Source organism: Spermophilus citellus, assembly GCF_964194105.1.
Source record: "Spermophilus citellus genome assembly, chromosome: 2".
Lineage (NCBI taxonomy): Eukaryota > Metazoa > Chordata > Mammalia > Rodentia > Sciuridae > Spermophilus > Spermophilus citellus.
Genome location: NC_138183.1, coordinates 30921010 through 30993098, shown reverse-complemented (window position 1 = coordinate 30993098; position 72089 = coordinate 30921010). Strand labels below are relative to the sequence as shown.

General features: G+C 37.0%; 1 pseudogene across 1 annotated transcript; it reads right to left on the bottom strand.

The window, feature by feature from the left end:
- Positions 1 to 50105: 50105 nt before the first annotated feature.
- LOC308640769 (transcription initiation factor TFIID subunit 9-like) lies at positions 50106 to 51041 on the bottom strand (annotated as a pseudogene). Its single transcript has one exon. The product of its transcript is annotated as a transcription initiation factor TFIID subunit 9-like (transcript).
- Between the last annotated feature and the right edge of the window lie 21048 nt (positions 51042 to 72089).

Here is a 72089-nt window from a genome sequence, read left to right as displayed (position 1 = left end):
TGAGTTCTCTCGGAGTTCCCGTTGAGTTTCAGTTGAGCTCTCGCGGGGATTCCTAAAGAGTTTGCATTGGTTGGGGAAGTGCCAGAGGAGGGATTTTCCAGTTGGTGGTTTCTGGAGGAGCCGTGTGGCCTGAGAGAGAGTTCCCGGGGAGCGTGTGTGGAGTGTGCTGGTGGAGTTCAGAAATAAAGTTTGCTCCTGCTTCAGTGGCTCGTGATTTGTGCCCAGCCAGACTGCGGCAGATACCCATTTACTTTCAATAGAGATTGATCAATTTATGATGCCCATTCTTCAGTGCTCACTCAAACCTGGGGAAAAATAATCATTTCTTGAATCTTTACTAGTTGCATGAGTTAGAATTTTGATCTAATTTTAATTTATCTCTGTGAAAAGACTAACTGGCCTATAAATCTCTATCATTCCTCTATGCAAACATAGTTACTCCTTGTAAATTTACCTTATTATTGTCTCTTCATAACACTTACTGAATCTGGATTTATTAGTCCCTCTTACTATTTTTCAAGTTCCCTGAGATCAAGGGCATTATTTTCACAGCTGTACTCCCTGAATTTAGCAAAAGGGCCTGTAGAAAGATGGTATTTTCCTAATTGAAAAAAATGGGGAAAGCATATTATTAAACAAAATTTTAAACCATATTCTATTATAAATGACTCAATTTTTAAGTATTTAATTTTTTCTCTAATTCTTGTAACCAAAAGTATCATACAATCTAAGCCTTAAATTTGCGAATAGTTATAAAGACAAGACAAACAAGTAAGGGACCCTCCTTTGGTAAGTATTATGGTTTGGATATGAGGTGTTCCCCCAAAACTCACATATGAAACAATTCAAGAAGATTCAGAGGAGAAATGACTGGGTCACACCCTTAATCTATTCCCTAAATGGATCATTGATTGGATTAACTGGGTGGTGGCTAGAGGCAGGTTGGGTGTGGCTGGAGGAAGTGAATAATGGGGGGCGTGGTTAGGGGTATATATTTATATCTGGCAAGTGGAATTTTTCTCTCTCTCTTTCTGCTTTCTGATCAAGATGTGAGCTGCTTCCCTCTGCCATGTACTCTGCCATGATGTTCAGCCTCACCTCCAGCCCAAAGGAATGGAGCCTGCTGTCTATGGATGGAGACCTCTGAAACCTCAAGCCCTTAAATAAGTCTTTTCTCCTTTACAGTTGTTCTGGTTGGGCCCGTCATTTACCGTAGCAAAAAAAAAAAAAAAAAAAAAAAAAGGCTGACTAAAACAGTAAGAGAGTTATTTTTCCATCTATGAAAATATAGAAGACCTTCTGGTAATTACTGGGAATATCTCAGAACTTAACCCTATAGCACTGATTTCATTGCAAGACAAAGGATGCTTAGCCACCTTTTGTCTTTATTTTAAGCTCTTTATCTCCATGTTGATGCTAGGCCTTCTTTTCCTGTGATTTTAGTAGTAGGAAATGGAACTACCAATTCTGTACAGATGTCAGAGAACCAGCCTTACAGACAGCTGGAAGAAACAGGTGTGCAGAAATCTAGGGACTATTAACATATCTAATTGAATAAGTATTGGTAGTTACAAAAGTAATTAAGAATAAAAGAAAGCCTTGTGAAGCCCCTAACAAAAACATTGCTGGTAATCACTGCCAACTTAAAACTCATTTTGCAAAGCTTTCTAAAAAAAATGGGAGCATTTTATATTGAATATTACCTATGTCTTGTAATTTACATAGGTATCTTTAATGAACAGCTCGTTTATAGTTCCACTGAGTCTTTCCTGTGTGTGTCGTAGGCATCTTTGAAACAGCAGTATCAGCAATTTAGAGTCAGCGGGCTTCCTCCTGAATATTTATAGAAAGATTTCAAAAGTACACCTACCAATTTTCTTTAAGTTGTCTTTGTAAAATTACCGTTTTCTCCTGTACAAACACCCTTCTTTTAGAATAAGAAAATAGGACCTTTTCTGCTATGGTTTCTTTATTGTTAGGACTTTCAGATAGAATTCTATAAATGATTCCACAAAATATTTTTGACTATTTTTTTCTAATTGTAACAGAAGTGCAAGGTTATTGTAAAACAAATAAACAAAATAATTTAGATAAAAAATCAATCACTCATGATATAACCATATGGAAAATGTGTTACATATTGCAACATATCTTTTACAGGATACATTGGTTTGCTAGGATTACTAGTGCAGAGTTCCATAGACTGTGTAGCTTAAGTGAACAGTGTATTTTCTCACAATTCTGGAGATTGTAAGCATGAATGTAGTGTTGGCAGCCTTGTTTCTTTTAAGACTGTTGTCTTTGGTTTAATACACGGCCATCATTTCTTGTGTTTCTTCCTGGTCTTCCCTTTCCATGTATGCAAGTTTGTATGCTAATCTGCTACTCTCATATGGACATCAGTCATATTCAGTTAGGTTCCAACCACTAGAGAATTTTGATTTCTTTCTTTTTCTCTTTTTATTGCAATGCTGGAACTTGAATCTGGGGGCTTACCCATGCTATGTAAGCATTCTACCACTTGGCTACACCCCAAGTTAAAGACCTAATATTTTTAATATGTCTTTATTTTATTCATTTTTATGTAGTGCTGAAGATCAAACTCAGTGCCTCACACATGCCAGGCAAGTGCTGTACCACTGAGCCTAAATCCCTAAAGACCTATTTTAACAATTCTTTACAGATCCTATCTCCAATATAGTCATATTCTAAGGTACTAGAGGTTAGGGCTTCAACATATGCCTTTTGGTGGGACATAAGTTAGCTTATAACACCAGGCTTTCAAAAAAATGTATTTAGTAGCTTTATTGTGTCACTGACATTTAATAAAGTGGGAGGACAGTGTATAATTTTCAAAGTTTTGACATAAGTTTTCACACAGTCACCAAACAACAGTTTATATAACCTATAAACTGTTGTCATAGTCAAGATAATAAATGTGTTATCACCTTCAGAAGGGTTCCCATGACCTGAAATTTCTCCCTCTTTTTTACTCTATTTCCTTTCTCAGACAACCACAGATCAACTGTACATTAGTTTGCATTTATTGAAATTTTACCAAATGGTATCATACAGCATGTATTCTTTCTGTGTGGCATGATTATTTTGAGAGTTATTCATGTCACATGGTGTGACACAGCATGTAGAACAGTAGCTGGCATGTGGCAGGTACCTTAATTATTAACTCAATAAGAAAATAAAAGTATAAATTAATGAGTCCTTTAGAAGACCAAGGAGATTGAATGTTATAATATATGCAGTTGCATGGTACTGATAATTTTGTTTTTTTCTTGGAAGCGTTTTATACACATAAGTAAATGAACCACATCTGTTATTTAGAAAACTCCTCTGGTGGTAGCTTGAAGAATGAATATGTGTCATCGAGAAGCTAATACAGGGGATCAGATACTTTAAAATGTTATGTAATTGCTCTTATAAGTACCATTTACCGAGGTTGGCCAAGTTAAAATATCTCATAAGTGATTAAACATGTGAACGAGCTGGACTTGATGGTGCAAGCCTGTGATTCCAGTGACTTGTGATTCAGTGACTCGGGAGGCTAAGGAAAGAGAATCACAAATTCCAGGCCAGTCTCAGAAACTTAGGTAGACTCTATCTCAATATAAAAAACAAAAAGGGCTGAGGTTGTAGCTTAGTGATAGAGTGCCTTTGGGTTCAACACCTAGTACCAAAAACAAACAAAATGTGGACCAGTAGGAAGACTGTTTCAGTGGGAGGTGGAAGGTGGGTAGAAGAATCAGCATAGGGAAAATAATTTGCTAAATGTCTCTGTGAAGTCACCAAACAACCTCATGCATGCATGATGGAAAGAAAATTAATAGATAAAAATTGGGGTTCCAGACATTAACTCCCTGTCCTTAACACTTTAAGTAAATAATAAGATGTGTTTGTTTCTGTTTCCACATGTTTTCAGGATCTTTTTATTACTTGTGTTTTCAGATTTCACAATGACAGGTCTACAGGTAGATTTTTATTTCCAGTGCTAGGTAGGACCTTTTGTTTTGTGTATAGAGAATTCCTGTCTGTTATTTTTGTGATTTTCCTCCCTTCTCTATGATGTCTGTAATCTGTTTTTGGAAATCTTATTACTCAGATAGTGATATTGATATTTTTGGCTTGAAATGTCTTTATATTTGCTCTCATATTTTTCATTTCTTTCCACCCTTGGTGAGGTTCTCTTAATCTTATTTCCCAACTTGACTATTGAAATTTTAACTTTGTTAATCTCATTTTGTAATTTCCCAAGGGCACCTTCTGATTTCTTTTACTGTTTCTTTTTTCATAGCAGCTTCTTCATGATTTATGGATATCATATTGTCCGGGCCTTTAAAAAAAAAAAACAAACCATGAATTAGAATGTTTGGAACTTATGTTCTCATCTTTACTTTTATTTCTGTCTATTCTGTGGTCACCTGTATCCCTTTGGTTTGTCTTGTTTCAGTCTTTTTTTTTTCATATTGCAAATTTTTGTTTCTCAAATGTCTCTTGTTTCGCAGCTGGGAATATACTTGACTTATAACAGAGTTCCTCCTGAACACTTCATTTAGTTTATTTATTAAAAAGAAAGAAAAGAAAAGAAAACCTGCTTTTATTGCATTTTCTTAGCTGGGAATAGATGCCCACCTAAAAGCTATCTGTGAAGGTGCGTGCAGAGGCTCCACATGGTGGAAATGACAGTTCTGTGGAGTCAGTTCATCACTTCTAAATCCTGCTCTATGCTGCATTTTGAATTCTGATATTCTCTCTAGGGATTTGCTGGTTGAATAAATGCCTTCTTTGCTCATTCTCATTATGATTTTGTTTTGATGTCACAGCTTTCCCTCTGCTTCATTAATCAATGTACTAACATCCATCTTCCAAAAACTTGCTGAACTCTATCTTCTGCTAATGATCCCTTTCTTGTTTTCTTATTAATATTGTTATACTGGGTTTATACATTTTATTCTGATTTGCTCTTCTTTTATTATTTAATGGACTTGACCTAATCTCATTGTACCTTCTTGAAGCCTGTAAGAGTCACAATACTGCCCAACTTCAAAATAATCTGACAATTATGTGATATCACACATGCAGCATTTCTTATTCACTTATTAAATACTAGTTTCATTTTCCCATCATCTAGGAATTTCTTCTAACAGATGTTTTGCCAACTAACCTCATAGCATAGGTAGTAAAATGATAACCTATGTAAATTTGATTTTGAAAGCAGATCCAATACTTGACCACTTGGAATAGGATTCTCTAAGTGACAGATATTTTAGAAAGCTGATTTGACTTCTACTTTTCTTTTTGAAGTAGTCTGCTTTCTAGTCAATATCTTGATTTCTAGCATTTCCATCCCACTACCCCTAAAATACATTTATAAACAGAGATTTAAGTTGTGGCTCCTGCAGAAAATATTTCAACCTTTGGTGATGCCCAAGTATATTCCATCAGAAAAGGAAATGGTGAGCTCAGCTATAGAACTGCAAGGAACTGGATTCTTCCAACAACCTGACTATTCTTGGAAGTGGATTCTTTCCAGCGTATTCTGATGAAAGTAAAGCTGGCCAACATTTTGAATTTGACCTATGAGATCTTAAGCAAAGAATTAAGCTAAGCATACACAAGTGTCTGGTGTTCAAAAGTATGAGACAATAAATAGGTTTTGTGTTGATAATAAAATAATTATGGTGATTTGTTGTATAACAGTAAAAATGCATATAAATCAATTGGAAAGGAGGTGAACAGGAGTCAGGAAGACCAAGCTGTGTATCTCTCAGCTTGTTCACTTGCTAGCAAAAGTGACGTAACTTGAAAGTCTTTAATAATTGAAAAGGGATAGTTGCTTGTTTTATTATATCCTCCACATTCATCATATCCAGCAGTCAATAGTCACTGCTTGAGTAAAAATGCATTAGATCTATGAATAATGGTATCCTCGATTTTATTTTTGTTTAAGGTATTTGCTATCTCTTCTTGCTCCATTCATATAAGGCTAGTCTTTGTGCTATGATCTGAATGTTTGTATTCCCAACCTCAAATTCCTATGGTTAGATACTTAATCACCAATGTGATGGTCAAGGAAGTAGGGCCTGTAGCAGGTTATTAGGTCATGAAAGTAGAGTCCTTAGAAATGGGGTTAGTGCTAGAAGGCAAGATCTATGTACCAGATACTGTCTAAGGCTTGGTCTTATACATCCAAGCCTCCAGAACTGTGAGAAACAAATTTCTGTTGTAGTCTCTCCAGTTTATGGTAGATTTTTTTTATTGATTATTTAAAACATTACATAGCTCATGATATATCATCTTTCATACATTTGACTCAAATTGGGTTTTGAACTCCCATTTTCACCCCAAATACAGATTGCAGAATAACATCTATTATGGTAGATTTATACAGCAGCCCAAAGAAACTAAGGATAGTCTTGTAACTATTTTGTACAATTAAATATGAGGAGAAGTGGCATATACATCTTTCAAAAACAAACATTAACAGACTGGTTCTACCAGCCTTGTTTTCCTTTTACCATAGGACCTACATTGTACCTTGGTCTTCCCTTTTAGCCTGAACCCTAGAGTGGGGTTCATAAAGCAGAACTCAAACAAACTCATGATAGACATGAAGGGTGGACAATAAGTTAAAGTTTACTATTGTAAACCAATGAGAGTTTTGGATCACCTTTTAGTGTTGCATGACTTGCCTAACCTGACTGAATCATTTTTTTTTTTTTTTGGTACATGGAGTAGAAACCTGCTATAACAAATGCTGAAAATATGTGACATTGTCTCTAAGGTGAGTAATGGATGGTGAAGAATCTATTATTGGAAGCTAGAAAAATGGTAGCCTACCTTTTGCAGTGGTGTGATATTTGCAGTAATTTTGGACTCATGACTTTAGACAGAGATGTGGGAAACAAAATATTAGTAGTGCTTCCTGGTTATTATGGGTGAATTTACCAGACCATTTAGCAGTGGTTTTTCAACTCTGGCTAGAAAATGGAATCAAGTATGAATAAAAAAGGCTGATTAAAACTCAGTCTTTTGAGAAGGACCTACACATGACTGATTTTCCTATCATTTGTTAAATCCTCTGAATATATTTGTGATTGTGCTCAGTAAATAATTTTAGGTGGGTAAAAAAGACCTGAAAATAAAGAGTGTGGTTTTACAGGAGTCTGGTAAATTTAAAATATGGGAAATTAAGTGTGTTATTGGCACATATTATTGACTGGAATCAAAAAATAAATAATTGCAATTTTTTGAGAGAGTTGTACATCACTAAAGGATTTATTAATGTGAGCTAAAAGAGACTGTACTTTTACAAGCAGAAAAAAGAGAAAAGTATTCAGCCTTTTATGCCCATGTCAGCTGTGGGGCAAGGAGGATAATAGGAAAGTAGAACCTCCCAGAAGGTGAAGCCTGGGATCAAGGAGGACCACGGACTGAAGGTTACTGTTAGAATCAGAACTGGTGCCTCATCAAGCAACATTTCCCACCCCAGAGTAGAGAACTGTGACATTTGCCTTGCAGAATTTCAGAATGGCTGTGAATAGTGACACAGTAAGTCTCCTTTTCAAATGGCCATTGTGCTTCCCTGGACGCTTTTTCCATCATTTTGTATTGGATGTGTTTGCTACACATAACTTGTATTTTTAATTCACAGGTCTTTGGATCAAGAGAGTCAGCGACTAGTTCTAATGAAGAGGCTGTCATGCAGTTTTGACCTCTGAGTACCGTGCTGTGATTGGGTGGGACTCTGGGGTTTTATCCCTTGAGTAGCCTTGGTAGGGGCCACTGAATGTGAGTGGAATTGATACATGCAACTTCCAAACAGAGGCTTTTAAGAATCATTGCATGGCCCTGCTGTTTTTCTCTTTTCTATTTACCATGAAAGCTGGCAGTGTCCCAGGATGAACAGGGGTGAGCTCTTAATGTAGGTCCTGGAATGAAGAAAATATAAAGCGGAGCTAAAGCTATCTCACAGTGGACATGTAAAATGAGCAAGAAACAATATAACTTCTGAGACTTCTCCCTCTCCTTCCTCCCTCCTCCTCCTCCTCCTCCTCCTCCTCCGTTCTGCCCCAGCATCCTAAGCTAAATTGATAGAAATAATGATCACTTTAAACAAATAAAATAATTAAATACCACCACATCTGTAATTGAAAATTTGAAAAAAAAAATTTTGCTGAGTATTAGAAGATCTTTTCCTTTATAAAGGTCAGTTTTTAATAAGAGCTGATGAAATTGACCTCAGGCACATCTCCTGGCAAAGAATGTTTAATGGGAGAGACAGTCTCTGGGTTGTCTAGAATATAGGTTGGAAGAGATAAAATACTGTCTCAATAGGTCAGGAAGATGAAATTATCAAGAGAACCAGGCAGCAGTAGCTAGGGAGTGGAGTGCTTGAGTTTTATTACTGCAGAGCACTCTTCATAGATTCAAGTTTGAGAGATTGCTGACCAACTAACCACACTTACCCATGGAGGATGGAATATTCCCAAAGTTGCAGTTCTATTATTAATGTTTAAATGGAATAATATAAAGATCTGAGGAAACTGCTGTGAACCCAAAGAAGTGTCATTTTTTTCAAAGGAATAAAAAAAAACAAATGAAAACTATTAGTTTTTTTCCTATAAAAGGATGCTGTCATGTCAGTGCAGTGAATGTGATTTTGCATGAAATAGGGTAAGCTAACGTCAGCACATAAAATAGCACAGCATTGGTGGATTGATGTCCATACTACCTACTAGGTTTGTGTAGGTTGGTTCTCAGAGTTAGACAAAATGCAAAGTTTAGGGACAGAGTCTATAAACCTTCTCTCACTTCTTATAAGCTGTAAGTTTAGAGGGTTTCCAAAACTGCTATTAGGTTAGACAATTTTTTTAGAAGAAATCACAGAACTCATTGAAATTTATTGGACTTATGATTGAAAGTTTATTTAAAGGAAAGGACATCGATAATAGTCAGCCAGAGGAAGAGGTCCATAGGGCAGGTTCTGGGAGTTTCCAAATATGAAACTTTCACTGTACTCTCCTGTGGTGTTAGGAAGTGTTACTTTCTTGTCCTAGAAGCGACTATGCATTAAGTATTGATAGCAAGAAAAACTCTTGAGCTTTGCTCCAGAGTTTTTATTTGGATGTCATTATGCATGCATGATTGATTGATTGATTGCCCACATGTTTGAACTCAGTTTCCAGATCAGTTGATACTGCATGACCAGAGGCCATTCTTTACATGTTGGTGTTTCTGGCATGGCCAGTTCTTACCCTAAGACTATTAGGTGATCCTGACCCCATCCTGAGATCCCATATGGCCAGCCCCTACCTCAACAAATACATTCCCTTCAGGTAAGACATAAATTATCTCTGAGAAGCCAAGGGCAAACACCAGTCCTCTCTTTGGGCACAGAAATATTTTTTTCTACACACTTTCCCATTAGAAAAGACAGTATGTGCTGGGGAGAGAGAAAACAACATAAGTACCCAAGAGAAGGCAAGTTATGCACAGGAAGAACTTGCTTTAGTTCAGATCCATGACTTCAAGTCAGTAAACAGGAGACTGCTGTGTGTCTAGCTTACAACAGGGAGATACCTTGTATTCCTTTGCCTCACAGACACCATTTCTCAAACACCAGAACTCAATGTCTGGCCTAAGGCCTCATATTTCCTGTTTATGATACAAATGGATCCAAGAGTCTCTTTTTGTACTTGTTATTTGTTATCCAATACAGTACAGCTGTTATTCATTCAAGCTCCTTGTCTTACATTTATGAGGGTGCTTTCTAGTTTGTGTATAGATTCAACTTTGGAGAGAACAAGCCGAGAACATATTTGTGATACTGCATTGAAATTTATTTACATGCGAAGTTTGAGGAGATGTGTTCATCCACTTTTTATTCCACCTTCTTTAAAATTATGACAGAGTAGGAGTGAGATTAAGAAAAGTATTTGTTTGCAGGGACCATCAGGTCTGCCTCCATCCTATTACCCAATATTTATAGCCATGAGCATATGACCCTGAAATTTTTCATAATTCTTCTCTTGATGTAAAGAGGCTGGGACTGTGTTTTATGTTCCCTTAAGATTTTGGTAACAGCCAAAGGCATAAACAAAATACCTATATAATTTTACCCTGGCCCCATTTATTTTTGCATTAGTGAAATCATAAAATGGCTTTAAATAAATGTATCAAACTCACTTGGTTCTCAAAAGACTGCCTTAATTTGCACTATTTTAAAAACTAGATATTCCTTAGAGATTTCCAAAGTTGAAAGATAACTGATGCATTTTAGTTTTTCTAATTTGCTATCAGAGTAATAAAGAATGTTGACAAAAGGAAATTCCCAGTACAATCAAAGCAAAAGTCCCTTTAGAATTTTTAAAATATACCAAGGTTCATTATTATCTTTGTCCTAGAAAAGAACAACTGGTATTAATCACAAGGCCACATTAATACATGTATTAAGCTAGGTTATTTAGCTAGCGGTGTCTTGCCTATTTTTTTTTTTTTTTATCTGAGAACATTCAGAAGGCTTCTGTTACAGAAAAGCTTGTGAGGCCATGGTAGTAATCACACTAATCACATTAGCAAACACTAGTGAGCATGATAAAATTCAGTGTTGCTAGGACTTTAGGCAGCACATTAGGTGCTGGTGGCACTGTTAGAGGACTTAGTCTTTCTTTTTTTTTTTTTTTTTTTTTAAAGAGAGAGTGAGAGAGGAGAGAGAGTGAGAGAGAGAGAATTTTTAATATTTATTTATTTATTTATTTTTTAGTTCTCGGCGGACACAACATCTTTGTTGGTATGTGGTGCTGAGGATCGAACCCGGGCCGCACGCATGCCAGGCGAGCGCGCTACCGCTTGAGCCACATCCCCAGCCCAGGACTTAGTCTTTCTATTGGTCAATCAGATATTCTCCAAAAGCATTAGAAATGGTCTTTGTCACTTGACCAAGAATTTACTCCAAAGGAAAAAGAAATCCAATATTAAATAATTCACGGAATCACAGGGTTTAAAAATAATAACATAAATCAAAAATAACCCAAATCTTACAGAGAACAGTTAAAATGTAACACATAAAAATCATGGGATTTTAAATGTTTGGAAAGTTGTTTTAGGGTAGCGTGTATTGCTTCCCAATCTGACTTCATCTCATGGTCACCATGAGAAATTTCTATTTCTTTGTCCAGTGCATTTTCTCCACCCAATGTGTGTTTATTGGGAATTCATGACGTAGAGACTCTCGAATAAATGCATGTCCCACTATGCTCTTTCAGAATGAGAACCTTTTCGTTAAATTTCGTGGTTTGGTGGTGAGAGGGAAGTGGGTGCCTCCACAGAGCCAGAGTAGCGCACATCATGGCTATTCACAATAGATAGCTTTTTGTCCCCACTGCCCAGCTAGCTGGGTTAAGGTCACTTAGCCCAGAAGGTGAAAACATCATGTCCTTTTTCTTTATCTTCAAACGAGATAAAATAACAAAGGAAGAGGCACTAAGGGGCGCGTAGTTGAGTGCCTTGCAGAACAGGGACCACAGTGCTAGACACTTTTATTTCAGAGTTTCTTTAAGGAGCCATAACTACATGACAGAACTGTAGACATGGGCCCCCTTGATGTCTGTGACTGATGGTAGCAATGCCGTCGATGATATCCTTTAGCTAGTACTATTTGGTCTTTGATTAATAGACTTCCTAGTTGTAAGAAAGAGTTTGATTAGTTCTTTGCTGTCTGAACCTGTTTTCATATATCCATCCGTCTGTGCAAAATAAAGAACTAGAAAGTATCCCAGTCAGGGGTAAATATGCCTGGGAGAATTCCTGGGCAGTAGTTCTATGGAAGGATTCTTATCACTCTCCTTGGACTACATTTGGTCACTTGCCACCAGAGGGCACTATTAGAATAGCTCTGGGAAGAGGCGGACTTGAGTAAAACCCCTGACTATCAATGGTAACTGGGCAAAGGCCGGGGCAGAGGTGGGGAGTAAGTTTGGGTGGGATTGGGTGTGGGGAAAGGAGTTTGGCACTGAAAGGAGTTTGGCTCTGTGGTTAAGGAGTTCTGCAAGAGAAGAGGTGACACCATCTGTGTTGGCTTCAGAAAAGCTGCAGTGTATACTGTTGCAGCACCCGTGTAAACTGGAGTTCTTGGAATCCAAAGCTTCCAGAGAAAAACAGCTGAAATTTACCTCTCAGGTGATGCATGAGGCTCCGGTGATGAGTGAACAGATGTCTGGACTAATCTGACGTTTCACGATATGGGTCTTTTTAAGGGAGCAGACAGGGAGGTCCTCAGCAACTGACCCGCTGTGAAAGCCAGGTAGGGCAGGCCTCCTTAGGGTGCAAAGGCAGTTCCCACCAATTTGTGAAGCACAAGAACTTGAATCAAAGTAAAGGGTCTACAAATATATGGTGAGACAAAAGGTTGTGGCAAGAGACTGAAGAGAATCATCCTTCAGACAAGAGTTTGAATGAAGAGCTGGGGTTTTTATTTGCTTTTTTTTTTTTTTTTTTTTTTTGCAGTACTGCAATGGTACCAGGTGTCTTCTACCACTGAGCTACATCCACAGCCCTTCTTGTTTTTTATTTAGAAACAGGCTTTCACTAAGTTTTCCAGGCTGCCCTCAAACTTGTACTCTTCCTATTTTAGCCTTCTGAACTGTTGAGATTATAGGCATGTGCCTTGTGCCTGGAAGAAGCTATTTTATTGCAGTGACTTCTAATTAAGACAATTTATACTCCTGGGGGAAATAGATCGAATAAAAGAGTTTTTCTTACTATTAGTACATTATAGTTTACATGCAATAGTGGGGTTTATTTTGTTATATTTATACGTGCATATAATATAATTTGCTCCATTTCAATCCCCAGTATTTCCTCTTTCCTTCCTTTCCTCCCTCTCTTCCCTGCCCACATCCCTTCCATTCCCCTACTATCTATTAATTTATTGTTTTTTAATTGGTGCATTGTAGATAGACATACAAGTGGAATGCATTGTGATATATTCCTACATGCACATAGCATAGTTTGGTCAATTTCATTCTGCAATTCCTCCCCTTTCCCATCCATCCTCCTCCCCTTGATCTCCTTCCTCTACTCTACTATTCTCCCTTCTCTTTTCATGGGATCCCCCCACGAATCCTTCACCTATTTTTACAATTCCTATTTCTATCTAGCTTCCACCTATGAGAGGAAACATTCAACCCTTGCCTTTCTGAGTCTGGCTTATTTCACTTAGCATGATGTTCTCCAGTTCCATCTGCTCATCAGAAAATGCCATTACTTTATTCTTCTTTATGACTCAGTAAAACTCCATTGCATATATCCACCACATTTTCTTTATTCTTTCATCTGTTGACAGACATCTGGACTGATTCTATAACTTGGTTATTGTGAATTGTGCTGCTATAAAGGTCGATGTGCATGTATGACTATAGCATGCTGATTTTAGTTCTTTTGTATAAATACCAAGGAGTGGGATAGCTGAGTCATATGGTTGTTCCATTCCTGATTTTTTGAGAAAGCTACACACTGCTTTCCAAAGGGGTTGTCCTAATTTGCTGTCCCACCAACAATGTACGAGTGTATCTTCTTCCCCACATCCTAGCCTGCATTTACTACTATTTGTATTTTTGGTGATTGTGATTCTAATTGAAGTAAGTTGCTATCTCAAAAAAGCTTTGGTTTGCATTTATTTCCCTGACTGCTAGGGATGTTGAACATTTTTTTTCATGTATTTTTTGGCATTTGTATTTCTTCTTTTAAATAATGTCTGTATAGTTCTTTTGCACATTTATCTATTGGGTTTTTTGTTTCATTTTCTTTTATTTCATTTGAGTTCTTTATATGTTCTAGATATTAGTCCCCTGTTGGAAAAGTAGTTGGCAAAGATTTTTCTTCCATTCTGTAGGCTGTCTCTTCAAGTTCTTAGTTGTTTCCTTTGCAGTGCAGAGCCTTTTAATTTGAAGTTATCCTGCTTATTGATTCTTGGTTTTATTTCTTGAACTTTGAGAACCTTATTAAGGAAGTTAGTGCCTGACATGTTAGGGTGCAAAGGCAGTTCCCACCAATTTGTGAAGCACCAGAACTTGAATCTTACACTTTTAACAGAGTCTTGCCAACCCATTTGCAAAATGCCTAATAACATGTAAAGGTAAAACCCATCCTTTCAGTACTTTGTGTTTTCTTACAGCAGTTACAGTGTTTATGCTCTAATTCCTAGATCTTTGATCACTTTGAGTTGACTTTTATTCAGGTTGAGAGATAGGGACAGGTTTCATTCTTTTACATATGGATCCCCAAGGCATATTTTCCCCCTATCTATCTATTTATTCATTTTTTAAAAATTTTAATTTGTTATATGATAGCATTGCAATTCATATTACACATATATAGCACAATTTTTCATTTCTCTGGTTGTACACAAAGTGGAGTCACACCATTCATGCCTTCATACATGGATTAGAACATGATATTTTTTTGTTTGCTAGAAAGAAAGGCATTTTTCAAGTTTATAATATTTCCTTTTTTGCTAATGGTAAAGACTTAAATTTACCTCTGGTGCAGATTGTGCCTTTGTTTTGACAAAGTAGAAGTACATTTTTTTTGTTATGCAAAAGTAAGATGGAGACATACAGCAGTCCTGAAGACCTCTGAGGCACTGGGATTTGGTCTATGTGATTAACGTTATTAAATAGCTGTGGTGGCTGAAACCTGAGGTAATTATGTGTTTTATAAATATGAATCTTGAATGAACTATGTATGAAACCTACTAAAGGAAGCATGAGTAGCAAGCTTGATGTGTACCTTGAGTAAGAGAAAAGAACAAGCCTGGGATTGGTATGTTAATATCTTGAAGAGCATGTGATTGAATTCAGCCTTTATTGATGTTGGATTGTTGGGTTATAGTGAAGTTCAGGGTCACAGGGCTGAACCCTTTCCATGTGAGTCAGAATACCTTTGTGGTTACATTTTCTTTTGAATGGAATTCATTTGTACTGTCAAGCATTCTTGGAAGAGGTTGGCCCATGGGATCGGAAATGAGAAGAACCCAGTAAGGGTGGGATAGAATAAAGGTAATTTTCCCTCTTTGTATTGTGGCGATTATCAGATGGTCTGCGACAGAAGTTCTTGAGCATGAAACTGTCCAAACCTAAGGGTGGGAGTACTCTAAGAAGATATTTATCTAATCATGGTTTAAAATTACTCTGTATTGTATTACTTTTTCATTTCCTTCAAACTTACAGTAAAGTTTTATTCAAATTGCAGCAGTGCTGTTCATACTTGGGGAAAAGCAGTACAAGGGAGAGCTGTGCACACTGAGGGGAAATGTTAATCTCTGGTCTCAGGCAACAATCTGCACCCGGACGTCACTTAGACACAGGTGAAGAAGAAAGGGCATATGTGAGGAATGTTTCATTGCCTTTGGTCATGATTGGGGAGGGCAACATATTAGGAGGAGACATCCTGCAGTTAAGATAGATGAGTGTTCTAAGTAATTACAACTGAAATAATTAAGCCCTTAATGGCCTCAAAATGGAGAGTTAAAATAATATTCCAAACATAGAAGATGTCTACAAGTCCCTCCCCACCTTCAGCCCAGGTAATTCCTTGTTTATAAGGTTCCCCTCGCTCCGACTTCTCTCTGTTTCCTAATCAAGCCCATCTCTCTCTAGCTTTGGGGACTGAGCCATGCTGTCACCTCTATATAAAAGACTCTTTCAGCAGCCCTAGTTCGTAAAACCTGGTTTCTTTTTCTCACATTTAAAATATCAGCTTAATTGACAACTCCTTAAAGCAGTCTTTCTGCCACAGTATTTAAGTGCATTCTCTCTTCTTCCCTTCTTGCTTTTTTTCTCTCACAGTACCCTGTTCATTTAATTCACAGCTCTTCACAATCACAATTATATATGTATTTTTTTCATTTATTATTTGTATTCCCCTCCAGACTACAAAATCCACAAAGACAGGGGCTGTGACAATTTAAGCACTGCATAATGAGTTCCAAAAAGTAGATCTTCAATTGTAGTAGGTTTGTAATACAAAATCTTAATTAAATGAATAGTGTGCTTATTAAGAAAACGCAACCTTATTTTAGTTGACATATAGACATGGCCCAGGGACATAAAGTGACATAAAGGTCTTCTCCCCAGGATTTTCTAAACCTCATAGTCTCATACATTTCTCATGTCTGCAGAGATCTCACACTTTTAACAGAGTCTTGCCAACCCATTTGCAAAATGCCTAACAACATGTAAAGGTAAAACCCATCCTTTCAGTACTTTAAAAACAATTGAATGGGGGATCTTCTTCCTCTCTGTTTTCCTCTCCGTTCTTGTTTTGTTTCTTCCTGCTTGTAGTCTTGGGCTACATGGACTTTGAATCCACCTGTGACCCCAAGCTTTAGTGTTTGCTTTTGGTTTTCTCCACTTCAACTTTGAGTGTCCTCTAAGGACTTTGGTTGTGGGCAACCTCAGCCTGTTTCTATTTCTCGCTCTCTCCGGTTTATTACTCTGGCTTAGCTGTGGCTTGGGACCTGAGGTGCAGAGCATCTGATCCCTGTTTGATCCTTCACCATATTGATGGCCCAAGTGAGAAAGGCCAGACATGTTTCTGCTCAAGATCGGGAGGTCATCAGCGAGTAGACATCTATCATGATTGTGTCCAGGGATCTGTATGATGCCAGTGTTCCTGCGTTTCTCCTTGCCTTTTTATTCCCTTCTCTTTGGAGCCATGCTCCAGTCACACTACATAGTCTATGCATCTTTGGACCTGGATAAAGCACCACACTGTGGGCAGAAGTTCTGGCTTCCTGAAACGTCTCAGGGGACTGAATGATGGAACCTGAGAATGCAATGGAGTTAGTTAGCTCTCCAAGGCAAGACCATTGTGAAAGGTCAGGCAGGAAGGAGCTAAGCCAAGTTCTCCTCCTTTCTTCATATCATGGGCTATTCTAAGGCTCACTTCCTCCTTGCAGTCCTCTGGAGAAGTCCTGCCATTGAATGGACACATCCGAGTGATCTGCTTTGCCTTGTGCAGGTTATGGTGAAGGGAATGAGAGTGTGACAACATGTGCCATACCATCCGCCCTTGCCTTCCTTTTATCTCTTACCCGGGTCACCCTGTTCTTCCACCTTCCACAAAAGTATTAGCAACTTCATATCTTTCTCCACCAAGTTTAAATTGCATTGTATGTTCGGAATGGGTCAGTAGAGCAGAAATTCCTGCGAAAAATAACTACAAACATTATGTGAGGCTAAATGGAGGAGTACAAGACCTTGACGTATGATTTCAAGGTGAACAGTCTAGGTGAATTTCAAGTGGAAACTGTGTACACTTCCATCCATGCCAGTAGGGATTCCAACAAAAGTATGTGACTCAGTGATTGACTTACAAGATAAGGAATATTTTAAATAAAAGAAAAACATGTAAACAATATTCTAGGTAATAAAGAAAATTGTCCTATAACTTGTGTTAGCCAACAATTGATCTCTTCTTTTTGTTATACAGGATTTCCTTTAAATAAAACTGTCATGCAAATGGTGGTTGTTAATTGTCTATGTTTGGAGGCAGCACATTGTTGTTGTTATGTTATTATTATTATTTGCAGGGTGAGTATTTAATTCTTAGGGCATGTAATTTAAGCTGCACAACTGCAACTTACTAATGGAAATATTTAGGTGTTTCTATTTTGTTTTTCATTATGTTGGAAAAGAATGATAAAAAATAAATTTGTGAAGGCCAAGTTGTATCTTTCAAATAGGTGTCCCCTGAATATTAGTAGGTATAAGTCTACTTTTGGTTCAAGCAATGATTGATTTCCATTATTCTACTTGGTGTGTCTAAAACACTTTATCTATAGAAGTATAATCAAAATAATTGCCCATGAATCTAGAGTCCTGTGAAAATTAGATAATGTCAGCAAAAGTGTTTTAGCTCCTATAGTGGTTTTATGACCTTTATTCTCCACTTAGAATTAGTCTGAAAATAGTTCCGTGATAACCCCTTATTAAAGCTTTTGAGTCTGTTTCAAGTCAATGAATGGAAAGAGAAGAGTCATAGACCTATTAAATAACTAATAGGTAGAGTTTAGGGACAGGACAAGAAAAAGAGAACTGTGGAAGAAGCTTATTAAGCTTTTGACACAAAAGTAGGTTATGATAAAAGTGATCCTTCAAGTGCTTAGAGTCTTTCTCCTCCCTTCTCCCTCCTTGCCCTCCCCAGGGAGGTTTGAGAGTTTTAGAAACAAGGAAGTACCTGAGACAAGTGAAGAAACTGCTAAGAAGAAACTTAAAATACAAAACAAAAAGATTATTCACATGTATCTATTTTAATGGGTACAAAAATTGAGGAAATAATTTGAACTATTTTGAAATTATTTTTGCGTCTGAAAAACTATGTTTTTTGAGCAATTTTGCTTTCTTCAATTTTTTTTTTTTACTTTATGAAGCTAATGCTCTTACAATAAGTTAGGTTAGATGCCAGAGAAAGTAAAAATAGGAATAAGAAAGAGGAGCAGGCACATAATAACGAGGAGCATAAATTGTTAACGTTGCTAAATAGAGATAGTACAGGTTCCTTTGGTGGCAGTGAGGAAGAAGTTGTCATTTCTATAGGGAAGAGGACATTAAGAGACCATCACAGTCTAGTTTTAAAAGTAAAACACACAAAACCCTTTTATCCTAAATGTCAAGGCAACACACACACACACACACACACACACACCACACACAGAGTCACACAAACAATTTAACAATCTTGATTATTGTGATTATTTTGTTCCACTTGCTACTTTAGGGATTCAGAAAGTACATATAAGGTTGATGTGTTTAAAGAAAGCGTTTTCTTTTAGAAAGCTTAGTTTTTCCAGTAGCTCACAGCATTACTATAGTATGAAAAGGTTTTAAAAATGAATCACCTGATCCTGACCACAGTCATTTCCTGTTGTAACACAGGGGAGGTGATCTGGGTAGATTTTATAGATTTTTCAGGTGCCTCAGTGGAGGTTGACTCAGAGGAGTCTGGGAATTCAGGTGTCCTTGTCAGGAGTATTGTAGAGGGTATACAATATCAGAGAGCATGTGGCATTCAGCAAGCACTTAGGTTAATTTCTATATCTTAATATTTATATTTTTGCACATATTTTTACATTCACTTAAAATTATATTTTCTTAAAAGTGATTTTTTTCCTGGTTAAAAAATGTACTTTCCACACAGTTTTTGGATAATGAAGAATAATTTTAAAAAGTCAATTATAATTCCTACACTAAGCCATCCCTCACTTTCTCCCTTCCTTTCCTTGTTCCCATATAAAAGTAGCATAATTAGTATTAACAGCTGAAAGAATGCTAGGGTTCACAGTCTCCTTCATCCTCTTAGTACCACATGACTTAGGCACATTAATTTAATGCCTCTCTGTTCCATTTTGCCCATTTTGAAATACAGGTAATAATATCTGCCTTCTAGGTTTTCTTTACAGGGTTTGCTATGAGGTTTGCTTTACACATATTAATGAGTCAATATGTGTAAAGCATTTAGAATAATAACTGATCTCTTTTCCTGCTGTGGAAGTATTGGCTGATTCTTATTGGTTAAGAGCCCAATGGCCCGAGTATACGGCCCTGCCCCGCTGTATAATAGCAATGTGACTTCAATTTTTCAATGACATAGTTTCATCATATTTAAATTGGAAGTTGGAAAAGGACACAACTCCTGGGTTGTTGTGAAAATTAAATTAGTTAATGTAAGCAGGTCACTTTAAACAAAAACCTTTATAGAATTTATTTACATGTATTTTGAGTACTTACAAAGTACCAGAAGCTATGCTACATAAAAGATAGCTGCTCTTCTCATAATACATATCAAGCAATAAAAGTCAAACTTAAAACAAATAAACAATGTAATGAGAAATGTGAAGGAGAAGAATGGGGAGTTATGTGATTATACATCAGAGGGACTTGGTGTAGTTGTCAGGGAGTATGTTTTTGAACATGTGGTGATTTAACTCCAACTCTAAGTACAAGCAGCAATTGACAAACTGGGAGGCAGTATGTGTGTATATGTGTGTGTGGCTAGTGGAGAGGGCTGGGTTGGGGGATTATTCTGGGCAACATGAGTGGCAAGTCATGGTGCATTTGGAGCACCATGGGGCATTAAAAACATTTCCATTGCTTAAATAGTACACAGGGTGATGTGAGATAGGACTGCTGATCTAAGCAGAGGGCTTATCAGACTTTTCCTAAGTGAAATAAGAAGTTTCTGAAGGGCTTGTAGGGTCATATGATGGTGCAGTGAAGTGACCAATGATTACATTTTAATGTTGATTATTCTAGTGTTAATTTTTATGGATATATATGCATAGTCACCCAACTATTTTGAATAAAACAAATTCACCATGCAAATAATGCCTTTAAATCATATTTTAATGACAAATATAACATCAGTTAAAATATTGTTAATGTAGGTTCACCAACTGTAACATACCAGTCTGGTGGGGGATTTTGATAATGGGAAAGGCTAGGTAAGAGTGGAGGCAGGGAGTATATAGGGAATCTCTACCTTCTTGATTTTGCTAAAAACTTAGAACTTCCCTAAAAAAATTAAAGTAGTTAAACATGTGTGTTGAGAGCCACAGCCAAAGGGGCCCCAGCAAACTTCCAGCTGCCAGCAAACTTCCAGCTGCCGGCTGATGATTGGCTCACAGCAGCCCCAGCAACATCTAGCTGATTGGCTCCTCTGCGGTGATGTTCATTGGGCTGTTTCCCTGCCCTTCAGACTGCCAGCTGATGATTGGCTCACAGCAGCCCCAGCAACATCTAGCTGATTGGCTCCTCCACGGAGCTGCTCATTGGGGGACTTCTTTGGCTCTGCCCACGCGACCCAGCCAATTGGCCTCAAGAACAGGAGGATGGTGGGAGGTGGTGAGGGTTGTGTGGGGGTGAGAGGCTTGTGGGAAGCCGGTGGTGGCAGTTGGGCTCTGAGGGTTTTTTCCTGAGGAGCTGTTTTGTTTGGCGTTTGTGGTTCTAAAACTAAAGTTAGTTTCTTTTGACAAGTGGCTCCTGAATTGTGCCCAGCCAGACTGCGGCACATGTGCATGTAATTAGCATTTTTCCATTTTGCTAATAATTATTTTAGAATTATCTTTAATGACTGCATTGAATTACATTGTATAGAGGAACCATGATTATTTATTTTAAAAATATTCTGCTGGTAGACATTAGGCTGATTCTACTTTTGATATGAAGAATTTTTTTTTTTTTATTTATCGCATTACATAGTTCATGATATATCATCTTTCATACATTAGACTCAAATTGTGCTTTGAACTCCCATTTTCACCCCAAATACAGATTGCAGAATCACATCTGTTACATATTCGCATTTTTACATAATGCCATATTAGTGACTGTTGTATTCTGCTACCTTTCCTATCCCCTACTATCCCCCCTCCCCTCCCCTCCCCTCCCATCTTCCCTCTCTACCTCCCCTGCTGTTGTTCAATTCTCTCCCTTTTTTTTTCCCTCCCCCTTGCCCCTCATAACCTCTTATAATTTTATGTATCCTTGAAGGTCTCCTACCATTTCCATATACTTTCCCTTCTCTCTCCGTTTCTCTCCCCCGATTCGTCTTTGTTTACTGTAGTCTTTTCCTCATGCTCTTTCTTCATGTTCTGTTCTTAGTTTTTCTCTTTATATCAAAGCAGACATTTGGCATTTGTTTTTTAGGGCTTGGCTAGCTTCGCTTAGCATAATCTGCTCTAATGCCATCCATTTCCCTGCAAATTCTATGATTTTGTCATTTCTTAGTGCTGCATAATACTCCATTGTGTATAGATGCCACATTTTTTTTATCCATTCATCAATTGAAGGGCATCTAGGTTGGTTCCACAGTCTAGCTATTGTGAATTGTGCCGCTATAATCATTGATGTGGCCGTATCCCTATAGTGCGCTCTTTTAAGGTCCTCAGGGAATAGTCCGAGAAGTGCGATAGCTGGGTCAAATGGTGGTTCCATTCCCAGCTTTCCCAGGAATCTCCATACTGCTTTCCAAATTGGCCTCACCATTTTGCAGTCCCACCAGCAGTGTACAAGTGTACCCTTTTCCCCACATCCCCGCCAACACTTGTTGTTGTTTGACTTCATAGTGGCTGCCAATCTTACTGGAGTGAGATGGTATCTTAGGGTGGTTTTGATTTGCATTTCTCTGATTGCTAGAGATGGTGAGCATTTTTTCATGTACTTGTTGATTGATTGTATGTCCTCCTCTGAGAAGTGTCTGTTGAGGTCCTTGGCCCATTTGTTAATTGGGTTATTTGTTATCTTATTGTTTAATTTTTTGAGTTCTTTGTACATTCTGGATATTAGGGCTCTATCGGAGGTGTGGGGGGTAAAGATTTGTTCCCAGGATGTAGGCTCTCTATTTACCTCTTTTATTGTTTCTCTTGCTGAGAAAAAACTTTTTAGTTTAATTAAGTCCCATTTGTTTATTCTTGTTGTTAACTCTTGGGCTATGGGTGTCCTATTGAGGAATTTGGAGCCTGACCCCACAATTTGTAGATCGTAGCCAACTTTTTCTTCTATCAGACGCAGTGTCTCTGATTTGATACCTAGCTCCCTGATCCATTTTGAGTTAATTTTTGTGGATGGCGAGAGAAAGGGATTCAATTTCATTTTGTTGCATATGGATTTCCAATTTTCCCAGCACCATTTGTTGAAAATGCTATCCTTCCTCCATTGCATGCTTTTAGCCCCTTTATCAAATATAAGATAGTTGTAACTTTGTGGATTAGTCTCTGTGTCTTCTATTCTGTACCATTGGTCTACCCACCTGTTTTGGTACCAGTACCATGCTGTTTTTGTTACTATTGCTTTGTAGTACAGTTTGACCTCTGGTATCGCTATGCCTCCAGATTCACACTTCCTGCTTAGAATTGCTTTTGCTATTCTGGGTCTTTTGTTTTTCCATATGAATTTCATGATTGCTTTGTCTATTTCTACAAGAAATGCCATTGGGATTTTGATTGGCATCGCATTAAACCTGTAGAGAAGTTTGGGTAATATCGCCATTTTGACGATGTTAGTTCTGCCTATCCATGAACAGGGTACATTTTTCCATCTTCTGAGATCTTCTTCTATCTCTCTCTTTATGGTTCTGTAGTTTTCATTGTATAAATCTTTCACCTCTTTTGTTAGGTTGATTCCCAAGTATCTTATTTTCTTTGAGGATATTGTGAATGGAGTGGTTTTCCTTATTTCCATTTCCGAGGTTTTGTTGCTGATATACAGGAATGCCTTTGATTTATGCGTGTTGATTTTATACCCTGCCACTTTGCTGAATTCATTTATTAACTCTAGCAGCTTCTTTGTAGACTCTTTTGGGTCTGTTAAGTATATTATCATGTCATCCGCAAATAGCGATAGTTTAATTTCTTCTTTTCCTATTTTTATGCCTTTAATTTCTTTTGTCTGTCTAATTGCTCTGGCTAGTACTTCGAGAACTAAATTGAATAGAAGTGGTGATAGAGGGCATCCCTGTCTTGTTCCAGATTTTAGAGGAAATGCCTTCAGTTTTTCTCCGTTTAGGATGATGCTAGCCTGAGGTTTAGCATATACAGCTTTTACAATGTTGAGGTAAGTTCCTGTTATCCCTAGTTTTTCTAGTGTTTTGAACATAAAGGGATGCTGTACTTTGTCAAATGCTTTTTCTGCATCCATCGAGATGATCATGTGGTTCTTGTCTTTAAGTCTATTGATGTGGTGAATAGCATTTATTGATTTCCGTATATTGAACCATCCTTGCATCCCAGGAATGAATCCTACTTGATCATGGTGCACAAGTTTTCTGATATGTTTTTGTATTCGATTCGCCAGAATTTTATTGAGAATTTTTGCATCCAAGTTCATTAGAGATATTGGTCTGTAGTTTTCTTTCTTTGAAGTATCTTTGTCTGGTTTTGGGATCAAAGTGATGTTGGCCTCATAGAATGAATTTGGAAGAGCTCCTTCTTTTTCTATTTCTTGAAATAGCTTGAAAAGTATTGGTATTAATTCTTCTTTGAAGGTTTTGTAGAACTCCGCTGTATAGCCATCTGGTCCAGGGCTTTTCTTAGTTGGTAGTCTTTTGATGGCTTCTTCTATTTCTTCTTTTGTTATTGGTCTGTTTAAATTGTGTGTGTCTTCCTGTCTCAATCTGGGCAAATCATATGCCTTAAGAAATTTATCGATATCTTCATTATCTTCTATTTTATTGGAATATAGGGTTTCAAAATACTTTCTAATTATCTTCTGTATTTCTGTAGTGTCTGTTGTGATATTGCCTTTTTCATCCCGTATGTTAGTAATTTGAGTTCTCTCTCTTCTTCTTTTCGTTAGCATGGCTAAGGGCTTGTCTATCTTATTTATTTTTTCAAAGAACCAACTTTTAGTTTTATCTATCTTTTCAATGGTTTCTTTTGTTTCAATTTCGTTGATTTCTGCTCTAATTTTAATTATTTCTTGTCTTCTACTATATTTGCTGTTGTTTTGCTCTTCCTTTTCTAGGTTTTTGAGGTGTTGTGTGAGTTCATTTATCTGTTGGTTTTTTCTTTTTTTGAGGTAAGAACTCCAAGAAATGAATTTCCCTCTTAAAACTGCTTTCATTGTGTCCCATAGATTCTGGTATGTTGTGTCTGTGTTGTCATTTGACTCTAAGAATTTTTTCATCTCCTCCTTTATGTCTTCTACAACCCATTGATCATTCAATAATATATTGTTCATTTTCCATGTGATGTATGATTTTTCCTTCCTTCTTTTATCATTGATTTCCAATTTCATTCCATTATGGTCAGATATGGTGCATGGTATTATCTCCACACCCTTATAATTACTAAGAGTTGCCTTATGGCATAATATATGGTCTATCTTTGAGTAGGATCCATGTGCTGCTGAGAAGAACGTGTATCCACTTGATGATGGTTGATATATTCTATATATGTCGGTTAAGTCTAGGTTATTGATTGTGCTGTTGAGTTCTATAGTTTCTTTATTCAGCTTTTGTCTAGAGGATCTGTCTAATGGCGAGAGCGGTGTGTTGAAGTCACCCATAATTATTGTGTTGTGGTCTATTTGACTCTTGAACTTGAGGAGAGTTTGTTTTATGAACGTTGCAGCTCCATTGTTTGGTGCATACAAATTGATGATTGTTATGTCTTGTTGGTGGATGGTTCCTTTTAACAGTATATAGTGACCTTCTTTATCCTTCTTGATTAACTTAGGTTTGAAGTTGATTTTATTCGATATGAGTATGGCCACTCCTGCTTGCTTCCGAGGGCCATATGAGTGGTATGATTTTTCCCAACCTTTTACCTTCAGCCTGTGTATATCTTTTCCTATCATATGAGTCTCCTGAAGGCAGCATATTGTTGGATTTGTTTTTTTGATCCAGGTTACTAGCCTATGTCTCTTGATTGGTGAATTTAGGCCATTAACATTTAAGGTTACAATTGAGATATGATTTGTATTTCCAGTCATGCTTCTTTATTTATTTATTTTAGTTTGGCTAGTTTTGCTTTTTGGTTGTTTTCCTCCCCCTTTACTGAGATACCTCCTGCTGTTAGTTTTGGGCACTATTTATCAAATCCTCTTCTTGTAGTGTTTTGTTCAAAATGCTTTGCAGAGCTGGTTTTCTTGCTGCAAATTCTTTTAGCTTTTGTTTATCATGAAAGATTTTAATTTCATTGTCAAATTTGAAGCTCAATTTTGCTGGATATAGTATTCTTGGTTGGAATCCATTATTTTTCAGTGTTTGAAATACATTATTCCAGGATCTTCTCGCTTTCAAAGTTTGTGATGAGAAATCGGTCGTTAACCTAATTGGTTTACCCCTGAAAGTAATCTGCCTCTTTTCTCTCGTAGCTTTTAATATTCTCTCCTTGTTCTGTATGTTGGCTATCTTCATAATTATATGTCTTGGGGTTGGTCTATTATGGTTTTGAATGTTTGGGGTCCTGTAGGCTTCCAGGATTTGGCAATCCATTCCATCTTTCATCTCTGGGAAGTTTTCTAGAATTATTTCATTTAATATGTTGTCCATTCCTTTGGTTTGAAACTCTGTGCCTTCTTCTATCCCTATGACTCTCAGATTTGGTTTTTTTATGACATCCCATAACTCTTGAATAGATTGTTCGTGGGATTTAAGCATCTTTTCTGTGTTGACTATATTCTTTTCAAGTTGATAAACCTTGTCTTCATTATCTGATGTTCTGACTTCTACTTGATCAAGTCTATTTGTAATATTCTCGTTTGAGTTTTTAATTTGGCTTATAGTTTCCTGCAATTCTAGGATTATTGTTTGATTTTTTTTTAAGATCTCTATCTCCTGGTAGATCTCGTTCTTTGCCATTTGAATTTGTTTGTTTAATTCATTTTCAAAATATACTTTTATTTCTTGGACTTGCTGTCTCATGTCTTCTCTAATATTCCTTTTCATTCGAGTTAGGTATCCCCTGAGTTCTTTCCATATCCCTGTTTCTGAAGTTTCTATGTCCTCTTGTAGAATTGAGTTGTCTTGCATTGTTTGAAATCCTTTTTTCCCTTGTTTTCTCATGTTGTCCACGTTACTTTCCAGTTCTTTTTGATTGTCGTGTTTCTGCTCTCTTCTATAGATTTGTTTTGTTTCTGTATTACTCTGATGTCTCTCCTTTGTGTTGTTGAACTATGCCTGCTAACGTGGGTTCTGCTGGGAAGGAATTCCGACGTCCGAGCTCCAGTGACGACACTACTCTGCTATGCCGTGCCCCAGTCTCCTTGCCGGGGTGCCCTAATGGGGGGGTGTGAGTGGACTGTCTCTGTTTGGTTTCAGCACCCGGTCGTGGCAGGCAGGCAGACTCCCGCCGCCCAGTATCTCAGGCCGTGGGCAGGTGATCCATCGCCAGCGGGAGGGCGTTCTCCTACCGCCCAGTTACCCTGGCAGTGGATGAACTGTCGCCGGCGGGCCTGCAGTTTACAGCTGCCCAGTCACGAGAGCCTTGCCTCTAGTCTCCTGTTCTCTCCTGCTAGGCTTGGGTTCTCCTGCTAGACCAGATTTCCCCTCAGTGATGGTTCTCGGCAGTTCAAGCTATACCCTGGGCCTGTTTTGTTGCAATCTGTTTTGTTGCTGCAATCTGACGGAGAGTGGCGGTGGGTACTTCAGCCCTCTAAGATGGTGGCCGCTGTTTGCCTTAGCGGAGTGTCCCTTGTGGGGGGCGGGGCCTTACCGGCTTCCTTCCCCGACTGCAATCCCGAACTCAGCCCGGGGGTCAGTGCGGGCTTGGGTTTGGCTGGTGGGATACCACCGTGTCGCAGCCACTTAATTCCCTGCTGACTGGTTAACCCCTTCTCTGCGGCGCCACGCCTTCTGTAGCCTCGGGGCAGGCCGCGCGTATCAGACAGCCTGGATCTCCGGGGTCACACCGTTGGCTTTTGGGATCCCCGGCACTCTATGGTTTTGATTTTTTCTGCTTGCCCCTCCCCCAGCGCTGGCTAGGCAGCTTTTGTTTTGTCCACTGATGGGAGGGGGTGTTGAGCGTCAGGTGCCTCTAGCTCCCCTTTAGTCTTTATGCAGGCTCACTCTGATACTGCCTCCCCCTGAAAAGCTAGGAGAGATTTTATGCGAAATCCCCCTAAGTTAGGGGGCTGGGCTGGGTCACACACACCTGTTTTGTTGCTGCAATCTGTCGGAGAGTGGCGGTGGGTACTTCAGCCCTCTAAGATGGTGGCCGCTCGATATGAAGAATTTTTAAAAAGGAAATAATTAATTCATAACCCCCATGCCAAGAGATGGCTCCCTTTCTCTATTCCTTTCTTTGTTTCCCTATAAAAGTAGCATAGCGTAATATTAGTAACAAAGAATGCCAGGGCTCACGATTTGCTTCAGCTCCTTAATACCACATTACTTAGGGCAAGTTACTTTAATTCCTCCCTGGTAGATTTTGCTCATCTGTAAAATGTATTTCTGCCAACTAGTGTGCTTCTCTATCTAGTTCTCATGCTTCACGCTAAACAGAGTATATAGAATCTTCTAGATTTTCCTTACCGAGCAACTCTTCGCTGTTAGAATTTTCCCTTCAAATTAATTGTAATTTGAAGAGCCTAATGTATGTAAGTGTACAGTATAGTTTTACTTTTTACTATGTGAGAACTTTCAGGAGACTTTTCCATTGGTCAGGCTCCAGACCAAGGTCAATCTGCTGTGTAGCCTCTTATTTTGAACCATCATCACCTCAAGACAGACTATTGCTTTTCTCTTTGGGATGACTGCTACATAAAATATGGAACCTCCCATCACTCTTACTTTAAAATGCTATTGACCACAGAAATTTAAAAAAAAAATAGTGTCCAAAAGCATTTGACCACTCTCTATAATACAACATTGGCTTTATATGCAGGATATCAGGCAGCGTTTCTTCAAAGTTGGTGTCATTTAGATGGTACCCTTCTGCAATTCCAGTGCTTAACTATGGGTTTTCCTGTTCCATTTCATACTCATTTCAATGAAGATCTGAGAGAAAAGGTACACTAACCATCTGCCCTCCTGACTCTACCATGTTTCGATGTTGCTTATAGAGATTTTAGTGGCAACTATTAAAAAGTAAAGTCCTGCTGGCCACAGTGATGCACACCTTTAACCCCAGCAGCTAGGGAAGCTGAGGCAGGAGGATTGCAGGTTTGAAGCCAGCCTCAGAAACTTAGCAAGACCCTGACTCAAAATACAAAAATAAAAAGTGCTGGGTATGTGGCTCAGTGATTAAGCATCCTTGGGTTCAATCCCAGGCACCCAAATAAGTAAATAAGTAAAGTCCTTAGTTTTGATTTAAAGCCCTTAATTACTGTGATTGTTAGTCAACTATTTATAGGCTTATTGCTAAATGTAAAGTGCTGCATAACCTTGGGCAAATCTTGTTATTTTCTTTTTTTTTACAATTCAAATCTCTTATCAATTAAAGGATGGTAAGATCACTGAGGTCTTAAGATAATCTAGAAAATTTACTCATTTCTTTTGCAAACATACAGGTGAAAATCGCAGCAGCTCCTGGGTAGAGAGAATAATTGATTGCCCTTGAGGAGCTCTCAGAGTGAAGGAAGAGGCATCCAGGTAATAAGACCCATTATAATTCAGCATGGAAAAATGCCATAACAAGGGAAACCAAATTGTAAAGGGACATTGTATTTTCTTGTCACTCAAAGATGAACAGTACAGATGAGATAATTGCACCTTGAAGTTCTCAGCTAAAAGACTGTATTTAAATAGACTTTGGAGGCAGACATAAATGCATTTGAATCACTGGTCCATCATTAAACTGGTAAAACCAGTTTTACCAAGCCTCAGTTTCCTAATTTGGAAAATTTAAGGCACTTAACACTTAGCAGGGCTCTTGGGAGGATAATGTATCAGTGGGAATTGCTTAGCAGAGAGCTGGTAGATGGCCAAATAGAGAGATCTGATCCCTGTTTAATCTTCTTACTCAACAATTTTTTTTTTTTTTTGGTTGAGCATTGGTTGTTGCAAAAGGGAGAACAAGACATACAATATTCTTACTACAGAGCTTATGTTCTAACCTGAGAGTCAGATAATGCACAAATAAGCAAGTAAATAATACAAACAATTGCAAGCTGTGATAAGAGTCATGAAGTTAATAAAGAAGTTTACATGAGAGAAAGTATGGGTGGGCAGGGGCCAGCTGGCTCAAGGTGGCTTGGTCAGGAAAGTCTTCTCAGAGGGTGTGTGGAAGTTGAGCTAATTCCTGAAATGAGAAGAAGCAGTGCATAATAGGAATACACAGAAGGACATTCTGGGCACCAAATGGAAAGTTGCATTCTTACATTCTCTGCTTCCTCTCTTTCTTTTGTTCTTCTTTTCCATCTTCTGTAAAGAAGCAATTGCCATTACTATTTGATGACTTCTCATTCTTGGATTGTTTTGCTATTTATATGTATAACATATTGAGTATTTGAGGAAATTCAAATTGAAGAAAGGACTTCATTTTTTTCTCTGTTTTACGGAGGATAACCACTTAGTTTCATATGATGTTTTGTTTCATAAAAAAAAAATAGCTCAAGGACATTATCAGTATACCACGCTAGCTCTACTACTTTTGAAGAAGTAGAATTAGGATGTAGAATTAGATTAATCTAATTTTGGCTTTTAATCTTTTCTCATATGATTTTGGATGATTCTTTGAAAGCATTCTGCATGTTAATTATTTATACCAGCCATTCTAGTTGGAGTAAAGGGGGGGTAGTTTGACCTTCGTTCTTTGGTTGGATCCTATATCCCACCATTTTACCTACTAATTTGAATTTGCCTTCTCCCATCACTAGATTGTCAATCCTGAGGGAACAGATTGTATCTATTTTCCTTATCACTACGTCCCAAACACACATAATAGGTAGTTCAAATTTTTTGTGTTTCAAAATTTTGTTTTCCCCCTCCAGCCTTGATCCTTGGTGGGAGACTTGAGTTCATGCCAAGGTCTGTCTGGGACTCATCTTTTTAAAGTTTTCTTTCCAAAAGATTCTTTCAAGCAACTGGATGCAAAACAGGTCAAATTGCTTGCACTCTCTGACTCCATTTATCTTGATGTTCTTTATCGCTTTTAGTTCAGACGTCTAGCTTTCCTGACCTTCAGTGAAACATTTATTATGTGAGCATTTTAATATTTAATATTTTAGCTTTTTAGTTTTTTATCCATTTGCTTTACATTTTATTGGAGTTTTACAGGGAAATGAAAAGGTCAAAACAAAGGAAGAGTCTGGTGGATAGCTAGTGCCCTAAATAAGAGGCTCTTTCTCCTTATCTGCTCCTTAGAAATCCTCTTAAGTTCTTAGCAGTAGACATCCTTCTCAAGTCACAGAGACCTACTTGATCAAATATGCTGCAGTGTGGGAAAGGCAGACAGATATCCTGGCTTTTAAAGCTTCTTAACTGACCACCACTAAGCCAAATTGCTAGGTTAACCCATCTTATCCATCCCATCTATAGGTTGCCTTCATGGATCCCCTAGTAGTGGGCTAATATATCCACGGCTCCTGTTCACACCAGTTGAGTTTGTTGCTGACGATTCAGTTGTGTTTGTTCATAAACCTGTATTTTCTAGTTATGTTTGTTATAGAAATTTTGTAAGAACACTAATATGATATAAACTGGTGATACACAAATGCAAAAGGAATATTGTGGATTCTATTAAGTTCAAATTAAAAGGTTTGGAAATCTCTAAAAATTAAATGTGGGGAAAGTCATATAAAGATATAAAATTTTCACTTGGATCGTTTCAAAAATATCTTGAAATACTTCATTCACTTTCAAGAATGTAGAAATAGTCAATAATGCTGCTGCTGCTGCTGCTGCTGCTTCTTCTTCTTCTTCTTCTTCTTCTTCTTCTTCTTCTTCTTCTTCTTCTTCTCCTTCCCCTTCCCCTTCTTCTTCTCCTTCCCCTTCCCCTTCCCCTTCCCCTTCCCCTTCCCCTTCCCCTTCCCCTTCCCCTTCCCCTTCTCCTTCTCCTTCTCCTTCTTTGGTGCAATTTAGGCAAAAAGCAATGGAAATTTATCATGGGACCAAACAGAAAAAACGAAAACAACTTTGGTTATATATAAAATATTATTCAGGATATATGAATATGTGTACAGTTTATGTTACGTTAAAAGTTTACAGAGCATTTTAAGATTATTTTAATTGACCATTGAATTAACAAAACCTGTCTGGATGGGATAAGAGTTCTGTACCCATTTTGTGGAATCCAGACAGCCTCGGATTTAAAAGACAATAATACCTTTAACTGGAGCTGGAGCTACAAAGACATCATCATTTCCTCGTTTAGATTTAGCTAATTGTTTATAAAAATAGGACTCTTCTGCTGGATGCAGAGGCTCAGGCAAGTAATCCCAGCGACTCAGGAAGCTGAGGCAGAAAGATTGCAAGTCTCAGGTCAGCCTCAGCAACTTAGCGAGGCCCTAAGCAGTTTAGAGAGGCTTTATCTCAAAAATTAAAAAAAAAAAAAGTACCCCTGGATTCAATCCCAGGTTGAAAAAAACAAAGACTTAGTTTATAGTATAGTGACTAAAGTACAATAATTATGGTCAGAAAATTTGCATGGAAATAAGGGTTTCTGACATGTACAATGACATGGTCTTGGCCCAGTTTCTTAACTGAAAAAAACCTTCCTGTTCTTTTCAGCTACAAAAAGTAAATGATCATTAAACATATCCCAGGACTATGGAGAAGATTAAACAAATGACATATATGGAAGATGTTTCTGAAAGTGTGATCTATAAAAAAAATTTATTAAAAATACACTTTATATTTGGAAATAATATTGTTGAGTGCTTAGTTCTTAAAGTAGCTTAGATATAACTTATCTTCTCTTGGCTGTAAGAAAGAAATGAGAAGTTAGCTAAAGCAGGGAGGCTCACACCATGAAATCTTGCCATAAATTGAGCTCACAGATGGAGTAACTGAGGCCAACCTCATGATCCTGAATATATTTTAGTAGTTTATAAAAGCACTGTTTGCACCAACTGGTCTCTAGACTAGACCTGGCTTTCTTTCTCTCTGAGATGGATATTTAAATAGCAATTCTCCCTTCCTTTACAACAGAAGCAAAACCGGAAGCCATCCTTTCCAGGATAGTTCTGAATTGCATCTTCATCGTGGTGGATGGAATCATGCCCTCGCTAGGTCATTAATTGACTGCATTAGTTCATCAGAAAAAAACCCACACCTCCCAACCTATCTCTGACTAATCCTGTAGGGCACCACCTCAAAGTCAGAATTTGGTGCCATGCTCAGGGCTCTGATGAGAACAACAGCAGCCTTTTAGTAAATTCCTTCTTAACTACCAAGAAACTATTGAAGACAATCACTTGAATCCTTTTTTCTTTCTCTAGAAAAAAATGGAAGTCTATTTGATATTTGAAGATTCTATATCTAAGAAGCAATTTGTCTTATTCAAGTGATTTCTACATATTTATTCTTGGAATGTCATATTTAAAGAAGAAAATGTGAAGTTTGTTTTCACTGTAATTTTAGGCATATGAGTTTTAGTAGAAGTGGCATGTGGTTTTGGTACTCAGTTAATAAAACATGTGAGTATGTAGGATGCCCTTCAAATAAGAACCTTTTAAAATTCAGTGGTAGTTCGCCTCACCAGTCTGCATGTCAGGTACAAAAGCCTTTGGTCCCAGATAATAAAAGCACAATATTTTTGTAATCAAATCAGTAATCCTTTCAAGATTAAAACAGGCCTTCTGGCTGGATGAATATGAAAGGTAAATTCCCTTTCCCATTTATTGGAATTTTGAAAGCATTGCCAAGGAAATGTAATTGACACTACACGTCTGCTTGCTTCACAGGTGCCATTACTTTATTGTCGTAGAAGTGTGTTCCTACCCTGGCCATGCCACAGTAGTTTGTCTTCTACCTGGAGTCAGGCTAGTGGTGCATGTAGCATGGTTCTGGCCGTGGCCAATGGATAGCATTGATAATTCACATCAGGAAGCAAATTGTATTGTGATTAGTTTTTCAGCCTCAAATCAGTCTTGGGGTACGACAGGGGTGGAGTCATGACACTCTTTTAAGACTGAGGTCCAGGTAAAAGTTCACTCTCTAAGCCTCCATGGAGGGAATGTGCCTGTGGATCTAGAGACATAGTCATTCTAAGAAGGGACTCAAGTCCCTCGCAAGCATGTGTCACATAGCCTAGAGCACACAGGTCCCTGTTCACCTTGCTTCTAACCTGTACATGAGTGGTGGGGGCCCCTTTGGTCCCCTGAAACCCAGGTGCAGCTTAGATGAGGAGCCCTACACTAGAATCTAGATTCTCTCAGTCACAAGACCCAAAATGAGGAATTTGCATCTTACAACGACTGAAATCCTTATTTTTTGATCTTAGGTCTTTGTTTCCTGGGGTGGTATTGGCAATATTTATTGCCTCAAGAAAAACTTTTCCCCAGATGATAAGGAATAATCAGGACTTATGAACACTCCAAAGAACTTTCATAAAAGAAAACAGTGGTAACTATTAAAATATTTCCTAAGCTGGGCGCGGTCCCAGTGACTTGGGAGACTGAGGCAGAGTTCAAACCCAGCTCAGCAATTTAGTGAGGCCCTGAGCAACTCAGTAACACCCTGATTCTAATAAAATATAAAAAAGGATGGAGATGTGGCTCAATGGTTAAGTGCCCCTGAGTTCAATCCCTGCTATAAAAAAAAGAAAGAAAGAATATTTTCCCAATTTTGAGTTATTTTAGATTACAACAGTTCAGACTTTTTATTTTATTTTTTTTTTTATGGTTCTTTCTTAAAGAAAGGAGAGGCAGAATCTAATAGTTTTTCCTGCAGAAATTTCAGGTCACTAATCCAGAATATCAGTGATTTAGTTAGCTTTTTGGCTTCTCTGACTAAAAGATCTGATAGAACAATTTTAGGGGAAGAAAAGTTTATTTGGGGAGTTCAGAGTTTCAGAGGTCTCAATCCATACACAGCAGCTCCTATACCATGGGGCTTGAGGTGATGCTGAATATTATGGCAGAAGAGTGTGGCAGAGGGAAGTGGCTCACATGATGATCAGAAGGTAGAGAGAAAGACTCCACTCTCCAAATACAAAATATATACCCCAAAGAAACACCCACCAGGGACCCACCTCCTTGCTACGCACTACCTGCCTTCAGCCAAACCCCATCAAGTGATGAATTCACTGTATTATGACTCTCATAACCCAATCATTTCTCCTCTAAACCTTTTTGCACTGTCTCACACATGAGCTTTTGGGGTATACCTCACATTCAAATCATAACAGTGAGGAATTCACATTTCCACAACTACATTCAACTCTCTTCAGGCAAGGCTCTAAATAGACACGACTATTTCTCTAAAGAGAGATCAATACAACTTGTGCCAAAGCCCAGGTGCTTGGAGAACCAGGCTGGCTTCAGAAGGCACAGAAAAGTTTACTAAAACTGATCACTAGGTCTCATAGACAGGGAGTCTGTTTTAGGAGGCATTTAGCAGGGCTCAGGGGACGTACACACACACACACACACACACACACACACACACACATACACACACAACACACACACACAAGTAATACAGGTTGTTTTAAAGCCAGCCAACTTTGGGAAAAAAATTAAGTTGATGACCTTTTACATTGTCATACAGAGTCAATTTCTCAAATATATCATTTCCAAAGACCTTCCTTGGGATTATCTTATTATAAATGATCAGGCTGCAACCAAATTAAATTCAAAGTTCCTTCTTCTGCAAAACAGAATATTTCTTAGTTTGAACTTAGAATTGATTTTGAGGATGGGTGACTTTACATTCCTTATCAAGTTTTAAAATTTTCTGAGACCTTGGCTCTACATTTCCTATGCTTTTTATCTTCCCACTTTCAAGAAAGAAGTCTTCCTATCCCAAGGACTAAGAAAAGTAGCTCATTTCTGAGATGAAAGTAGTTCTTTCCACATCTTGAATCATGTTATTACATATATATTGTTATAAAAAATACCTGACTTAAGCATCAATGTAATGCCTATTTTATTTCTCCTATTGGTACCTTAAAATTCTGTCAAACTTCAAGATTTTATGCAGGTTTTAACAAGCTACAGTTAATGGAATTTGAAAGATAGAAACTATACATTTAACAACAAATACATGGAAAATAAATCCTTATTAAAATTAAATTAGGTAAATTCTATGCATTGTTAATAAGTTGAGAAATAGACTACTTCATTTTTAAGGCTATTTTTAGCTTTAAACAATATTATTATAATAATATATATATAATATTATTATAAGACCTTTTGGAAAATAGTTAAATATACAAGTATCTTCTTTATATCACCTCAATAAATAAATATAATCTACTTGTTCTCATAAATGGTTTGGATTTTGGAATAAGAAATTGTATCTTCCTATCTTTGTTCTATCAAGGACATGTGTGATTTTCCTTGATTTTCTAAACAAACTTTTTTAATGATTACTGTGCATGGCAGGCCCTGTTCCGGACACATGAGACTTTTTTTTTTTTCCATGTCTAAAATGTGGGGACATAATCAGCTGTATTCAAAGTCTCCTTCAGCTTTAAAACAATGAACCTAGGATAAAATTCACCCTTTCTTTTCATAAGGACTACAGAGGCAGCTTGGATTTTCTCTGGAGAGCTGAATTGCAATCAGATATTTGAGAAAAGATATGGAAGAAAGTAATAACTTCCTTAAAATTGCTAAAGGTCCTCTGATGATTGTGATGGAAAATGAGTCAAATGGCATTTGGGAGAGGTTTAGAGAGGAAGGTGCACCCTAGGGCTCACTCCCACACAGAACAACAGCAAATTGCTAAGAGTTGTCACAGCAACAAGAGCAGCCACAGCTGCCATTGCAACACTGAAAACACCGAATCCACAGGACCTGGAGAAGTGAGGCAGAATGAGGGAAAACACACACACACACACACACACACACACACACACACACACACACACATATACACGAGTTCTGCAAACTGGGCAGGTCAGCCCAGCACCATCCTTCTCTTTGGATGAAGGGGATTCCTCCCCAAGTGGGGGTGTCCTCTTTGTCAGCAGCCATCACTCTCCCAGCTATTCTTTTCAGGACATGACTGTCCCTTCAGTGTAGTCTGCCTTTTAGAACTATATATATTTGGCCCAAGAACATCTGAGGGTGTGCCCAAGGCCCTAATACTGTCAAGAAAAACCCTGTCCTTCTACTTGGAGCTGTGACATTCCAGAAGGCACAGAGTCTGCATTTTTTATTAGCACCTTGTCACATAATAATCAATTTGACCAAGGTTAATCCTTTGTTCTTTCTTGTCCCTAAGCAACAACTCTGGTGGCGGCTGCTGGACCAGTATTTGCAAAGATGCGGAGAAATCGTACCAAAATGGAAACATTTAATGGTTGATCTTGGTCAGTGCAACAGATGTGCAGCTTATAAAGTGTGTATATTTAACCCCTGGGAGAGAGACCCACTTTAAACTAGCAGTAGAATTCTAGTAAAAGGGACCTTACACATAAGATATTTAAAAAGGTGTAATTGTTATCATTTAAGCAGAGTCCAGAAAGATTCAAGGGCAATTAGTATAACATTTGAAGGAAGATTATTCCAGGCATAGGGAGTGGTGAATGCAAAGGCCCTGAGACAGGAGGAAACTTGGATCATCAAGAATGAGAAGACAGCTAGTGTTGGATTATTAGTGATTGAGGAATAGCATGGAGCATTGGGTATAGAGGTTGAATGGGTCTGTTAGCAATGGGGATAATAAATATAGAAAATATCAGTGGATTTATAAAAGTTGGTGAGGGAAAGAGAAAAGCAGGCTAGTACCTAAGCTATTGGTTTGATCAACTATGAAGATAGTAGTAATATTTAATGGAATGAGGAAAAATTTTAAGAGAAAAACAGGTTAAGAAGACACACATTTAAAATGTAGAGAATACTTACAATTTAGTAATAAGGAGAAAAACTACTTGACTATTTTTTTTGTTTAAAAACGGGAACATTTAGAGACTCTTCACTTAAAATGACAAATAAAAGCAAAGGGGCTTGGAATCAAGGTTTTGTTTTAGAAAATTATTGCAAAATTATCAAATAAATCTGTAGAAGACTCATAGTTATAATTATGAATGGGAAATTTAAAAATAATGAGTGTAGATAACCGGCAACCGGCAAATACAAAAATGTAGAAAGAGTATGACTTTGATGATAGAAAATAATGACATGATTGATTTTATCCTCAAGGGAGAAAAATAAGACAAAATCCTGTTATCAAGTTAAAAGTTAATTATAGATGAAGTAACAAGGTAATAAATGGTGCTGGGACAACTAGCTACAGGTGTAGGAAAAGAAAACTTCAACCTTTACCACATTTCACATATCACAATTAACTGAAAACAGAGACTTAAATGTAAGACATAAACTATTCAATGTTTAGAAGAAAATGTAAGATAAAATCTTTGTGATGTGTGATTAGCAAAATATTTCTGAAACATGACATAAAATCTCCCAATTTAAAAATGATAAAGTGTCTTCATCAAAATTAAAATCTTTGGCTGTTTGAAAGATACAGTTCAGTTCAGATAATGAAATAACCAGCCATGGATGATTGCAAGAAAATAACTGCAAGTCAGGTTTCTGTCAGAAGACACACATTTAAAATGTAGAGAATACTTACAATTTAGTAATAAGGAGAAAAACAACGACTTTTTTTTGTTTTAAACAGGGGAACATTTAGAGACTCTTCACTTAAAATGACAAATAAAAAAGCAAAAGAAGAGATGCCTAACATCATGCCTAGTCATCATGTCAATTTAAATTGAAACCATAATGAAAGACAACTCCACACCACTTTTTAATTTTAAAATTAAAAAGCCTAATGATACCAACTGCCCTGGACAATGTGGAACAATTGGAAATTCTGTTCCTTTGAGTTGGGAATGCAAAGTGGCACAGGCACTTTGAATGATAGTAATGCAATATGTTGTGAAGTTAAACATACACTATATATGATCTTCTAGACATTTACTCAAGAGATAAAAACACTATGTGCCATACAAATGTTCACAGAAACAATTAAAATATTCATTACTGGTAGATGAATAATCAAGTTGCCGGTTATCTACACTATGGAGTACTACTCAATAATAAAAGTGGATTGAACATTAATATGTGTGAACATATATATATATATACATATATATATATGTGTATATATATATATATACACATATATATATATGTATATATATATATATGTATGGTATGTATATTTCTCAAACACACAAATGAAAGAAGATACATACAAAAGAACATATATAGGGGATCCAACATGGCCGCCAGCGAGGAAGCAGCGATTCCAATTTCTCCACATTAACGTGATCAGAAAGACCCATTGGAACAGCGGCAGTCTACCTACTGAGGAACTTCTAGCAAAATTCCGTTAAGAGGGGACCTGCCGGGAATTGGTAGGTTTATTAGAAGTGTCAGTTTGTCCCAGACAAGTGGGTCTTGGCCGGCCACGCGGGCGCGGAGGTCCAGTCCCGCAGCCACCAGCCGCTTCTGCAAGTGGCCAGCGGCCCAGAGCGGCGCGGCCTGCCCAAACCCGCAGACAGCACCCGCCATACCGCCGTCCCGGGGAGGCCCTGCTCTTGCTCTGCGAACGGCCACCATGACTGCCAGGCTCGTAGCCACGTGGCCGCAGCTGCCCGGCTCTACAGGCGGCCCCCTGGCGGGTGCAGAGGTACAATCCCGCGGCCACCAGCCGCTTCAGAAAGCGGCCGGCGGCCCCGAGCGGCGCGGCCCGCCCGAACCCGCAGACGGCACCCGCCATCTCGCCGTCCTGGGGAGGCCCTGCTCTCGCTCAGCGAACGGCCACCCCACCCACCCGGATCTTATCCACGCGGCCGCAGCTGCCCGGCTCTACAGGCAGCCCCCAGCGGCCCGGCCCAGCGAGAAGTGTCCCCACCTGGCCCAGCAGACAGCCCGTGCCCTCCCGGCTCTACTAACAGCCCCGCCCACCCAGCGAACGGCTCCCCCCCCGAAACAGCGTGAAGGGAATCTAACCAACCCTTTACGAAATAGCGAACTGGGAACTAAAACCAGAGATTGTGTCAGACCAGAGACAAGCCAGTTCCACCCCTCCCTTCGGACACTCCGGCAAGGAGCCAGGGGCCCGCCATAGCAGAGAGGGGAAGTCACCTAAGTTCAGCCAAAGAGATTCCTTCCCTGCGGAATCTACTTTAGCAGGTGTGTGACTCCCACCCACACCAGATACAAACAACAAGGAAACTTCAAAATCTCTCCGTGGGCGTGACCGTAAGGGCCAAAGGACTCTCGACCCCCAACTCCCCCTACTGCCAGTGACGAGGGCGTGACTGTAGGGGCAGAGGGAAGCAGAGAAGACTCCCCACCCCCAAATCCCCCAACCGCGAACTGAGAGGGTGTGACGGTAGGGGCGGAGGGAAACAGAGGACACTCCAGACCCCCAACTCCTCCTACCGCCAGCAGTGTGGTTGTGACTGTAGGGGCTGAGGGAAGTAGAGGGGATCCTCGACCCCCAACTCCTATTACCACCAGCAGCGACACCAATGGTCTTAGCTGCCAGATTCCGAAGGTGTGCCCACCAAAGGGGTCCGGAAAAATTAAACAATTGACTCCCAGGCCACAGCTCCACAGCACTGGGGCTTAGATGAATGACAGCGAGAGTGCTCAGTAGTTAGGGAAATAGAGCACTTGGTGGGGCTGAAAGTGTAACCAAATCCTTGGGGAACTGCCTCCGGTAAGCAGGACCTGGCTGGCTAGCAGGAGGAAGGGGAGGAGGGGCCGTAGAAGTGAAACGGCTCTGGACCAACAGGATTGAGAGACTCCCAGGAACTTCCTTACAGGGATTGCTGTTGACACATTGAGGGCAAAACTCAGCCCGGAGGGCACAGCTTTGCCTACGGGAAGAGAAGAAAATGGATCTCTAAGACCTAATTTTATTTCCTATTTCATTTTAATTTTTTTCTCTCCCTTTTCCCTCTCTTTCTCTCCCCTTCTAAGTTTTACGGCTCTTTCCATTCTCCTCTATGCTATCTATCTCCCTCTCCTTCTTTCTTTTCAAGAGCACCTACCTTCCCCTTCCCCCCAACTTTCATCCCAAGCATTATGTCCTACATTTCGAGTAACTGTCTAAATACAAATAGGTGTGCGCCCTCCCCCTGTGCCTGCAAGGTAGCCGGACCTGCAACCCACCAGCAGGTCAGGCCCAGCAACCTGGGAGTGGCAGAGCCGCCCCAGTCGCCTGCAAGGTAGGCACACCTGCTACCAACCAGCAGAACAGGCCCAGCGGCCTGCCGATGTGGTAGGCACAGTGCCCCATTTGGAGGAGGAGCAGAGCCCCTGCCCGCGCCTGCGCGGGAGACATTGCAACTATACAAGAGTAATACAAATATATAGGGGGAAAATTAAACAACACAACAGTCTCAGTAAGCAGAAAGAAACGCGAACAATATGAAGAGACAAGGAAAGAAAGGACCACAAGCAATGCAGGTCAACTCAATGTTAGAAGAGGTAATATCTGCAGCAGATGGAATGTCAGATAAAGAATTCAGGAGATACATGCTTCAGATGATCTGCAGTCTCAAGGAAGACATTAGACAGCAAAATCAGACAATGAAAGATCTCTTCAACAATGAAATACATAAACAAATCCAGGAAGCAAAAGATCAACTATACAGGGAGATAGAGGTTATAAAAAACAAACAAACAGAAATCCTAGAAAGGCAGGAAGCAATAAACCAACTTAAAAACTCAATTGAGAATACTACCAGCAGAGTAGAACACTTAGAAGATAGAACATCAGACAATGAAGACAAAGTATTTCAACTTGAAAAGAACATAGACAGCTCAGCAAGACTGTTAAGAAACCATGAGCAGAACATCCAAGAAATATGGGATAACATTAAAAGACCAAACTTAAGAGTCATTGGGATACAGGAAGGCACAGAGCTCCAAACCAAAGGAATAAACAATCTATTCAATGAAATAATTCGAGAAAACTTCCCAGACTTGAAGAACGAGACAGAATCCCAAATCCTAGAAGCCTACAGGACGCCGAATGTGCATAATCATAAGAGATCCACACCTAGACACATTATAATGAAGATGCCCAACATACAGAATAAGGAGAGAATCTTAAAAGCTACAAGAGAAAGGAAGCAGATCACATTTAGGGGTAAACCAATCAGGATAACAACTGATCTCTCAACACAGACTTTGAAAGCTAGAAGATCCTGGAATAACATTTTTCAAACACTGAAAGAAAATGAGTTCCAACCAAGAATTGTGTATCTAGCAAAATTAAGCTTCAAGATGGAAGATGAAATTAAAACCTTCCACGATAAACAAAAGTTAAAAGAATTTGCAGCTAGAAAACCATCTCTCCAAAAAATCCTCAGCAAAACATTACAGGAAGAGGAAATGGAAAATAACAATGAAAACCAACAGTGAGAGGTAGGACAGTAAAGGGGGGAAAATAATCAAAGAGGAAAACAAACCATATTCAGTAACATAAATAAACAAATATGGCTGGAAGGATAACCCATATCTCAATAATAACCCTAAATGTTAATGGCTTAAACTCACCAATTAAGAGACACAGGCTAGTAGAATGGATCACAAAACATGACCCAACAATATGCTGCCTACAGGAGACGCATTTGATAGGAAAAGACATACATAGACTGAAGGTGAAAGGTTGGGAAAAATCATATCACTCATATGGACTTCGGAAACAAGCAGGAGTGTCCATACTCATATCAAATAAAATAGATTTCAAGCCAAAGTTAATCAAAAGGGATAAAGAGGGACACTACATACTGCTCAAGGGAACCATACACCAACAAGACATAACAATCATAAATATATATGCCCCAAACAATGGTGCAGCTATATTCATCAAACAAACTCTTCTCAAGTTCAAGAGTCTAATAGACCACCATACAATAATCATGGGAGACTTCAACACACCTCTCTCACCACTGGACAGATCTTCCAAACAAAAGTTAAATAAGGAAACTATAGAACTCAATAACACAATTAACAACCTAGACTTAATTGACATATATAGAATATACCACCCAACATCAAGCAGTTACACTTTTTTCTCAGCAGCACATGGATCCTTCTCAAAAGTAGATCATATATTATGTCACAGGGCAACTCTTAGACAATATAAAGGAGTAGAGATAATACCATGCATCTTATCTGACCATAATGGAATGAAACTGAAAAGCAATGATAAAAGAAGGAAGGAAAAATCATGCATCACTTGGAGAATGAACAATAGGTTACTGAATGATCAATGGGTTAAAGAAGACATTAAGGAGGAAATTAAAAAATTCTTAGAGATAAATGAAAACACAGACACAACATATCGGAATCTATGGGACACATTGAAAGCAGTTCTAAGAGGAAAATTCATTGCTTGGAGCTCATTCCTTAAAAAAAGAAAAAACCAACAAATAAATGATCTCATACTTCATCTCAAAATCCTAGAAAAAGAAGAGCAAAATAACAGCAAAAGTAGTAGAAGGCAAGGAATAATTAAAATCAGAGCTGAAATTAATGAAATCGAAACAAAAGAAACAATTGAAAAAATTGATAAAACTAAAAGTTGGTTCTTTGAAAAAATAAATAAGATCGACAGACCCTTAGCCATGCTAACGAAGAGAAGGAGAGAACTCAAATTACTAGCATACAGGATGAAAAAGGCAATATCACAACAGACACTTCAGAAATACAGAAGATAATCAGAAATTATTTTGAATCCTTATACTCCAATAAAATAGAAGATAGTGAAGGCATCGATAAATTTCTTAAATCATATGATCTGCCCAAATTGAGACAGGAGGATATAGACAACCTAAACAGACCAATATCAATTGAGGAAATAGAAGAAAGCATCAAAAGATTATCAACTAAGAAAAGCCCAGGACCGGTTGGGTATACAGCAGAGTTTTACAAAACCTTTAAAGAGGAACTAATACCAATACTTTTCAAGCTATTTCAGGAAATAGAAAAAGAGGGAGAACTTCCAAATTCATTCTACGAGGCCAACATCACACTGATTCCTAAACCAGACAAAGATACTTCAAAGAAAGAAAACTACAGACCTATATCTCTAATGAACCTAGACGCAAAAATCCTCAATAAAATTCTGGCAAATCGGATACAAAATCATATCAAAAAAAATTGTACACCATGATCAAGTAGGATTCATCCCTGGGATGCAAGGCTGGTTCAATATATGGAAATCAATAAATGTTATTCACCACATCAATAGACTTAGAAATAAGGACCATATGATCATCTCGATAGATGCGGAAAAAGCATTCGACAAAGTACAGCATCCCTTTTTGTTCAAAACTCTCGAAAAAATAGGGATAACAGGAACATACCTCAACCTTGTAAAAGCAATCTACGCTAAGCCCCAGGCTAGCATCGTTCTGAATGGAGAAAAATTGAAGGCATTCCCTCTAAAATCTGGAACAAGACAGGGATGCCCTCTCTCACCACTTCTGTTCAACATAGTTCTCGAAACACTGGCCAGAGCAATTAGACAGACGAAAGAAATTAAAGGCATAAAAATAGGAAAAGAAGAACTTAAACTATCACTATTTGCAGATGACATGATTCTATACCTAGCATACCCAAAAGGGTCTACAAAGAAACTATTAGAGCTAATAAATGAATTCAGCAAAGTGGCAGGATATAAAATCAACATGCATAAATCAAAGGCATTCCTGTATATCAGCGACAAACCCTCTGAAATGGAAATGAGGACAACCACTCCATTCACAATATCCTCAAAAATAATAAAATACTTGGGAATCAACCTAACAAAAGAGGTAAAAGACTTATACAATGAAAACTACAGAACCCTAAAGAGAGAAATTGAAGAAGATCTTAGAAGATGGAAAAATATACCCTGTTCAAGGATAGGCAGAACTAACATCATCAAAATGGCGATATTACCAAAAGTTCTCTATAGGTTTAATGCAATGCCAATCAAAATCCCAATGGCATTTCTTGTAGAAATAGAGAAAGCAATCATGAAATTCATATGGAAAAATAAAAGACCCAGAATAGCAAAAACAATGCTAAGCAGGAAGTGTGAATCAGGTGGTATAGCGATACCAGACTTCAAACTATACTACAGAGCAATAGTAACAAAAACAGCATGGTATTGATACCAAAACAGGCGGATGGACCAATGGTACAGAATAGAGGACACAGAAACCAACCCACAAAACTACAACTTTCTTATATTTGATAAAGGGGCTAAAAGCATGCAATGGAGGAAGGATAGCATCTTCAACAAATGGTGCTGAGAAAACTGGAAATGCATATGCATCAAAATGAAACTGAATCCCTTTCTCTCGCCATGCACAAAAGTTAACTCAAAATGGATCAAGGAGCTTGATATCAAACAGAGACAAGGCATCTGATAGAAGAAAAAGTTGGTTACGACCTACACACTGTGGGGTTGGGCTCCAAATTCCTCAATAGGACACCCATAGCACAAGAATTAATATCTAGAATCAACAAATGGGACTTGCTCAAACTAAAAAGTTTTTTCTCAGCAAAAGAAACAATAAGAGAGTTAATAGGGAGCCTACATCATGGGAACAAATCTTTACTCCTCACACTTCAGACAGAGCCCTAATATCCAGAGTATATAAAGAACTCAAAAAATTAGACAATAAGATAACAAATAACCCAATCAACAAATGGGCCAAGGACCTAAACAGACACTTCTCAGAGGAGGACATACAATCAATCAACAAGTACATGAAAAAATGCTCACCATCTCTAGCAGTCAGAGAAATGCAAATCAAAACCACCCTAAGATATCATCTCACTCCAGTAAGATTGGCAGCTATTATGAAGTCAAACAACAACAAGTGCTGGCGAGGATGTGGGGAAAAGGGTACACTTGTACATTGTTGGTGGGACTGCAAATTGGTGCAAACAATTTGGAAAGCAGTATGGAGATTTCTTGGAAAGCTGGGAATGGAACCACCATTTGATCCATCTAGTCTCCTTCTGGGTCTATTCCCTAAAGACCTAAAAAGAGCATGCTACAGGGACACTGCCACATCGATGTTCATAGCAGTACAATTCACAATAGCAAGACTGTGGAAGCAACCTAGATGCCCTTCAATAGACGAATGGATAAAAAAAATGTGGCATTTATGCACAATGGAGTATTACTCTGCATTAAAAAATGACAAAATTATAGAATTTGGAGGGAAATGGATGGCATTAGAGCAGATTATGCTAAGTGAAGGTAGCCAATCCCTAAAAAACAAATGCCAATTGTCTTCTTTGATATAAGGAGTGTAACTAAGGACAGAGTAGGGAAGAAGAGCATGAGAAGATGACTAACATTAAACAGGGATGAGAGGTGGGAGGGACAGGGAGAGAAAAGGGAAATTGCTTGGAAATGGAAGGAGACCCTTAGGGTTATACAAAATTACATACAAGAGGAAGTGAAGGGAAAGGGAAAAATAATACAAGGGGGAGAAATGAATTACAGTAGAGGGGGTAGAGAGAGAAGAGGGGAGGGGAGGGGAGGGGGGATAGTAGAGGATAGGAAAGGCAGCAGAATACAACAGACATGAATATGTCAATATGTAAATCAGTGGAAGTGTAACTGATGTGACTCTGCAATCTGTATACGGGGTAAAAATGGGAGTTCATAACCCACTTGAATCAAAGTGTGAAATATGATATATCAAGATCTATGTAATGTTTTGAACAACCAATAAAAAAAGAAGAACATATATACCCTGCAACTCCATTAGTATAAAATTTCAGGAAAGGCAAAACTATCATGACAGAAGAGAGACCAGTAGTTTCTAGTATCAAAGGTCAGGAGAGGTTGTCAATTGTGAAGTGATAGAAGAAGCCTTTTTGGAATGATTGATTGGCTTGATATCTTGGGTTTTGTGGAAGTCATATGACTGTACCAATATCATCAAACTGAATTTAAATGAGTGAATTCTGTTAAATGTAAAAGTTACCTCAATAAAACAACAACAATAATGATGATAACAATAATAATAGTAAAACAATAAAATTATCAGTAGAAATTTTAGGAGAATGTATAATTTGAGAAGGGGGGACAGATTCCAAAATAAATCAACAAAAGACAATGATATTTAACTACATAAAAGTTTTAAAACTATATCACAGTATAAGTTTGATAAGCAATGGTAAAATATGGAACAATATTTGAATTATAATTGATTGTCAAAGGGTAAATATATCTGGTGAGTAGTAAGGTCTTATAAATTATTTCACATGAAGAAGCGAATGGTCAAAACATAGCCAGATTGATTATACAAAGGCTGGAGAGAGAAGATAATGGCCAAAGGGCCAATAAATGTGTGGAAGAATTTCCAATCTTACTAAGAGAGAGAGAAGATGTGAGGGAAGGGGACGGGGGATAGTAGGGGATAGGAAAGGTAGCAGAATACAACAATTACTAATAGGGCATTATGTAAAATTGTGGATGTGTAACCGATGTGATTCTGCAATCTGCATTTGGGGTAAAAATTGGGAGTTCATAACCCACTTCAATCTAATATATGAAATATGATATGTCAAGAGCTTTGTAATGTTGTGAACAACCAATAAAAAACAGACTGTCAAAAAAAAAAAGAATTTCCAACCTTACTAATAGTGAGGAACCATTTCCATCCTTTAGACTAGCAAAAATTAAAAAGAGCAATTATGGCAGCACTGCTGCAAATGTGGGGAAATGGGCCATTTCATATCGCTGATAGTGGCAGTGTGAATCCCTGAAGCCTCTGGGGAAGTTCACCTGGAAATATTTGGTCAGGATTAAAATGTACATATATTTCAGTCCTGCAATCTCACTTTTGGAACTCTAGCTTATAGAAATAAAGGCACCAACACATGAAGCTTTGTGTACAGTGAAACATATTGAAGAATTACTGGAAGGTGTAAAAAGAAAAAAACAGAAAGTGAGGGAATAGTTGAATAAATTCTGGTACATTTATATGGTGGTTTACCACCAAAATATGTAAAAATAAGCTGCAGATATATAATATAAAAAACCAAATAGGATAACATGATTGTATTTTTTAAAAATTTCTACAACCAAAAAAATTACCCAGGCCTGTGCTCCTCCTTGTTTGTAAAAGGATAGGAGCAGATTGTTAGAGTTGGTGACCTCAGGAGGTGGGCTTGAGGCTGGGAAGAGATTATGAACTTTTTCCTTATACGTCTTTGCATGTCTTGATCTTTGTAGTTACGTCACTGAATTCAATGAGGAAGTATGGCTTTTGTAAAAATCACAATTTAAAAATTAATAAAATGCTTTTAAAAATGCTTTTATATTGTTCAATTTTAAGATGATATACATTGTGAGATGACTATGGATTTGGATCAACTGTTGCAGAAGACTAGAGCACCACCACAGTACATATATGTCGATTATAAGGTGTATTCTTATTTAATGAACATTACAAATGTGAAAACTAAGTTTAGCTCAGTGATTGGGGAACATTCTCTCTCTCTCTCTCTCTCTCTCTCTCTCTCTCTCTCTCACTCACTCACACACACACACACACACACACACACACAAATACAAATATTGGTTTTATTCTCTTTGCCCTACTTCACCTTATCTTTTATGAGAATGGATCTGTTCACTACCTTGTATTTCCTAAGCGCGCGCACACACACACACACACACACACACACACACAACTGGTCCTCCGCTTATTGGTCTTTTGTATACTTGGAAACAATGTTCAATGTAGGTGTGGTGGTGCAAATTTGGAGAATCAAACACGAACATATTTCTCTAGATAATAAGGGGAAAGTAATAGAGGAGAAAGAATCATCAGGAAGGTGGGAATAGGAGCTGGAAAGAAGGAGGCTTGAGAGATAAAAGGAGATTTGGAAGCCAGTGATGTGTGTGTGTGTGTGTGTGTGTGTGTGTGTGTGTGTGTGTGTGTGTAATAGTCTCTATAAGAGATAGCCTGGAATGTTATTTACATTGAAGTAAAAATGCTATATTTTGACTCATGCATATCCTCACTCCCTTCTTCTATTTATTCTCTATTAAATCCTATTTAGTTTGCTAGTTTGGGGAAGCAATTTGCTTTTCAGAAGTGAGCCTTGCTGTAGGATGAAACCAGAGACTGGCCATCGGGGTACAAGCACATTGAGGGTATAAGAGAATTCAAGGAATACAAGCCTTACTTTACTACATTATCTTTTCTTTTTGAGGTAAAGGACACTTACAGAGAAATCCTAGATCCTGAGTCTATAAATTTATACAAATTTAATGCACAAGTAATTATCACCTAAAGAATTATATGCAAACTTAAATTGTGGACTAAGGCAGTAGGTAGAAAGAATAAATGACAAACTTTAGAATATGGTAATCAATCTTGTCTTCCAAATTGAATTTCAAAGGATAAAAATGTCTGAGTAATTGGAGACATATCTATTCCCACTGATATTGCTCATTTTATGAGGCAAAAATCAGTTACTAAACAAATCCAATCTAATGCCAGTGAGACCATATTTCTCGTGACTCTGGCAATAAATGGTTAAAATAATGGCATTTGATTATTTTTGTTCATATTTTCAGTGACTTAAATTGATGATTAAACTATAGCTTTCAGTATTACTTTTCAAATAATATTTTTTCTCTAATCATAAAAGCAGTGTACATCTATTGTACAAAATGGGAAAAAAAATTTTTAATTCCATGTTACAAAAAGAAAATATCTTTGGTCTATTTTATTCTTATCTTTATTCTATGTATAATAATACAATCCATTTTCATTTAAAATTATTATAGTGAAAAATCCTGAGTATAGATTTTTATCAAATAAAATCATATTCATGGTACAAATATTAAGTGCTTACTACAGTACCAGAAGAAAATAATAGATAACTATTCAGATAAGGAGAATTATAGAAAAAAATTATCAATGTAGATTCCTTGTGTGAAAGGACAGTTATTCATACTTATCAATTATCCATGCATCTAGGAAGTATCAAAAACATTATTTCCATGTATATTTGATATTTCCTAGTATAGAGGTAAAAGTGCAAATGGAATATATTGTAAAATGCTTAATGTTTAGATGCTGTTACTTTCAATTGATTTTATTTTGTGTATATAATCCTTTACTTTTAAGTTGAGTATTGAATCATTCAGCAAAAACAAAACAAACAAGGAAAATCTTGACATCTTTTTATCACATTTTATTTTTTATTTATTTATTTAATTTTTTTTTTTTTTTGCCAATTGCCAAACAAATCAATTAACAACTTTATTTTTTTTTTACACATAAAAGCTGATGAAAAACCATTACAGGTCCTATTAAAGAAAATCCAACATTGCAATTGAGAAGAATAAGAACTATTATTTATTCATTAAATACTATTTAAGTTTTCTAACACACAATTTGAAAACATCCAGCAGCCTTCTTTAATTTCAATACAATGGATTCAAGACCAAGTTTAGATACAGTTACATGCATCAAAGCCAGATTACAAATTATCATAGTCATCATCATCATCATCGTCACGTTTTCTTTTCAATGCATTTGATGATTCATTGGCAGTATTTTGTGATGATACCATATTAGTGGTAATAAGAATTTTTTTGGACCCAATTAATGATGGATTAATTAGAACATTCTGAACTGCTGATGTTGCAGGAATTGAGGCTTTTACAGCAGGGGACTGTGCAGTGGGCATCTGTACTGTAAACCTTTGCCCTGTTAGAGATATTGGAGTCCCTACCTTAGTTGAAACAGACATGGTTTGTGGGGTTGGTGTGCCTAGTGAGGGAGTACTTGGTCTGCTAGTAACTAAACCAACACTGTTATTCTCCCTGCAGAAGTAGATGCTTTCTTTTGTAAAGACTTGAGCCTATAGTTTGGTGCTGTTAGGCAATATCTATCAGGGGGCAATCTAGGACCCAAATATGGCTTTATCAATGGCAAAGGGGTTTGATTTCTTTGCCTTGCAATATCTAATAAAAAAATCTCTTGGGGGAGGAGAGGTAAAAGACTAGTCAGCTCCACATTGGATTGCCAATCACACGTCATCTGCATCAAGAATAGCTTTCTTAGCATGGCTGGAATAAATTTTAGCATCATCTAGAATTGTGGTCACATATTGGAAGGAAAATTCCAACATCTGATTTATAACTCTTGGCTCATATTCTGTAATGCCCATATCCTTCAGGATCTGTGCCATCATCTGTGCATCTTTCGGCATGCTCTTGGGAGAAGCCATCTTGCCAGACTCCATGATACCCGGTGATCAAACTTCTTGAGCTAAATCACCCACATTAATGTATTTCAGTCCTGATCTTGACACAAGTTCTTTGCCTAGTGTAGTTTTTCCAACCTCTGGAGTACTGGTGAGCAGAATGTTTGGTAACAACATAGTCCTCCACAGCGACCATACAAGCACTGAGGCTCAAGCACTCAGTGCACTAGGGAGAGCACATTTTATTTTTAAAGCCAGCAACATTTGTATGTTTAATTGTGCAAATGTATTTACAGATTGAGAAATGATTACAAAGCAAACACATATGTAATCAACTCTCAGATCAAGAAATATAATAAGTGCCCCCCTCTTCCCATAGTCTCCATCTCCCACCTCTATGTGTACTCACTATACTGAGTTTAAAGTCATCTTTTATTTTGTTTGTTTTTCTTTTTCAGGTAGACATACCACCTGTTTAGCTACTCTTAAATAAGAGAGCTAGTTTAGAACTTTACATTAATAGAAGAATATAGCAGTTATTTTGTTTCCTGTACATAGCCTAATACTGTATTCCTCAAGATTTGCTGAGAGCCATAGCCGAGTTGGAATGATGCATGGCATTTTTGCCAGAATGGAGTGGTTGAGAGGTGACACCAGCGAGCCATTGAGACAATGATGGTTATGTTAAGCTGGTTGGGGAAGTTCCGGAGGAGGGATTTCCAGTTGGTGGTTTTCCTGGAAGGGCCGTGATGGTTATGTTAAGCTGTGTATTCAATTGTATATTAGACCCCTGCTGTCTGCCTGGGGGGGGGGGGAAGGCGCCTGCTATTTTGGAGTCCGAGTTGGTTGGGGAAGTTCCGGAGGAGGGATTTCCGGTTGGTGGTTTTCCTGGAAGGGCTGCATGGGTGGCGTATGGGGGAGTTTGGGCAATAAAGGAGTTCCTGTTTGAACCTACAACTGCCAGTTTGGTTATTTTGTGCCCAGCCAGACTGCGGCATTTGGGTGGAACGGAAGAAAAACTGCTCACATCTGAGGAAAAACTATTTGTATCTGAGGAACAGATAGGGAGAAAGGATGGATGGACATTTCAGGAGGATAGAAAGGCTGATGTAATGAATTTTTCCATTTTTGTTTCATTTTGTCTCGGTTTTGTTTTGCATTATCTTAGTGAGGGGTATCTTTGTCACGGAAATATGGAATTAAAAATTAATAAGAACCAAACTGAAAGGGCGTTAAGTAAAGTGCTAGAGGAAGGAGGAAGGAGGCATCTCAGTAAAATCAAGAACAGTTAGGGCATACGTTAAGACGATACAAAGGTGTAGCCCATGGTTCATTAAAGAGGGGTTGTTAAATATATCACAATGGAACCATCATGGTGAAGATTTTAAAAAGATACAAAAGGAAAGCCCAGGAACTCTGCCAGCTGGCACGTTACCATTATGGATGTTGGTACAATCTTATTTGCTTAGTCTAAGAGAAGACATTTTAAATGAAGTAAAAGAGGAAGTCTCTCGAGTTAGTCAGACAGGGAAAAAAAGTTTAGAGAAGGAGGGGCTATCCGGAGAGATGTTACAATGGGAGGTTGCTACTAACACCTTTCTATCAACAGAGGGCGTAAGTGTCCAACCAACAGCTCCACCTATGGAGACAACATATGCTGAGTGGCCCTCAACTCCCATTTTTGATAGATGGGATCCTGAGACAGGACCTCAAAGATTAGCATGCCCTGTATTTGAGGCAGACAACAGGGGTCTAATATACAATTGAATACACAGCTTAACATAACCATCATCATCTCAATGGCTCGCTGGCGTCACCTCTCAACCACTCCCTTCTGGCAAAAATGCCATGCATCATTCCCATTCGGACTTGGCTGTGGCTCTCAGCAAAGATTTACCGAGGTAAGCAGCATGTGGCGATGTAGCATACTTATCTTTGCTATATAGAATTTCATTATATGGATACACAGTTTATTCATCCATTCTTTTTTAAATGGGCACAAGTTGTTTCCAGTTTCTAATAAAAAAAAGTATGAGAATTCTTGAGAGCACACCTGACTTTGTTTGTAGAAACATTTTTCTAATGTTTAGTATTGGAATTTCTAAGTTATGCTTATTGTCAATTTTTTTGGAAAATGCCACCACGCCACCCTGTTTTACAAAGTAAATACACTCATTTATGCTTCAACAGTACCATTGCACCAAAAGAAATAAATTATGGTATGTACACTGATTTCCCTCTGTTCCATTTCCTTTACCTTGTATTCTTATTTCTGAAACAATAAAGCACAGCTACCCTTTAATACCAATTTATATACCAATATACTAAATATACTGTGTAATGAATAATATATCTAGAAACTCTGAAATCAGATTTCTGATTGTTCTAATCTTAACAACATTTAGTTTTATCAGATATTCTAATTCTTAGCCATTCTGTGTAATACAGTCTAATTGTGATTTTAATATTTATTTCCCTGATTGACAGTGAGGCTGATTACTTTTAAAGATTTGGTTTTCATTTGGGTTTCCTTTTTGTTCCATGCTTAAATCTTTGATTCATTTTCTTAATGAATTGTCTGTGCTTCTCTTAATGATTTTTGTAATTAATCTTTTTAATTTTGAGATTATCACATATTCATATACATTTATAAGAAATATTATACAGACAACTCCCATTTGCCCTTTAATCAATATCCTCCATTGGCAAAATCTTGTGTTACTATTATATAATATCCCAGTCAATGAATTGTCATTGACAAAATCTAATGATATTTGCTGCAGTCTGGCTGGGCACAAATTACGAGCCACTGAAGCAGGAACAAACTTTATTTTTGAACTCCACCAGTAACTCCTCCCAAACGCCACACAGCTTGTCCAGGAACCAGCCACCGGAAATATCTCCCCTGGAAATCCCTCCTCCGGAACTTCCCCAACCAATGGGAACTCTCAGGGAATCCCTGGGAATCCCCATGAGAACTCCAAAGTAGCGTGAGAACTCAAAAGTAGTGGCCGACGTGGATAGTAATGCCTCGCCTGTCAACCAATACTGTTGGCAAAATGCCAGGGGCCATACTGACTCGGCTGTGGCTCTCAGCAGATATTATTCTAATTTCCCATCTTGTATATATTTCTGTTTATGTATATGTGTACATTTGTATGCTTAGTTCTGCATGGTTTTGCCACGTGTTAAACTTTGTGTATCCATCAACATTTTCAAGGTATTGACCAGTTCCATCATGACAAGGATCCTCCCAACTGTTCCCTTCTATAGCTGTACCAACCTTCCCATTCATTCTTCTCCCCAGAAAACCTCTGATCTGTTCTCTGTCTCTATAATTTTGTCATTTCGAGAATGTTAATAAATAAAACAAGACAGAAACTTTTTGGGGTTAACTTTTTTTCTGCTTGACCTACTTCCCTGGAGTTTCATCAAGTGGTTACCTGATCATGTTTTTAAAAATGCAAATGTAAGGCTGAGATTGTGGCTCAGCTGTAGAGCACCCTGGGTTCTATCCTCAGCACCACTTAAAAATAAATAAGTGGTATAAAGGTGTATTAAGAATTATAATGGAATAATAATAATAATAATAATAATAATAATAATAGAAAAAATAAATAAATGAAATAGAGATATTGTTCCCAACTACAACTAAAAAATAAATATTAAAAAAATGCAAATGTAAAACTCAGGAGTGTGGAATTCTCTCTCAGTTTTCTCCATTGTGAGTCACCATTTTACCTTTCCCAGGACTATCACTAGGAATTCTTACCTGTTTATGCACACTTTCCCCCTTCCCCTGGGGACACTGTGAGTATGTATACAATGTTTGCCAGAGCCTCAACACTTGAGACTTTGCCACTTGTATGTATATCCCTTTCTCTGAGTCTTCTGGAAGATTTAAGATTCTCATGGAATATAGAAATATACTTTATATAATTTAAGGCATAGTCATTTCAGTGTTCTTTTGTAATTAAAATTTAGGGAAAAAATTGTGAAACCACTCACAGTTGGATAAAGTTACCTGAGTAAATAACTGCTATTCTAAAATGTTTGTTTAAAACCTCTTGCTTCCTCAAATATACGATTCTTTAACTGAAGTTTAATTCATTACCTTGTTTAAACATAGATTCCATGATTTTCATTTTCATTTCCTTCCTAAATTGCTATCTTGTTTCTTTAGAATATATATGGGTAAAATAGTGCTAAAAACAAACCAATAATAATATAAACTTCTCTAATACTTAAGGTCTGCATGAAAGTCAGAAGTATTAAGTTTGTATTAACTTTACTCTGTAGCTCATTAAGACACCTCTAACTCATTTCCCAGGTTCTAAGATAAGCACAAAGCTTGACATTCTATTAAAATTTGTTGATAGAGTGAATGAAATCTCTATATTATTATTTTCTCTCTCTCTGTGTGTGTGTTACTTAACTAGAAGCTAGAGTTGCAGAAACAAAAGGTGTATTGATTAATACAAATGTTAGTTGTTGTTATTTACATACTTTTCCATATTGCTAAAACCAAAGATTACAAATTGAAATAGAACAAAAAGAGTCAACAGAAAATTCCCTATAGCAAACAAAGTCACCTGCTTTTAAAAGTTCAAAAGAATGAAGGTACAAACCTCTGTATTAGCTTCCTAGTTTAAAAGTTCCCTTTTATTATATCAACACATTTACCCATAAGCACACAATTTGTCACAGGGCACTAGAAGGTATTTTGGAAGCTGGGTAGGGAATTGGGGACAGAATTCCTTTAGTGCTTTCTAATGAGCCAACAGCTGTGACACATAGATCATTGACTGCAGGAGATTGAAGGCACCTTGGGATCATCTTCTCAACTCCTTTAACTATAAAGTTAAGGAAAAATAAGGTGGAGGAAAGGTTGTTGATTTATCCAAAGATACCCTGCTGGTAGAGGCAGAGTCAAGATCAGATTTCAGATGGTTGAAGCCATGTCAGTGTTCCTACTTGACAAACCCAAGGAATATCACCTAGAAAATGCTTTGCTTAGTCATTCAGCAAGTTCATATTGGCCACCCATTGTATTAGGTAATGCACAGAACATTGTGCAGAGGTGGCGAAGGTAAGTCTTACTTGCTGTGAAACTTGCCAGTTTCTGGGGAGTTAGACAAGTAACAAGATGTATTACTGTAGACTACGTTAAGTGCCACTGCACAGATATGGACAAAGTGCTGAGAAATCACTGAGAGACTCAGCGAACAGTTTATTGCAGTTCATTTGTCATGTCTCCCCAAAACACTGAACATTACTTTCAAGGCAGCTGTGGTGAGAGGGGATATGTCACAAAACCTTCTTGACCAAAATGACCTTATCGTCCAGGGCATTTCTGATTCCATTGCAATACATAGACCTGTGGGGTGATGATTACTCTGGGTTTTATGGTTTAAGAAGCACTGAAATAATAATCCTCTAAAAATAAGCTGTGATGTATATCCACAGATGTAGAACTAATTTACATATTCAATATGTTTTACTTAGCTCCTCAAAAAACAAAATCATTACAGAACAAAAATATTTTGTCTTCAGAGAATGGCAAGAAGAAGATGCCCATCTACATTTTGGAGTAATGTTTTGATTTGTTTCTCCAATAGGTAATGTCTCATATTTTTAACTTGTCCATGAAGCCTTTTTTTAAAAATTATTTTTATTTATTTTTTAGTTGTTGATGGACCATTATTTTATTTTATATGCAGTGCTGAGAATTGAACCCAGTGCCTCACACATGGTAGTCACTATCCCAGACCTGTCCATGAAGCTTATGCTAAAGCTTAGATCATATACAAGAAGTAAATCCTATGAGTAGCTTTTCCCTTGCCTCCTCTTCCTCTCCCCTAATAGAAGCAAATAGATAAAACCAGGCATGCGTCTCTTCAGTTTCCTTTATCTGTCCTGAGATCACATTGCAGACATTCACTCCTGCAATCCCACTGCCCTCCTATAATATTCCACTGTGAACTTCTTTGGAATCCCCTGTCAGATTGATTCAGCCCATCTCTGATTTCAGCCATACCTGTGATGGGCAGTTCAGTTCCTAAGTATCTTGATGGCATCCTGCCTCTAACTTCTGCTGTTTTTCTCTTCAAAGCCTGAAAGTTTGCATGGCTCATACGCGATCAGCTAAGTAAATGTTTCCAAGGATACCCTCCATCAGTGGAGGAGTTTGCTATATCAGCTTCCTCCTTTTTGGTGAGAATATTGACTGAACACCAGGTCCCCCAAGTAATATTAGGAAGTTCAATAACAGCCATGTTCTTGCTTTGTCTTTTTTCCACCTCTGATTCTCTCCCTAACCATGGGTGATCTCTGTCATCAACTCCCAAATAAAGTACCTATACCCAAATCTCAGCTTTGCTGTGGGGGATCCAAGCTTAAGATGCTTCAAAATTCTGAACTTATTTTCTAAGCTTCAACTATACCCTTGACTAACACATGGTCATTATTGCTTCCAGAACAACCTCTGTTCTAGTACTAAGTCATTGGCATGTACTCTCTATAAAACCTTTTAAAATAGTTTCATGTCCCAAATTGGCTAATTTGAACATTGAAAATAATGGCACTACATCTGTTCGATGATGCACTAAATGCAAAAACCTAGCAGGACAAGTAGACCAAGAAAGGTATATAAGTTGAGCTGAAACTCTGTTCTCTGCACTAAATTTTGCTTCTCCAGAGGGCTATATTGCAGAGAGTAGGAGTGAGGCATGTTTGCATTAGGTCTGCTTGGATTACTGCTCAAACAGTTTATTGCTTCCAACTGTTTGTTTAGAAACTGTCTGTTTCAGCTGAAGAGTTTATTTTCTTTTGCTTTTTCACTTCTAGTTTTAAGAGTAATAAATGTTCATTATGGAAAAGTAATAATTTTTAGAAAACCACAGAAGAAAGCAATAATCATGTTAAATTCCATATCCCAAAGTTAACTCCTATCAATGCTTTGCTAAATATTTTTTAAGTTTTGAGAAAACCTATAGAAGGAAATAATGAAAGTGAAGAAGGAGAAAGAGGGAACACCCTATATTTCCATTTTATTGTCTCCTTTTTTCTCATGTAACAGCATTTTATAATGCCATTAAGAAAATATTTTTATTAATATTCTTTTAAAAGCCCACAATTTATACATAATATTAAATTTTCCAATATTCCTTATCACAACAACACTGGTACAAATATATTTTGTATGCACAGCTCTGATATTTCTTATATGGAGAGTCCTGGAAATAGGATAAATGGGTAAAAGAGTGTGTGCATATATGGTCCTGCAGGTTCTTGCCAGATTGCTCCATAACTTCAACAATTTACACTTCTCTGCAGGCCTGGTTTTGTGGTAATGTGACCTGTACTGTACATTTGCATAGGGACCCATGCTTAGCAAGGACCCTATTCTTGGTTTAATGCTCTTTAATGTTACCATCTTGAAATGCTTATTGATTTTTGAAAAAAGGAACCTCATTTTCATTTTGCTATGGATCCCACAGATTATACACTGGGTCCTGTTTCCATATGAAAATCAGAAGAAGAAAATAATATCGTGTTTAGAGTATTCAATTTCTCATTGAGTATTGTCTATGCAAATCTAATCATTTCTTTGGTCTCATATCTCATGGAGAAAATCAAACAGTTTCAGCTATGCAGTTTTACTCATGTGCTGCAGGCATTATAACTCTGACCAGATAAAATTCAGCCATTTCTTGCCTTGGCTGTTTTTGCATTTGGGTGGAGACCATGAGTAGCATAGGTTGTTTAAAATTTAGAAATTTTAAATTTTAACAGTTAGTTAACCCATATCCACAAATACCACTATATTTTTAAAAGTGATGTGGAGAATGGCAAATTTAGGACTAAAAATGGGGAGGACATTAATGAACAACATGATCAAAAAAAAAACAAGCCCTTAAGAACAAATTGAGAAATATCTATATCTCTGCATCTATAGACCCTTATTTTTTTTCTAGCCACTATTTTTAACAGATAAATAATTTAAAAATTGTTTTGATACATTTTATTAATCTTTACTTGTATTTTTTTGTCAGAAACACTGTATTTTCCTATTTTTTTCTGGTTTGACTTTAGGCAGTTATCCCTGTGGATTATTGACAATGTTTTTGAATTGTAACAATTTATGTGAGGTCCAGATGAAATAGATTCTTACCAAACATTTTATTTTAATTGATTATTGGTTTTATTCAAATATTTCATATTCCTTTACCATCCCCTGCCCTTCATAATGGTGGTTACATGGTTCCTTTTTTGATTGACATTTTATAATTTTTTTCTTTTATTTATCATTTTGCATTTGTATTTGTCAGACTTTCTATTGCAAGTTCTAAAACTCAAAAATTATAAGCCCAAACTAAAAGAGGGTAATGTACTGACTGATGAAAAGATTTATGCTTGGCTCTGGGGTGTTATCTGCCAAATCTTGTGAGACTTATGATGTGTTTATGCATGGGTGACCCCACAAAGAAGGGGATGATAAAACAACCTGCCCACTCCACTGTGCAATCTAAGACCAGAATTATTTTCTTCCATGAATCTGCATTGAAGTTTTCTCTGTTTTTGACTGTGGACCCACAGCTTATCACATGAAAATATCAAATAGTGGTGCTATCCAATCTTGTAGTGGCAACAATTGTTTCATCTAAAAGGGTTTTAAATGTGAAGGTTATATAGAAATTTTTTTAAAAAATCACTTACAAAGGTGGTACAATAGATGAAGTTAGCCTTGCTGTTTGAAAAAGAATGTGAAATTCATAACATTAAAATAACTTAGAAAATGACCTACATTTACCAGCTGTTCAAAATCACCTTGGAACACATAAAATATTAACACTATTGACTGTGGCTGGTGTATAACTCAATGGGAAAGGACTTGCCTAATATTTGTGAGGCTCTGTGTCCAATCTCTAGTATGGAAAAAGAATATTTAAAAAAATGCTTTGCTGCTGAGAAAACATCAACCACATTGTTTTAGGATAATTGACATATAAAATATATATATATATATATACACATTTATATGTATATATATATACATATATATGTGTGTATATATATATATATATATATATATATATATATATATATATATATATAAACTGCTAATCAAACAAAGAAAGTATAATTGGTTAAATATATTTTAATAATTTAGAAATTTTAAAAGAGATTGAACTGTTTCAAATTCTAAAAAAAATTGGAGAAATGTTTAAAATTATGCAAGTCAGTGCATAATTGTCTCATATTACTTTGAAAGTATAATTCTATAAAAACTAGTGATGGGGAAAATTTATTTTTAACCAACTCAACATTTTGACCAATTTTGTTTTAAACACTCCATTTGCAGTCATTGAACAGGAGCACAAGGCTTAAAATTAGAGAATGGTAGTGATAATGTACACTAAAAGTTTCCAGAGTATTAAAAACCTTACCATTTGTCTAGTTTAATGTGTTTCTATTGCTCTTTGCTGCAATAATACAATATCTCTCTATGACAAACTTTCCTTTAGCAACCCTATTTATACTTGATGTCATTGTGGTTGATTTGCTTCTCCCTTTCCTTTTTCTTTATTCTTGCAATTTTTATAGAAAGTTTACCTAGTGTATTATTTGGGTCACATTATTTGAGGTGGAACTAAAGTGCAAATGCAACCTTTTCATGGGTAGAAATATTCAACATGCTCCTTATCATTCTACCTTGATGCTTTCCACTATACCTTCTAGTTTTAGTATAGTCTTCAGAAAAATTTTAAAATACTGTATCAACATAAAGTTACCTTTATTTTGAAAGAATTACACATGTTTCAAATTTTTTATGCTTTTATTATTTTGGAAATACCTTCAGAATTCAGATTTGTGCTCTGGAAAGATGTTATAGATGTTCTTTATTCTACTAAGTGTGACCAAAAAGTCTGGAGTGTATGTGTGTGTGTGTGTGTGTGTGTGTGTGTGTACTTCAAATAGGGAGTGAAGAAGATAAATTGGCTAGTGACATTGAAATCCAAAGAACAACACAGTGGATAAGTTTTCTGGGCTTTCTCCCTCTACCCATGCTTATATATACCAGGTATCCCAAAGTGTATAGATGAAAGGCAAAAGCTCTAATAAAAGCCTGCTGTCTCTAATCAGATAATCAATTACTGCCTATCAAGACAGAAATCTTTTAGATAGTAGCCATTGTGCTCGATCTAAGATAAAAGCAAATTAACCAAAAAAAAAAAAAAAGTTCAGAAAATATGTGGACTCTATCTCTAGAGCCTAGACTTATACGTTTGTGAAGCTATAATGAGGCACCCTAACATCTCTTGATAGAGTGGTGTCAGAGAAGACCAAAGAGGGAGTTGGGCTTTCATCCTGTCTAGCTGGGAAGAAGTCACCTCTCCCCTGTCATGTCAGTGTAGAAGTGTTGTTGTGATATCAGAGGAAGCCTTGTGGATAGTCACAACTTTCAGATTTCCCAGCAGTAGCAAAGCCACCCTCATGGTAGTGCTATTAGAGATCACATGGGGGAGCTAGAACTCCTACCAGTTCCCAGCTACAATGAGAAGTGTCAACAGAAGCTGGGTAGGGAATTGGATTTCCACCTCCACTCAGCAGTAATAGGTCAGAAACCATTCCCTCTTCCAGTGCTTGATTGAGGTCTAAGAAAATCAACTAGAACAGAAGTTTCAATAAATACAGAGTCTCATGAATTTAAATGAAAATGTTCAGGATACAATCAAAAGTACTTATCCTACAAAGTACCAGAAGGATCTCAAAAAGAAAGGAATTAATAGATGCCAATGCTAGATTTTTATAGATGTTAGAATTATCTGCAAAGATTTTAAAGGATACAAATACTTCAATGAGCCATTATAAACATAATTTAAACAAATAAACAAAAATAAAAGACTTAGCAAAGAAATTTAACTTTTTAGAAGAACCAAATCGAAATTTTAGAACTGAAAAACACAAATATCAAAATAGAAAATTCAGTGGATGAGCTCAACAGAAAAACAGGAGAATGAAGAAATAACCAGTAAGATGGGGAATAAGACAAAAGAAGCTATTCATCTGAACAACAGAGAAAAAATCAACTGAAAAAGTTAACAGCAACTTAGATCTGTGGAACTAAACAAAAGTTATAATATTCATGTCATCAGAGCTCCTGCAGGAAAGGAGAAAGAAGGAGAGTAGGTCTGAAAGATATGAATGAAAATTCCCCAAATTTGACAAAAGACATAAATCTACAGTATCCAGAAACTGAGCAATGATAGATAGGGTTAATCTGAAGAAAGCCATGCTAAGACACAGAATAAACTTCTGAAAACTAACAACAACAACAACAACAACAAAAAACCCAAATTGTTTTCTTTATCCATTCATCTATTGAGGGACACCTAGGTTGGTTTCATAGTCTAGCTATAGTGAATTGAGCTATAAACATTGATGTGACTGGGACACTATAGTATGCTGATTTTAAGTTCTTTGGGTATAAACCAAGGAGTGGGATAGCTGGATCAAATAGTGGCTCAATTCCCAGTTTTCTGAGAAATCTCCATACTGTTTTCCATAGTGGTTGCATGAATTTGCAGTCCCACCAGCAATGTATGAGTGTACTTTTTTCACTACATCCTTGCTAACATTTATTGTTGCTTGTATTCTTTTTTTCCTATTGATTTTTTTAAAATAATGACAGTGGGATGCATTACAATTCTTATTACACATATGGAGCACAATTTTTCATATCTCTGGTTGCATATAAAGTATATTCACACCAATCCATGTCTTCATACATGTACTTTGGATAATGATGTCCATCATATTTCACCATTATTGTTAACCCTCTACTCCCTCTCTTCCCCTCCTACTCTTCTGCCCTATTTAGAGTTCGTCTATTTCTCTCATGCTCACTTTCCTACCCCACTATGAATCAGTCTCCTTATATCAGAGAAAAATTCAGCATTTGTTTTTTGGGGATTGGCTAACTTCACTTAGCATTATCTTCTCCAACTCCGTCCATTTGTCTACAAATGCCATAATTTTATTTTCTTTTATTGCTGAATAATATTCCATTGTGTATATATATATATATATATATATATGTATATATATATATATATATATATATATATCACATTTTTTTTATCCATTCATCTACTGAAGGGCATCTAATTTGGTTCCACAATTTAGTTATTGTGAATTGTGCTGCTATAAACATTGATGTGGCTGTGTCCCTTTTTGATCATTGCTATTCTGACAGGAGATGAAATCTTAGTGTAGTTTTGACTTGCATTTCTCTAATTGCTAGAGATATTGAACACTTATTCATATATTTGTTGATCAATTGCATTTCTTCTTCTGTGAAGTGTCTGTTCAGTTACTTAGCTCATTTATTGATTGGGTTATTTTTTTTTAATTTATTTTTTGGTGTTAAGCTTTTTGAGTTCTTTATATGTCCTAGCAACTAATGCTTTAACAGAGGTGCATGTGGTAAAGATTTTCCCCAATCTGTAGGCTCTCTCCTCGTGTTATTGTTTCCTTTGCAGGGAAAAGAAGAAGCTTTTAATTTGAATCCACCCCATTTATTGATTCTTGAATTTACTTCTTGCGCTTTAGGAGTCTTGTGAAGGAAGTCAGATCCTAGGCCAAAATGGTGAAGATCTGAGCCTTTTTTTTTTCTATTAGACACAGGGTCTCTGTTCTAGTATTTAAGTCTTTGATCCACTTTGAGTTGATTTGTGTGCAGGGTGAGAGATAGAAGTTTAATTTCATTTTGCTACATATGGATTTCCAGTTTTGCCAGCACCATTTATTTTCTCCAGTGAATGTTTTTGTCACCCTTGTCTAGTATGAGATAACTATGTTTATGTGGGTTTGTCTCTGTGTCCTCTATTCTGTACCATTTGTCTACAAGGCTATTTTGGTGATAATACAATGCCTTTTTTGTTACTAAAGCTCTATAAAATAGTCTAAGTTCTGGTATTATGATGGCTTCTGCTTCACTTTTCTTGCTAATGATTGCTTTAGCTATTTGGGGTCTCTTATTTTTCCAAATAAATTTCATGATTGCTTTTTCTATTTCTATGAAGAATGTCATTGGTATTTCAATAGGAGTTGCATTAAATCTGTATACAACTTTTGTTAGTATGGCCATTTTGACAATATTAATTCTGCCTATCCAGGAGCCTGGGATATCTTTCCATCTTCTGAGATTTTCTTCAATTTTTTTTCTTTAGTGTTCTGTAGTTTTCATTGTAGAGGTCTTTCATCTCTTCTGTTAGATTAATTCCCAGGCATTTTATTTTATTTTTTTGAGACTTTTGTAAATGGAGTAAGTTTTCCTTATTTCTCTTTCAGTGGATTTTCATTGCTGATATATAGGAATACTCAATGGAATATTACTCAGCTTTAAGGGAGATTGAAACTATGGCATTTCCCATAGATGGTTGGAGTTGGAGAATATCATGCTAAGTGAAATAAGCCAATCCCAAAAAACCGAATATGCAGATGCTATTTGGTTTTTTGGGGGGGCACTAGGGAAGAATAGCCTTACCTTAGATTAGATTAGGTAGAGGAAAGTGATGGGAGGAGAGGGGAGAGGATGTGGAGATAGTAGAATGAAACAGACATTACTGTATGTATATATGTGACTACAAGACCAATATGATTCTACAACATGTACATTCAGAAAAATGAGAAGTTATAGCCCATGTATGTATAACTAATTAAAAAAATAAAAAAATTTAAAAAGTCAAGAAAATGCACAACAAAATGAAAAGTTTAAAAGAGAGAAAGAAACTATAGAAAATGTCAATATTATGTTTAAGATGTGAGGTGTCCCTCAAAAGCTCATGTGTGAGATGATGCAAGAAGGTTTAGAGGTGAAATGATTGGATTATGAAAGCCTCAACCCAATTGGCGAATTAATCCCCTGATAGGTATTAACTGAGTGGTTACTGCAGGCTAGTAGGGTGTGGCTGGAAGAGGTGGGTTTCTGGGGGCATGCTTTTGGGGAATATATTTTGTTGTTGATGAGCAGAGTTCTCTCTGCTTTCTGGTTAGCTGCTTTCCTTCACCATAATGTCCTGCCTCACCTGAGTTCTGAGGAATGAAACCAGCCATCTATGGACTGAGACCTCTGAAACCAGGAACTCCAAATAAAATTTTCCTCCTCTGAAAAAAAAAGAAAGAAAGAAAAAGAAAACAAATTACTGGTTTCCAGGTATTTATATCTCTATGAAGACAAAAATTTGAAGGTTTGCTTTACAATCTTAGACAAACTTTAAATAAAAAGATGTAGGATTTAAGAAACCATAATGCATAGAGTAATTAAATTGGATGAACCAAATATTATTTCTGATATTTTTATGAGTTTTAGTCATGTGGATCCCTTGCCTTCAGAGAACTACTGAAAGCACAGAGCAAGGCTAAAGGTAGCTGAACTTTTGCTTCAACATTTTGATTATGTCTTCATTAGGCAGTTTTTTCTGAGGTGACTATTTATTTTACCTATAAAGAATGACATGCTGTTCTTAGAAATATTCTTTGAGATGATGGGCAATAGTATGATATGCTCACATTTATTTTTTCTTAGAGTAGCATTGACATTCCATTTTCTCATCTCTACTGATTTATTTGATAGTAACACTTTCACTGGACTATGAGTACCACAAAGACAGTAGCTTGCCCTTTGATTCCTAATGTGGAAGAGAATGTATGGATCTTAGTCATACTCAATTTATTTATATTATGTTTGTGGAAGGTATATTTTATATATGAGTAAATACTGGAACAAATGAAGGGGCTGCTCGTGTAAATAAATATATATTTTTCCATGTGTTAGCTTTCTACTACTGTAACAAATTACTAGAGATAAGGTTTATTTTGATTCACAGTTTTAGAGGTTTCAGTTCATGATTGGTCATGTCTATTGCTTTTTGTCTCCTCATGGTTGAGGAAACTGCTCACCTCCTGAAAGTCAATAAACAGAGAGATGGTAGCCCCAGAATCCTCTGTGAGGGTGTACTCCAGAGACCTAAGACCTCCCACAAGGCCCCACCTCTTTCAGGTTCTATCACTTTCCAATATTGCTGAGTACCAAACCCTTAACATCTGAGCCTTTAGAGGACATTACATGTCCAAATTATAGAAGCTAGTCTGCAAAACAAACAAACAAACAAACAAACAAAAACCTCATAAAATACAGTGTATTTTTTTGTACTTAAAATTGAGAAATGGTATACATATTTTTACTGTTTTGCTTTTCTACATAATTTTGCTTTTCTAGACAATTTGTGGCATTCTTCATAATTAATGACTAAACCTTCATTTAAGTAGGCTTGATAAACTATGGAAGCATGTGAAAGTGAAAAGAATTTTATAATTTATCAAGCAGTGAGTATCAGCAACTTTATTTTAAGTTCTTAGATTGAAACTTTACTAGCATGTAATCACATGGACACTAGCTTAATGATGATATCTAGCCATCTAAAGCATGTAGCCTAATTAACCTTAACCAAACTATCTGTTAATTTTACCAATTATTTCATGTAATTTTTTTTCCAGAATTGCTAAGGATCAACCCCAGAGCCTCATGCATGCCAGGCAAGTACTCTACACCAAGCCACATTCCCAAGACCTTATTTCCCCTTATTTTAGTATATGAATTATGGATTTTAGTACTTTTCATATGATGAACACATAGGTCCATTGATTTCAAAAGAGTTTTAATTCTTTAATTCTTTCAAAGTCTAGAATAAACAACTTGGATTAATGAATTTTGAAACTTTTTCTTAATGCATTGAAGTGTGTGTTGTGTGTCTGTCTCTGTGTGTTTTGATACAGTAGCTTCACAGAATACAATTCACATATATAATTCATCCATTTGAAGTACATAATTCAATGATCTTTTGTGACTATTTTCTTTAAAATAGCACATTTTCAACACTCAATTGTGTTGTAGCCTGTATCTCTATTTTTGAACTAAGCACCAAGAAACAATTATTTTAGCCCAACTAATCCAGTTAGAAGATAAACCTTTCAAAGAAATATTCCCCTCAGCTGGATTCAGCATACCTTTGTGATTTGTGCATAAAGCTTTGACCCATAGTCATTACTCTACTTGCCAAAAACAGTTTATCACCTCTATTATATTGCCTTCAATATTATGTCAAATTTATACTTAAGTCTGCATCACTATCTCTATGACTATGTTATCTACACTATACTTGGGAGATAAGGTTGCCTCTTAAGTGCTGAATGAATGAGTTTGGATGTGAAAAAGAAGTCAACTTTCTAAAGTTTCCCAGACTCAGTTGTTACTGGACTTCAAACTAGACAGAGATAGAAACCAATGAATTTTGTTGTTGTTGTTGGAATATACATTAGTGGCAGAGTATACTAATGAGTCAAAAACACCATCTGGCTCAGCGGTAAAGCTCTCGCCTAGCACGTGTGAGGCCCTGGGTTCCATCCTCAGCACCACATAAAATAAAATAATGTGTCCATCTACAAGTAAAAAATAAATATAAAAAAACCACTATCAGCAAAATTAGGGAACTAAAGTTTTAACAAAATTAATTTATAGACTAGTAGTGGCTAAGGAATTATCCATATATTTCTATAATCATTTGTGGTTAATGAATAGAACTGACAAAATTTGCCAAAGAAGCGTCCAAACAGATGAGAACATGGAAAATGACCAAAACATACTTGCAAATGTACTAATGTCTACTTTCAAGAATGACCTGCCAGAAAACCAATTTGTCTTGATGAATACTATGAGAAGAACCGAAATTTTCACAGTGAGGTTCCTGTACCTGGATGGCCATTACATTTTTCCATTTCACACTCTAAGGGAACATAGAGGGCAGAGCCAGCTGTGTGAAATCGTGGACCCACTGGGAGGTCAGTAAAATGCAATTCAGACAAAACGAACAACTTTCCAAATAGTGCCAAGGATCTTCTTAGGCTGATGTGTAATATAACGATGATGCTTTCAAGGGAGAATAAAGGCTGATGTATGTTTTTAAGGAACCAGAAGTCACTATAAAATGAAAGCCTAGACGGAAACCCTGCTAGTTCCAACTATTCTGTGATTTTACCCAGATGTATTATTTGTATTCTTGATTTTCTGAGCAATGCTTACTGAAACGTCAGATGGGCTGGGTGTATTTCATGCTAGCTTTGTGGATGATTTGACTTGCGTTAGTTATTTGCTTGGGGAGCACCAGCAGAGTAGCAGTTAAGCTCAAAGGCAACACTGATTTGCATGTATAGTTGGTGATCTTTGTCTAAAGTGCTCTTCAAATCAAATTTACAAACTAAAAGTAGTAAAAAGAAGGGGAAGAATGTGATATCACATAACTAGTATTTCCTTGGTAGAATGATAACTAGCTGGGAACTATTAATTGTCCTTCTTTTAAGTAACCTAGATTTGAATAAGTCTATTTTGAGATTAGTTGCTTTAGAATTACCTAAAGTTTAGAGAATGTAAATAAAAAGGCTTCACATTATGAGTTTTTTCAAAATAGTAAATGCAAATCAACTCAAAATGTTAGAATCCTTATTGAAGTATTTAGGTTATAAATGGCTAGTTTTAAGCATAAGAATCTAATTGGAAAGTAAAAGTTGCAACTGGAAAAAGAGATCCTATAAATCTTTCTAAAACCATAAGATATTATCACACTTATTATAAAAGAGTAAAAAGTGTGAATAAATTTCTCTCTTGATTCCATCATATCTCATATATTCCATCATAATATCACATAATTATTTTATAGTTCAAAGTATCTCATAATCATATCTCATAATCTCTTTCTATCTCATTATATCTATGAATATGAATAGTCATTTGAATGTCTAATAATTCCACGGAGGAATTATGTCACTTTAACTAATCCTAAATAGGATGTTAATTTTGTAGTTTATGTGTAATTCAATAGCATAAAATTATTGTTACCTTTCATATACTAGGCACTCTTCTAAATATGGTCATTTGCAAAATGACTAAGAGCCACTCTGCACTTGAAACATGCCTAGTCTAGCAAGGATGATAGACACTTTCATAAATGATTGTACTGTATGATAATTACAATGTAAATATATACAAGGAGCAGATATGTCCCAGAGAAAATGAGGCAATTAGCAATGCAAGTGTGTAAGCCAGGGGAATTTTTCTGGAGGAACTTAAATCTGAACTAAGGCTTAAAATGGTGACAACTAATTTGACAGACAGGTAAGGAGGGAAAGATAGAAGATATTCCAGACAGTGGCCCTTTCGTATGCAAAAGCAAGAAACATGAAATACTGTGATATGTTCTGGGATCCAGGGAATTGCAGTCATTCCTATCTGAGCTGCACCTTTTTTAAATAAAAACAAGAAAATCTTCAAATACCACAGCCATTAATTTGACACATTTCAAAACAGTGCAGACTATTATACCCTATTTTTACACATGCCACTAGGGTTATATCTTGCAAAACAACAACAACAACAACAAAACAAACAAACAAAACAAAACAAAAAAAAACATAGATTTTTCCTCAATGGATTTTTTTACATATGAACAAACATCTTTTTAATGAGATTTTAAACAACGCTATAATAGTGTATCTGATCTTATTTGTAAACTTACAGTTTAGAATGCAAGAAATGTTACGCTTTTCAAATCACAGTTTTATCCTTCAACAGCTGTGTGACCATGGGCAAGGCACCTACTTCTAAGCATCTGTGAACTAAAAATGTCAATCACAGGCTTGTTTTGACTGTACCCCATCTAATGGAAACTAGCCAGCCCAGGGTCCCTGTCATCTCGGCTGCCATCTTTTGGGTGGTACTATCTGCTATTTCAACTTCATTCATCTACCACTTACCTTCTAATTAAATATCCCAAATATTCATGTGAAACATGGATGGTGAAGACAGTGTGTACCTACATGATGAACCTCATACAAAAATAATAAAGAAGTAATTGTACTATGTTTTCTTCATTCCCCAAGTAGGATTAAAACATTTTTGTTCTTCATTATAGAAAGTCTAGGCACTAGTTCTTAGAAGAATCGACTAATTGAATGCTATGGACATTGGGGCTTGAGAGATAAAAATCATACTATCTCCCTATTATTGTCTAACTCTGTAATCTGGATGAGTTCATTTCTGAGCCTCACTTTTTGAATCTGTGAAAGGAATGACAGTAATGACCTGTTATGTTGGTCTCATTTGTTGAGCATTTTCCATGTTCAAGGCACTCTGATTGTTTATCATTATTTTCTTCCATTATTTTCTGCTTTTTTATGTAAGGGATCTATGAGTGAATATGTATTCATGAGTAATGTATTTTACTAAAAAAAATCATACAACAGCAAAAAGATTTTAATGGACCATGAAACTCATTTATATGATATTTTAAAAGTATGATTTCCCTTTTGGTCTCCAAAAATTGAGTTTAAATAAAGTCTTTAAAGATTTCAAAAATTAATTTTCTATATGCCAAGTTTCTGATAAGCTGCTAGACTGATTTTCTAGAACATATTGGTGACTTCTCCATTATTCTCCCAGAGTACTTGACTGCTGCTCAGAGACACCCACAGACACAGGGAAGGCTAAGTCTCGTGGCTGCCAGATTCTCTGGGGGAGAAAAAAAGGTTTTCTACGTGAGATGCATTTAATATAAAATAGCTGTGAAAGAACAAGAAAAGAATGTGTTGCTTCACTGACAGTTTGACTTTTTAGACCTTAAGTTTCTGTAGTAACTAAAAAGGAATGAACTGTTAAAGCCTAGATACTTATGTGAATCAGCCATCTTTGTATTCTTTTTAAATATAAACAGAGCTATGTTCATGTAACAAAACAGCTTAGCCCTTTTTACCCTGTGAAGGACTGCTGTATTTCTCATTTGACTCAGATGTGCAGTCACACATTAAATAAAAGTCCCCATTTTTTTTTTTGGTTACTTGTGGGAACAGGGTGTAATGTGACTTATAATAGAGAATGACTTTTCTTCGTTCTTCCATGGTCCATCAACTCCACGGTTTAGCTGTAACGAAGACAAAGGTTTGGACATAAAAATATATTTAAATATGCCATCAAAGCAGTTTTTCTCAAATAACAGGTTAGAAATCTCAGTTGCACAAGAATTATAAGGTGACTTTGGGTAATGTTTTTATGTAACTTTGACCATGTCTGGTAGCTAAAATGAAATTAATTGGCTAAGCCAGTTTTATACTTTTTTATCCACCCCTCTGCAAAATGCTTATCCAACAAGAGCAGATACTGTGAGATATTATGTAATGAGAGAAATTGAAGCTGTAGAAACTTATATTTTTGTTCCATGCAAACATTACCTACATTTACATTAAAAGTAAAATTTTCCTGCTTAATATCACTATAGGAAATAGAAAGAAAAACTTTATGGAAGACTTATGGTGTGCAGTGTGAAAGTTAAAATCTGTCTTGTCTAAAGAAAACCTATCAACCCAGTTTTCTCCTAGAGGACTTCCTATATGTCCAGTGGTCTCCAGGGATGTTTTCTAATGACTTGGACGAAAAGCTAAAGTGCTGAGTTCCAAAAAAAATTGCTTTATTTCTTAGAAACAAGTCACTAAGTTAAAAGTGACAAGACCCTATGAGATCAAAGATTTTTTTTTTCAGAACATTTCCCCTTTCATTGTCATTTGTGCAAGATTTGAAAATAAAGTTCATCAATGAAATAAAACATATTGAACATCCACCAGAAATCACCCTAGATTCTTTTCTAGTACAAAAGTTGGGTATGCTAAAGTTTGGATAAAGTTGTAGAAGTTTAAGGATTAGGTTTGGTATTTTCTTAGGAATGACAAAGGAGCATAATAGCAACATCTATTTAGTTTTTACTGTGTGCCAGGCACTGGGCTAAGCCTAGAAATTGAATTATTTCTCAGCGAGCAACACTATTGTAAAGGGTAGCATAAAATAGAGTTTCCTTTCAGTATCTCATTTCCTCCAAACACATAAAGGTATGTATTTCAACTTAATGAAAGAATGAACTTAAGAATTTAAAACTTGAACTCATGATCACACAATTAATTATGGTAGAGACAAGTTGTTAATTCTAGGGCCATTTTCTAAACAATTCTGCTATACCCTGATTAGGAATACCCTCAGAATATAGTGAGAATAGCTGTAGGTATAATTTTCTCAGAATGGATTCTTGGGTTTCGCATAGTTCTTCTGATGGCATAGAGAATTATTGTCTTCTGCACACGAGTGTTGTCCTC